The 70,841-nt window shown below is 49.0% G+C and overlaps 1 protein-coding gene and 1 long non-coding RNA gene across 2 annotated transcripts; one reads left to right on the top strand and one right to left on the bottom strand.

The window, feature by feature from the left end:
- Positions 1-21,030: 21,030 nt before the first annotated feature.
- Positions 21,031-41,774, top strand: BMF (Bcl2 modifying factor). Its single transcript, XM_027066916.2, is given in 7 exon segments — positions 21,031-21,110; positions 21,112-21,167; positions 21,553-21,591; positions 21,594-21,680; positions 23,859-24,155; positions 25,612-25,772; positions 37,766-41,774. Coding segments are annotated over 7 exon segments (807 nt in total). The 5' UTR covers positions 21,031-21,045; the 3' UTR covers positions 37,868-41,774.
- An 8-nt stretch (positions 41,775-41,782) lies between these two features.
- LOC113601779 (uncharacterized) lies at positions 41,783-51,740 on the bottom strand. The gene is made up of 3 exons (XR_003423038.2): positions 51,511-51,740; positions 43,069-43,121; positions 41,783-42,841 (listed from the first exon to the last, which is right to left on the bottom strand). It is a non-coding gene; the product is annotated as an uncharacterized LOC113601779 (long non-coding RNA).
- Between the last annotated feature and the right edge of the window lie 19,101 nt (positions 51,741-70,841).

Genomic DNA, 70,841 nt, shown 5'->3' on the forward strand with positions numbered 1-70,841 from the left:
TCTCTCTCTCTCTCTCTCTCTCTCTCTTCCTCTCTCCCTCTGACCCTCTCCACTACTCATACTCTCTCTCTCTCTCAAAATAAATAAAATTTAAAAAGAAAAATGTAAAGAGCACAGTGTTTTGTTTTATTTTTGTTTGGGAGAGTTTAAATAAAGGAAAATGTATGGTTTCTTTTTAAAAAAAAAAAAAAGCTATCTCACCAATCTGGAACTGCTACCCCCAGACTTTTCATTATGTGGGAAAAAAATACCCTATATTGTTTAAGTCACTGTTTGTCAGGCTTTCTGTTACTTGAAGCAAAATTCGTTCCTAGTGGAGATATTATTTGTTAATCAGCTGAGCTCCTGGCAGGAAACCAGTGTCATACTATAAGTGAGACTGAATGGAGGGATAATTTACAATGCCAGAGACAGGGTTAAAGGGGACCAATAAAGAATGAAGTAATTGAGGACTAGCAGTAGTGGGAAGCTGTTACCCCTACTTCCAATGGGATAATGGTTGGAGTGGTTCCTGGAACCCATCGAGAATTATAGCAATGAGAAAGCCTGACAGGAGATGTGGTTGAAGATAGAAGATCACAGCCACCGACAGGCGTGACACCACTGAAGAACAAATATCCCAGCGTCTCTCTCTTCACATCTTTTGACCCCCTGACTAGAGCCTCCCCAAAGCCAAACCACCTGAAAGCTGGAGGGCAAGAGCACTCGTTGATACAGTCCATCTAGGGCACTAATGGGAAAAGAGTAGAGAGTCAATTAAAAAATTTAAAAAAAGAAAGGAAGAAAGAAAGAAAGAAAAAGAAAGAAAAGAAAGAAAGGAAGGAAGGAAGGAAGGAAGGAAGGAAGAAAGAAAGAAAGAAAGAAAGAAAGAAAGAAAGAAAGAAAGAAAGAAAGAAAGAAAGAAAGAGAAAGAAAGAAAGGAAGGAAGGAAGGAAGAAAGAAAGGGCGCCTGAGTGGCTTAGTCGGTTAAGCATCTCACTTCCTCTCAGGTCATGATCTCTCGTTTTGAAAGTCCAAGCCCCACGTCGGGGTCTATGCTGAGGGCTCAGAGCCTGGAGCCTGCTTCAGATTCTGTGTCTCCCTCTCTGTGTCTCTCTCAAAAATAAATAAACATTAAAAACTTAAAACAAAAGAAAGAGAGAGAGAGTGAATGAGTTGGGGCAAGTGGGTAATACATAGCACGCCATCCAACGCAGATTTTGAGGGCTCGTTTTTTTTTTTTAAGATTTAATTTTGAAGTAATCTCTACACCCAACATGGGGCTCAAACTCACAACCCACAAATTCACAACTCATGATCTACTGATGGAGCCAGCCAGGCGCCCCTCCAATGCAGGTTTTTAATTCTCTTCCTCACTGTGGGATAAATCCATTGAAAACAAAGAGCTTGCTTTGTTACATGCCAGCCGTCGCCCTGGCAGAGCCTTATTCTCCCGACCACCCACACTGATAATGGGAGGTACATTAAGTCACCAGGTATCCCTTACTTGACTTGGCTGCCAGGAAGTTAGATGTGAAATGTTGCATGCAGTCACAGTAATTTCCTTCAATGCACCTTTCCTGCAAAAGCTGTCACCCCATTTTTATTACATGCCTCTTATTTCTTTATCCTTGCCTGCATGCTTCTATCATTTATTTGTCATTTACTGTGAGTTGTCTCAAATTATTTTTGGAAATAAGTGGAGTGTGAACAAGAAGTCGTCACATACTTAGATTAGTCAGGATTAGGTTTGGTTGTGGGTGAGGGATATTTAAAATAAGCATGGCTTGAAGGAGATAGAGGCTATTGCTCTCTTAAGTGACTGCCTGGGGGTAGGCAGGCCTTAGCCGGCTTGGTGGCCCTGCTCCACAAGGCTTGTGGGAGCACAGGCCTCCGGGTGCTTGGCTGCCAGTTGCAACTCAGCCCCCTGGAGCCCTCCTGTTAATTATTTTCCAGGAGCTAAATGAAGGGCCCTTCAGCTGAGCAGAGGCACCAGGCCCAGGCCTCAGCTCCCTAGCTGACTCTAACCGCTTTAGCTCATGCTCCCTCACACCTGCCATAGGGAGGTCCCTCCCTGAGGCCCAGGAACCCTCTGGACACCTGGGCTCCAGGAACATTTGGGGCTTGGGTGGAGTTTGCCTCCTATCTTGGGGAGCAGCATGTCATAGCAGAGAAAGAGAGGAGAGAGTTGAGTCGGGGCCTCAATCAGTTGCTGTGGAAGGAGGCAAATATGGCTTCTTTAGAGGCAAAGGCCCAGACTGGACCCCATAGGAAGACAAGTCTGGCATATAATTCCTTGGAATGTGACCTCCTCAGAGGCCTGTAGATGAATTGTGTTGGAGCCAGTCCCCACGTATAAGAAGTCAACCTGCAATGATACTAAGTAGTCAATGAATATAATTATCATTAATTAATTGCCTTGCCTTGGTGTAGTGTCCTAGCTTCCTGGTTTCTCCACCGTACAGCCCTTGCTGTCTCGCTGGCCTACTTAGGAGAAGAAAGTCTAATATCATGGTGCAGCTATGTAGGAAGTGTGTGCCCGGTCCCAAGCCCTCCTCCTCTAGGCAAAGGGCTTTGAGTCTGTTTTAGGACAGGCCTGGCTGGGGCTTGGTGCTGTCTTTTATCTTGGATCAGCCCCAGAGTGCTTTCTGGACCTTTCTGGAGCTGCCTGGAGGCCAGGATGAGCCTCCCAGGCACCCCACAGAGCCCTGAGCCCAAACCTCTCCTCCTTCCAGTGCTAGGTACTGAAGGTGTGTCCGGAAGGCTCAGGGTAGAGCAGGGACAGAGAAGGAAGGCCCCATGGGGCCAGGGCAGGGTCTTGGGATCCCCACCCCTCAGCCTTTGCCATCAGAGAAGGAGCTATACCAGGTGACCACAAAAATTACTGTCTAAAACAGCAGCAGTGATAGGTAGTGAAAAGGGGCACTTTTAATAATTTTGCTTGCATAGTAAATATATGTGATATGCTGGGATTGTCCTAGGCAAATCTGGATGCAGGCCTTTCTAACTGTGGGGGTGGTACCAATTGGACCTCCCCTCCCACTGGCCCTCCGTCCTTCTGTGTTAACAGTCAAGGTTAACCTCCACTGTTCTCAGCAGCCAAATGGTGGGCTTTCCTGCTTGTTCTGCCTCTTGGGACCGAATCACTAAGCACACAGCTCTGCCAACTGGCCTCTGAGGATGGCCCCACAGCTGACAAACCAGCCCTCCTCACCCCGGACTCTCAGCCCCAAGCAGAGGATGGCCCTCTCCTGTCTTTGTCCCTCATGCTTTGCTGAGGGGTCCAAGGAGAATTCTACGGGAACTGTAGAGCCTCCTTCATGGCGAGGGGGTGGGGAAGATTGGGGGGCTGGGGAGGGGTGGTGTCTCAGCTCCAGGGAAAGGGAAGTACCATGCGCTATTCCAGAGAGTATCTGGCCTAGTTGTATCTTTGGTGTTTCCTTACCTTAAAGGGACGGTATTGGACCTGAAGAAGGAACTTCCAGCTCTAAAATCCCATGATTTTATGATGGTTCCTGCTCTGTACAGATACTGAGTGAGGAGCCTGACAGCAGTCTTAGACTTGCATCATCATGGCAGGTGTTAGATTTAAGGTTGTACCAAAATCTGCACCCCTCAAAAGCAGGCCCAATTTGAAAGAAGCAAGCAGGGCTCTGTGCTTTGAAATGACAAGAAATGAAGACTAACCCACAATGAGTTGTACTCTCACTGGCTGCCTGTCCTCCCTGCTGGCAGTTTCCCATTTACAAGAAGGGTCCACCCTGGGTCCTCATATACCTCCCTCTCATGCACTTCTTGCTCGTTTCCTGAAAGTTCTCCACAGCCAATCCTGGGCCTTCCTTACCTACGGGAAAACATCCACACTGGCCAGGCCACAATGGTGGTCTCTTCCCTCCAGCAATCTCTGTCAGAATGGAGAGAAGTGAGGATCCCTCCCAACAGCATATTCACCTGGGTCATACAGAGGTAGGTTTCATCCATACCCCTCCAAGTTTTGGCATACCCACAGCTCTCTCTCTTGTCAGATGCCCTTAGACATTATATCTGTCTAGTGGCTTGAGGTTTGATACCTCCCAAAATCTTTGCATTTTTTGATTGAAACCAATGGAATCATCTCCCTGCTATCCTCTCTGTTGTACCTCAATTATGGCACTTCTCACCCTCTCTCTCATGCTGTAGTGTCTGGATTTGAAGGAAAGTGAGGGCAGGAACTTTGTCGTTTCCATCTTGGAATATCCTCTACAGATGTGCTAACCAGAGTGTGGTTTGCACTGTAATAAGAAGTACAGGGGATACGTGAAGATTTGAGCAGCACTGTCGTAGGTATCCAGCATGGCACTCTTTAAATATCGGCCTGAGCTGGGAAGCAGGCATGTAGATGGATGGACGGTTAGAGGCACTTTTGAAATGACATGCTCTGTGGGTCTGTTTTACTGTCCCAGTTAAACCATAAGCTCTTCAGGGTGGGGACTCTGGGTTTCACCCCTTTCTCCCAGTTCATATTCAGCCATTGCCCAGGGAGGACAGGGTTTGGCAAGTAGCCCTGGGAACCTGTTTAGCTCCAGTTACCTTGTCTTCTGCCTCTAATGAGTAGACGCCAGCAGAGAAGGTGAGAGATACGGGTGACATGGAGAGCAGTCCTCAGAGGTGGGGGACCTCAGTATGGGAAGAGTGCTTATAATAATTTATAGAGATAGTGGCTCCTTCTCCTCTCCTTTCTAGCCCCTGTCCATCATCCACCTTCTCCTCTTCTACTCTCCAGCTCTCCTGGCTGCATACTCAAGTCCTCAGTGACACCTGAACCCTTCATTACACATTCCACACTAGTTGTGGCTTTCTAGTAAATAAAAAGGACCATGGGAAGGCATCTGGCACTTGGTGTTGTTACTGCTCTTGACAAGCTACAGTGTTTGGGCAACGCCTTTCCAGAGGTCTCAGGCCTCAGGCTCAAGCCAGGGAAGAGTGAGCACACCCCACATCTGGCATGCAATGCTAGACGATTGTCTTGAGGCCACAAAAAAGAAAACTAGGAGTTGCTCTGGAGGGGAGGTACAAAATAAAATAAGATAATCAGATGACATTTGAGTAAAGACATAAAGGTTGTGAGGAAATAAGCTATGTGGATAGCTGAAGGGAAAATTATTCCAGGGATAGGGAACAGCCAGCACAAAAGGTCCTGAGCATGCCCAGTTATTAGAGGCCCTGCATATAGATTACCCTGATGAATGTTCCATGTGTAGTTGAAAAGAATATACTTTCTAAAGCTATTAGTATAGTGGTCACTATATGTCAATTAGATGAGGTGGGTTGACAGTATTGTTCAAATATTCTACATCCTTAGTGACTTTTTGTCTATTGGTTCTATTGAGTGTTACACTCTCCAACTGTAATTAATTAAATTTCGTTTATTTCTCCTTTTACTTCTGTCAACTTTTGCTTCATGTATTTTGAAGCTCTGTTATTAGGATAGTTATTTAGGATAGTTATTTCTTTTGATGAATTGATCCTTTCATCCCTATGTTCCTCTTTACCTTTGGCAATACTCCTTGTTCTGAAGTCTACTTTGTGTTGTTTTTTTTTTAAAGTTTATTTGTTTTAAGAGAGAGAGAGAGAGAGTATTCCAAGCAGGCTCCACACTCAGCACAGAGCCCGACATGGGGCTCGATCCCACAGGCCTAGGATCATGACTTGATTTTTGCCTGAGCCAAAATCAAGAGTCAGACACTCAACTGACTGAGCCACCCAAACGCCCCTAAAGTACATCTCTTGTAAACAGACTTAGTTAGGTCTTACTTTTTAAACTAGTTTGACAATTTCTGCCTTTACTTTGGCATGCTTAGTCCATTTTTATTTAATGCAATTATTGGTATGGTTGGGTTCATGTCTCCCATTTTGCTATTAATTTTTACTGGTCCCATATGTTCATTGTGTCTTTGTTCCTCTTTTATGCTTTCTCCTGGATTGATTACTTGGTAGTATCCCATTTTGTTGCCTCTTTTGCTTTTTAGCTATACATCTGTTTTTAATGATTGCTCTAGGGATTACAATGTGCATCTTTAACTTCTAACAATCTACTTTGAATCTACATTCTATCATTCCACACATGTGAGAAACTTAGAACATTATACTCTTCCCACCCTTTACTTCTACTTTACTTCTGTGTATACGTCCCATAATACATGCTTATTACTTATGTTCAAAAAGCCAATTGTCTTCTTAAACAAATTAAGAAAATAGTCTTTTCTATTTACCCATTCATTTACCATTTCCAATGCTCTTCACTCCTTCTGGTCGACCTAAGTTTCGAACTGATATCATTTCTCTTCAGCTCAAAAAACTTCCTCTAGTATTTCTTGAAGTACAGGCTAGAGCAGCAGCAAGGAGGTTGATTTGGCTGGAGCAGAGGGAATGAGGAGAGGGAGGGGAGATGGAATCTAGGGGGTAATCAGGAGTCAATTATGCTCAACCTTGTAGGCCACTGGAGACTTGGCTTTTACTTTGAGTGAGATGGGAAACAATTGGATGGGTCTGAGCAGGGGAATGATACCATCTGGTTTGGGTATGGGTGTTAATAGGATTGATCTGGCTGCCCGGATGAGAATGGACTATAAAGGCAGGAGAGGTAACAGGGAGGTCGGCTGTTGTTACAATCCAGACAACGGATCATGGGTGCTTGGGGTCGCTGATTTAGTGCAGAAGTGGCGACTTCTGGATACATTTTGAAGGCCGATTCAGGGGGGTTTACTGACAGATTCAATGTGAAATACGAGAAAAAGAGGAGTTGAGGATGATGCCAAAGTTTTGGCCTAAGAGACCAGAAAGATAGAGCTGCTGGTTGCGATGGGGAAGATTGAGGAGGAGCAGGTTCGGAGGAAGTTCCCTTTAGGCATCCAAACAGAGATGTTGAGGAGGTCTTTGGTCTGCAGTTAAGGGAAGAGAAATCGGTTGGGCTTATCCTTCTTTGGCAGGGGAGGGCGGCAGTAATAAGTGAATGAGTGAATGTGATACATCTTTGTCTGTTTTAACATCATAATAGCTAACATTTATTGAGTGCTTATTTTGCCAGGCATTGGACTTTATTCTTATATTCTTACTCATTCAATCCTCACGACAACCCTTGGAGTTGTCCACCCACATGACCTCACTTTAACTTAATTACCTCTTTCCATATACGGTCATATTCCTAGGTGCTGGGAGTCAGGGCCTCAATACAGGCGTTTGAGGGTGGAAACAATTCTATTCATAACAGGAGGGATAAAGAGATGGGGCAATGTTAACAAGGTCACACAGCTGGGAAATGGTGGGGAACTAGGATTTGAATTAAGTAGGTCTGAGTCCTAACCTACTTTCTTAACACAGTCTAGTCTCCTGAGCAGCACTATTCATACCTTGGTATAGTTTATTCTTCACCTGTAATAGCATAATATATATGTTCCCAATCCCTTATCTGAACCCTTGGAGCCACAAGATAGGGGTCACATGCCATGGGTTTTGCTACTGCCTCCAGCAGGGGCTGGGCCAGTGCTCCAGAAGTAAGTACTTGACTAATTTGACAGAAAATGTAGTAATAATCACCCTAAATGAGGTAGAAATCATGAATAGCTTCACATCATTTTAATAGGCTTTGTTGCGAAATACATTATACATGTGGGGGATTTTTGGTTGTTGTCGTTGTTCTTGGGGTTTTTGTGTGTTTTGTGGGTTTTTGGTTTTTTTTTAATAGACTGGGGCCAAATTCCTCCCCCCACTCCCCGCCCAAGTCTGTACCTCTGCCTCCCTCCCTGGAGATTTCCTCAGAAGGCTCCATTCTGTTGGCAAGCTACTGCATGTCTGCCCTGCTGTAGCCGCTACATAGATTCTCTTGGGAGGTGGGCACTGCTGACAGGGTGCCCCCTTTTCACACATGCGGGAGCTCTCTGTAGCCTGAAGATCCTGTGGGGCTCAGGCCTGCCTTAACTCAGTGCTTTCAGGAGGGAGTCACTGAGCCATGGCCTCCCATAGATCTGGAGGGAGAAGAAGGAAGGGCAATTGGATCTGGATCTGGATGGGGTGGGGGGGAGGGGAAAGATGGGAGGGCACTAGGTCTCTGTTGCCCTAGGATTCTGGTCCTCCCCAGAGCAGTAGCTGCTTCTGGCCACCAGCATGGTTTATCCTGTCACCTGCTTCCCATAGGCCAGGTTTTAATACTGGGGTTGATTGCCATAGTCATTGGGCACCGTAATTAATTGATGGTGCATATTTGCTTATAACTGTATGTAAATGTATGCAAATGAGCACAACATATATGGCTGTTCCAAGAATCTTGGTGTTCTTTTTGTTGACATTTCCAGGCTGGGAATGTGGGGTGCATGTGGGCTGGGGGCATTTAAAAATTGGGGCCATTCCTTTTTTAAAGAAAACAGCCCATTTTCCTTCTACTTCCTTTTCTTCTTTCTTTTAGAAATTCAGCCCTAGGTTCTATGAGAGAATGGAGAAATGTGAACCAAACCCAAAAATGAAAGTCCAGAAGAAAGCCCCAACCCCTCGAGGGAGCGGGTACAACCTTCAAGGCACTGTCTCCCCTGTGAAGAAATAATTGTCCTATTATTTTTACATTAATAATTACAGAATTAAACTTTATGTTCTGTTATTTGAGTTTCTAAGTTATGTACTGGGAATGTAGATTATAATTGAAAGTGCGTTAAACCACAAATTTGCTGCAGCCCCAGCTGGGGAATTATCAGAGAAATATGTAGTACATAAATCTTAACCTGTTCTTAATTAGCAATAGCTCTGAAAGACAGACACTGAGTCACAGGGACACTGGTGGTTCTGGGGGATCACAGAGGAGACTTGGACAGCTGACCGATCATAGCCCTGCCACTGCTTCCCTTTTCTGGGAAAGGGAAGGGAAACAAACATTTCCTGAGCATCTATGTGGTTGGCAACATGATAAAGGCTTGCTTGTTTGTCATCTTGTTGAATCCCCATTTTTTATAAACAGATGAAGAAACTGGGACTCAAAGAAGGAATTTACAAGGGAGGCAGCAGGATTTCTACGTCTGAGGATTCCAAGCCCCACCCTCTCTCACTACTAGCTACTTCCCTAAAACAGCTTGTGGCAGAGGAAGCTTCTGCTTTACCAGCAAGCACAGCTGAGGAGCCTGGTGGCTATTCTCCCTACATGCAGGCTAGTTTAGGGGTGAAAATCTGCTTCCAGAGGCCTCAATTTGTACAACCACTTACATAGGATGGCACGTGGGCTCTAGGTTACCCTGGTTTCCCTTTTACTTCCATATTTTGCAAAATTCCGCACCAAGCTCTCTTTCTGCCTGAGAAATTGTCCTGGGCTTTGGAGGCACTAAAGATGTGCCAGGTCAGCCCGAGTGCAGCCAGCATGTATGTTGTAGACGGCCTGCATCTTGGAGCTCCTGGGGTGCGTGATTATGGCTGATCAAGGATCTTCCTTGTGTCATGACACCCCCGGGTGTTCAAGGCAGTTGCCTCCTTGTCCTCCAGAGGGAATTTAGCACTGAGTGATTAAAAATGAACACGGGCACAAACTTTCAGTGTCTGTTCCTGGGATGACATTCCATCTAAGGGGAAGGGGCAGGGTATGTTTTTTCATGACCCCCAGTTCAAGTTCATTTTGGGAAAGAGGCCCTGTTTTCACCTGTGACTCTTTTTGTAGGGCAGATTTGGGAGGAAGGGGCAGAAGATGAAAAGGGGTATTTTAGGGCCTCTTCCATAACCTGTATTGGTAAATGTATTAATTTTAAAATTTGAATCTTCCCTTCTAATTGTTAATGCAAAGCCCTACCTAGAGGTATGTTACTAAACCCCAGAAATAGATTTGCACAACCTGGGGAGTGCTAAAAAATTTTAAGGCCTAGATCCTGTCCCCAGAGATTCTAATTGGTCTTGGGAGGAGTGTGGGCATCGGGAATTTTTTTTAAGCTCCCCAGGTAATTCTAATGTGCAGCTAATATTTAGAACCACTGCATCCAGATAGATCTGGCAGGGAGATCAAGAATTGCATTTCAAACAAGTTCCAGGTGATGCTGATAGTGCTGGACCAGGGGCCACACTTTGAAAACCACTGTTCTAGAGAGACTCCTAAGGCAAAGGCAACGGTCAATAATAACCACTCTACCATTTATCAAGTGCTTACTGTATGTCAGGCATTTTGGTGTCAAACGTTCATATATTATAGTTTTGTTCATGCCTGCACTAATCACATTCTGTGTAATATAATTTTTAGGTAAATTATATGTGATTTTTATAATGCTACAGTTATTTTGTATGTGCTAGGTCTAACTCCCCAGCTAGAACATGCACATTCTGAAAATAGGACCGCTGTTGTTTTCATTCTTCTTCTGAACTTTCTTTCCCAGTCCTAGGTTGTCACACAGTGCTGAATACATAGTGATAGCTATGATTTGTTGAGCATCTACGATATTCCAAAGCATTCTACTGGGAGCTTTGCATAGTTTATTACAACAACTAGGTGAAGAGAGTACTGTACTTATTTCCACCTGACAAGTGGTATAGCTAAATTCAGAGAAGTTAATTTACTATTCCCAAATCACCACCAGTAGGTGTCAATGCTGGGACTTGAATCCCCATTTGTCTGCCTCCAAAGCCCTGCTCTTATCCTGTTATTCTGGCTTCTTGACTGAGTTACAGCATTTATCTCTGGCCATCTAATTAAATCCCCAAGGAGTCCTCGCTCCTTTTTCAGTGCCCCCTGGGTGTGAATGGAGTGGGAAAGTAGCTGGGGGTGTCTTGATGACTTTGGGATGCTGGCTAGAATAAAGGGGAAGGCACTAACCAAGACCCATTGGCCTCCGCAGTTTTTATCTCCCCAAGCGACAATATGTGGCACAGAGTTGATGCACAATAAATGTTTATTTAATAGAATAGCCCTGATTGCCTGTATCTTACAGTACTTGGTTATATACTGTTTTACTTTGATATCCTCTATTCCTTCTTCTGTGTTAATTGTACCTGCTGAAAAGTCTATAAGACAAAATATTAGCAAACTGGTATCAGCAACACATAACAAGGGATTATACATAGAGTGGAAAATGTCCCAAGATTGCAAGTTTGGTTCAGCATATAGAATCAATCAATATAATACCCATTATCAGTAAAGTAAAGGAAAGAGTCACATATTGTCTCAAAAGACACAGAAAAAGCATTTGACAAAATCCAGTCTGTTTTCATAATAAAAACACTCAATAAGCTAGGAATAGAAAGGAACTTCCTCAACCTAAAAAAGGACATCTACAAAAACCCCACAGCTAATGTCATACTTGATAGTGAAAGACTGAAAGCTTTTTCCCTAGGATCAGGCATAAGACAAGGATGTTCGTGCTTGTTACTTCTATGAAACATTGTACTGGATGTTCCACCCAGGACAGTTAGGCAAGAAAAAGAAATGAAAGGCACACAAATTAGAAAGGAAGGCATAAAACTACGTCTATTCGCAGATGACCTGATTTTGTATGTAGAAAAGCCTAATGAATCCTCAAAAAAGGGTGGGGGGGGGGGGGAGACCCTATTACATTAATAAATGAATGCAGCAAGATTATAGAATACAAGATCAATGTAAAAAATTATTTGTATTTCAGTATACAAGCAATGAACAATTTAAAAATAAAATTAAGAAAACAATTCTATTTGCAGTAGCACCCAAAATGAATAAAATACTTAGGAATAAGTTTTTAAAGATGTGCAAGGTGTGTACATGAAAACCATAACATATTGTTGAAAGAGGTTAAAGAAGATAATACATGGAAAGACATCCCATGTTCATGAACTGGAAGACTTAATATCGTTAAGATGATAGTACTCTCTAATCAATTTATAGACTCAATACAATCCCAATTAAAGTCAGATGGCTTTTTTTCCCAGAAATTGGCAAGCAGATCCTTAAATTTACATGGAAATTCAAGGAACCAAGTATATCCAATTATCTTGAAAAATAAGAATGATCTCGGAGGACTCACAATTCAAAAGTTACTGTACAGCTACAGTAATCAAGACAGTGTGGTACTGGCATAAAGGATAGACACATAGATGAAAGAAATAGAATTGAGAGTCTAGAAATAAACCCTCACAATATGGTCAATTGATTTTCAACAAGACTGCCAAGACTATTCAGTGGGGGAAACAATGGTCTTTTCAACTAATGATGCTGGAATCACTGGATACTCACACACAAAAGAATGAATTTGAACCCTTTCTTTATACTATACCCAAAAATTAGCTAAAAAGGGAGCCTAAATATAAGAACTAAAACTATAAATCTCTTAAACAAAAACATGTGAATGAATCTTTGTGACCTTGGGTTAGGTCATGTTTTCTTAGATATGATACTAAAAGCATATGTGACATAAAAAAAATAGACAAATTTAACTACACCAAAATTTAAAACTGTGCTGCAAATGACATCATCAAGATGACAAGTACAAAGACAACCAATGGAACAGAAGAAAATATTTGCAAGTCACATATTTTGATAAAGGACTTGTATCCAAAATATATAAAGAATACTTACAACTCAGCAATAAAAAGACGTATAGCCTAATTTCAAAGTGGGCAAAGGATTTGAATAGACATTTCTCCAAAGAAGATATACAAGTGGCCAATAAGCCCATGAAAATACACTAAGCAGTATTCATCCTTAGGTAAATGCAAACCAAACCCACAATAATTCTTTAAAGGATTAAACTTCATTACCATTTGGCCCAGCATTTCTGCTCCTAGGTGTGTACTCAAAAGCATGGGAAACAGGTGTTTAAACAAAAACTTTAAAAAAAATGTTTATTTATCTTGAAAGGAAGAGAACAAGGAGGGGAGGGACAGAGAGAGAGGGAGAGAAGAGAATCCCAAGCAGGCTCTACACTCAGTGTGGAGCCCAACACGGGGCTCGATCTCACAACCATGAGATCATGATCTGAGCTGAAATCAAGACCCAGCTGCTTAACTGACAGAGGTACCCAGGTGCCCCTTAGGCAAAAACCTGTACACAAAGGCTTATAGCAGCACTATTCATAATAGCCCCCAAATGGAAACAACCCAAATATCTATCAACTAATGAATAAACAAAAGGGGATATATCCATGCACTGGAGTATTATTCACCCATAAAAAAGAATGTAGTACTGATACATGCTACCACATGGATGAATCTTGAAAACATGAAGTGAGGGGTGCCTAGGTCGCTCAGTCGGTTGAGCATCCGACTTCAGCTCAAGTCATGATCTCACAGTTCACAGGTTTGCGACCCACGTTGGGCTCTGTGCTGACAGCTCAGAGCCTGGAGCCTGCTTCAGATTCTGTGTGTGTGTCTCTCTCCCCGCTAGTGCTCTGTCTCACTCTGTCTCTCAAAAACAAATAAACATTAAAGAAAATTAAAAAAGAAAAAACGCATGAAGTGAAAAAACTCAGTTACAAAAGGCAATATAGTATATGATTCCTAGCATGTGAACGAAATGTCCAGAATAGGAAGATCTACAGACAGAAGGTGGATTAGTGGTTACCTGGGCTGGGGATGGCTTGGGCATGGGGGGTGGCGGCCAGGAATGAAGAATGACTGCTAAAGGGTATTTCTTTTTGGGGTGATGAAAATGCTCTAAAATTGTGATGATGTTTACAAAATTTTGTAAGTATTTTAAAAATCATTAGTTTGTCCCCTTTAAATGAGTACATTTTATGATATGCGAATTACATGGCAGGCAGTGGGGAAGGTAGGCAGGAGAGGTGTCTTATACCTCATGGCTTCCTTAGTGCTCCTGTTATGGTTTGGGGCACATAGTATGTGCTCAGTAAATACTTAATGTAAAGTAAATAGTTTCTTTTCAGAGAAGAAGTAATAATGATTTCAGTTAAACTTATCGGGATACATAGAAATAGGAAGAGACCCCCATTGCCAAAGAACCAAAAGGGATCAAATGAGACTGACCTCGAAACATAAGACTAAATTATTTTTTTAAAGCACATTTCAAAAAAAAATGGCACACACTCTTTTTTCAGTGCCAAAGAAATGGAATACAGAAGGTCTCTTCCTTCAAGGAATATTTGACCAATAAACATTTAAGCACAAACTTCCTGCAGACAAGGAAACTGCTAAACTGAAGAATGCTTTTCAAAGAACTACATTCTAAACCCAAAGCCACATCAAGATTCTTTTTTCTCCTCCCCTCTCAGAGTTTACCTAGTCCAAAGTCACAGTGAAGGTCATAGTCTGTGACCCTGTCTCAGAGCTGATATAAGCTGGAGAAATAGTTTCCCCCTGAGGTTAATAAGAATTTATGCGAGGGGCTTACACAGAGGTCAGTTTTGTGAGAGGGGTTAGGATTGAAAAAAAATGATTCTACTTTGAAGCATCTGGGAATTTTTTATATTTTTCTCCAGCTATGAAGTCCAGGATTGATCCCAATATTTAGTTTCTTCATCAAGAGTTTATATAGGGGCACCTGGGTGGCTCAGGCAGTTGAGTGTCCAACTTTGGCTCAGGTCATGATCTCGCGGTCCGTGAGATTGAGCCTCACTTCAGGCTCGCTGCTGTCAGTGCGGAGCCTGCTTTGGATTCTCTGTCCCCCTCTCTGTCTGCCCCTTACCCGCTTGTGCTCTCTCAAAAATCAATAAACTTAAAAAAAAAAAAGTTTATGTAGACTCAGATAATGCTTAGGAGTCTATGAACCCAGGAGTAGGCTCCATAACCTGGTCTGATTTTCGGGAAGAGCTCAGGGTTGAGGTCCCTCTCTTCGTTTCCTAGAGGTTTATTACATCTAGAGCAGGTTTAGTGATCCTGAAGCCTTAGGAGAGAGCCTGAATGGCCCTATCATTATCCAGTTTCATGTTGCAGTTTGACATTTTTTTAAAAAACAAAGTAAACCAGCATTGGTAATTTAAGGCTGGGCTGGTCCCCAAAGAACAACTTGGTATTTATGTACACCATTGTTTCAGGTGCCCTAACCCCTGCCAAGGAGCAAGTCGGGTTAGTGGTGCAAAGAGCATCTGAGAGCTGGAGAGACCCGTATAGCGGTCACTGGTTTAGCATAGTGCTCTCTCTCGCTGTGTGGGTGAAGAGCTAGGGATAACCCCACTCACAGAGCCATTTAAAATGTCACCCAGACTCAAACAGACCATTTTCAAATGGGGATGATAGCATTAAAGGAAGCAGCCTCTCTACACAGGATGGCTTCTACTAAAACATTGTGCAGTTTAGAAGTCCATTTTATGAGCTGACTGTTGTTGTTGTGGACCAAAGAGGCCAGATGGAGGTGGCAAGTGCAGGAGGAAAGCAGGGTAGGAAGAGAGATTAAGGAGATAAACAGTGCTGCACTGGGGAGAGGGAGAAGGAAGTTGGCAGAGAGAGAAAGAAAGTCCAGGATGGGCAGGAGCAGAACGACAGGGGTGAAGATCTATCCTCAGTTCCAGATGATTCCATGGTGATGTAGGGAGGGAAGCAAAGCCAAGTGCAATGTGTCTGCCAATCTAATGGGCTTGAGATACAACAACAGACATCCTGGCTATGTTGATAGGCTCTTCAGCACCTTGGCCCAGACATGCAGGGACCAATCTTTGAAAGGCAGGTACAGGGTAGTGGTGGCTGCCTGGGACCTGTCTTCTGCATCCAAGAGACTTTTTCTTTGAGCCCATGGGATCTCTGATTGGTCGATCTCCTTGGCTGGGAAAGCTCCATCAGCCTGACCTCCCCTCCCCCATCTGGCAGCGTTCAGAAAAGGGATGAGGGGCTCCTATTGGTCTTATACAAATCCCATCCAAGCAAGAGACGACAGTCCCTTGGCCTGGCATGCACGTTGGCCTAAAACCCACAGGGCCAGGGCAGGGGTAGAAGACAAGGCAGTAGGCTCAGTTTAGGCAAGGATAGAAGTAGGAACTGAAAATGTGCCCCAGAGCTGATGCCGGGCTGCTGGACCGCTTCCTGCGGGTGATGCAATCGCTTCTGCAGCAGGTGGTGGTGGTGGGAGTGGTAGCGACTGCGAGAGGCTGGAATTTACCTCGCTAGGCTGCCTCAGGCTCTGCCTTCCTGTTCTGGGGGCACAAGGGACAGTGTGTTATTGATGGGGGAAGGGGAGTGAATTTTGTCTGTGGGGGAGGGACTGGGTGTGCCTTTAAGGCAGTAGTAGATGCAGGGGATGTGAGCACTGGCTTTCACTTCACACAGATTGGCCTCAAATCATGGCACCGTTGCCAGTTTGCCTGTCTTTGGAGAAGTGACCTTAGTTTAGGTCACTAAACCAAATCAGTTCCAGTAAAATGGAACTGATGGTGATAGCTCCCTCTTGGGGTTGTTTAGGATTAAATGAGCTCCCTTTTGTCCAGCGTCTTGCATTCAGTAGGTGCTCAACAGGCGGGAGTTGTTTTGATTATCGCCCCAGGACCTCTGGCAGAATTGGGATCAGAGGCTGCAGTTGTCCCCAAAGTCCTAAGCCCTGCCAAGCCAACCTGTTTAGCCAAGGTTAAAGCTCTGAATCTGTAGGGTAAGGACATAAATGTGGTGGAAGGTCACCTGTTGATGGCAGAGGTGGGAACTGGACACAGATCTCCTGACATCTTTCTACTCGACCTGTTGATGGGTGAGCCTTGGGGACAGAGAAGAAGGGGGGCCTTGGAAATTTCTAGGATACTTCTGTGTGAGGAAAGGCAAGACTGCTTTGGGGGAGGCTCAGCCTCCCTGGGAAATCTGTTTACTTTCAATTGTAGCTCTCTCTGACAGACCTTCCTCCTGTCCCCAGTTTCTCTTTGAGGTGGGCATATGAGGGTTCATGTTTGGGGGAAAGGGTGTGGATACGGTCAAGGATCCCCCAGGGGTATCTGTACCTCCAGCCTTTACATGGCAGAGGCTCAGTAAATGTTTGATGAACTCACACCTGGGTGATTGAGCCCCTCCCTCATCGCCAAATAGTGACGCTTTCCTACACCTGTTCTCTGGCCTCAGCTGAACATTTCTGAGGCTTCCCTGCCAATCCCAAGTATATGTTACATACTGGTGTACCTTTGCCTAGGAAAATGGCTGCATCCTGGGGGAAGCAGAGTAAAAGGAGAGTATTTTGATAGGATTGCTTCATTTCTTGACAGGATAAAGCTGACTTCTTTTTTGTGGACTGGGCCTGCTGAGCCCTGGGCTGGGGAGGAGGTGGGGGAGAGGGGAGATGAGGACTAGGGCCATGCTTGTAGTTTTTCTGTAAATGTGCCTCCACTGTCTTAGTTCCAGCAGGTGCCAAGCCGGGAGGGGGGTGTTCTGGGGGTACCAATATGAAACTATTCATGTTTTTAAAGTCTGGAAATGTACATTCATTCACTGAAAACTGAAACTGAACATGTGCTGAATGTCATTAAGTCATGGCATCCCGGATGTCACCTTATCTTTTAGGTTCCACTGGGCTTTAGCACGGCAGCCTCAGTCTCTGCATTTTCCTTTACATCAACGTCTGAGCTCCTAAATGTTTTCTCTTTGGCACCCGTTTTTTCTATTTGAATCCCACTGAACCAGTGACTGGCAAATAGTGAACTCACTGACTGGGAAATCAAGTCTTTCCACTTGCTTACCCAATTAACAGAAGCCTCTCTCTCTCTCTCTCTCTCTCTCTCTCCCCCCCCCCCCCAATCTCTCTCTCTCTCTCTTACACACACACACTCTTTCTCTCTGCAACTCAGAAGACAATGACTGTTCCTTTGCAGACAGATGGAATGATGCTCCGAGAGATAAATTCATTCTGTTAGACCAATACCAGCAAGGGAAGGACTTTCAAGTCTTCCAGGTTCCTGGTCTTACTTATGGACATGATCCCTCCTGAAGGGAGTTAAAAGGCAAGGGGGTCAAGCACTATGGACTCCCCTACCAAGACCCCCATGTTACCTATAAATCAGTTTCCAATCTAACCCCTCCCTGGGGGTTGGGTTACAAACCTCGGCAACCCCAGGGCAGCCTGCCTGGTAATTCCTATTATTCAGCTGTCAGCTGGTTTTTTAAAAAACCTCCCTTCCCAGTGATCCAGTTACCAGAGTTTTAGAGCCCATTCCTTGTCTCAGAGAGAAATCCTATAGCCAGGTGAAACAATGGAGAGGGCTGCTGCCTGCTTTGTATAGGGAGCTGGGTTTTCTCTTCTGTTGAAAGCAGCCTCCTTTTAACTCTTTGCATCCCTCCCGGATTGTTGGGAGGGTCTGACCCCGTCTCCGGGCCTCCATACTGAAGCCTTTCAGAGCAACTTTGCCTTTCTCAGGGGACCCCACAGCCAACATCAGTCAGCAGAGGAGAAAACAAATTGGTGCAAGGGGTGGAAAGAGAAAGAGAGAGAGAGAGGGAATTCTCCAAAATAAAGATGGCTGTGGCTTCAACTAGGGTGCTGCTGTTGGTCAGGGATTGAGAGCCCAGATCTCCAGCCAGGCAGGTCCTGACACTGCCCTGTGCTGGAAGGGGAGGAAAGGCACAGAGGAAGGGGTCTGCTTTAACAGTGATGAGAGGTGGGGAGTGAGGCTCCTGACCTCCTTGACCCCTTTATCCCTGACAGTCTTTTCTGGTCTGGCAGCTCAGAAGGCTGCCCCTGCTGCTTGACCTTAGAGGCTGAGAGCACAGGAAGCCAAGCCACTGGGTGTCCTTCAGAACCAGCCTGAGAGAGCAGGCTGGGAAGGCCTGGGAGAGAGGTCTTAGAAGAAATGTCACTAGAGGGTATGACCCCCCTTCCATCTTGCAAACTACCCAGACCTACTAACATGATCCCTTTTGTTCCCAGCCACACTCCCCCTACATTGGTGATTTTTAACCTTTTATGGGGTCACAGGCCCCTTTGGGAAACTATTGTAAGCTATGGAGCCAACCCCCCCCCAAAAAAGTCTGTGAACCCACATACCCCATTTAGGCAGTTTCGGGTTCATAGACCCTAAAGCTGAGGAGATCCTGGTGAGTTTGGCAAGTACATGGATCCCAGATAAAAATTTTGCTCTACCAGCTTCCTTGCCTTGTGGAACCAATTCCACCATGCAGAGCTGTGATGAAGCAGACAGAGCAGTAGCAGCTTGGGGCAGGGGGTAAGGAGAATTAGAATGACCTCTGTCCCCCAGGGCCTGTGCTGCCCAAGAGGACAGATCCAGAACTGGTTTGTCCTTCAGTTCCATTCTTGATCCTAAGTAATATCCATGATCATCACTGGCCAGCTTGAGACAATGGCCCAGGAAGAAAACCATTAAGAAGAGAAGGATGGAAGAAAGGAGAAAAAGAGGTCTGTGCGTGGTGACTGTGGTAAGGGCTCCCCAGCGCCCTGCAGGGTGGCTGGGCTTGATTTCCTCATTTCCCCACATGTGTCGTGAATGAGAGGTCACCCTGACCAGCTGATACTCCCTCTTGGCCAGGGCTCCTGGTAAAATACTATACCTGCTTTTGGCTCTAGCACCTGTTTTTGGACACCTGTCAATTCGTGGTGGACTGGGCTGCAGGCCAACCTTGACGCTCCCCTCTTTCCCTTTTCCCTCTTCTCTGGACTTTGGGGATAGTGTTTTCCTGCCCTAACAACCCCAGCCCTCAATATGCCTGGCTGGCTCTCTTTCAGGTACCCTTTGAAGAAGCTAAGGAAGGAATGGGTAGGGAAAAGGTGCAAGGAGACTTCGGCCTCCTCTGGGCTAAGAGTCCTAGCTCCACTTAACTCAAATCTGTCTGAGTTTATAACCAGAGAGAGCAGCTTAGTGGTCAGAGCATTGTCAGTCCCTACTAACCCTGGGGTCAGGCCCGTCATCGACCACCTAGTCTATTGCAGGGACTGGCTGTCTCACTGATTTCTGGCTTCTTCATTTATCTTTCCTAAAATGTAGGCTTGGTCAAGTTACTCATCTTCTATAAAATCTTTGCTGGCTCCCCTTTGTCTCCAGAATAAAGTAGATTCTCCAGCCTGGAATTGCAGGGACACCTGTGTACTCTGACCTGAATCTACCTGTCCATGCCCAGCCTTCCCAAACCTTGGGGTGCACCCCATGACCCCTCATCCAGCCTGCCGTGCTCCCAGGACAGATTCGCCAGTTCAGCACTTGATTCTGCTGTGCCAGGCCTGGGCTGCTTGGTCTGTTTTCTTTATTGAAAAATGTCCCCATCCTTCAAGGCCCACCTCAAAAGACGTCTCCCTGAAGCTTTCCCCAGTGTTTTGCATTCTGAATTTTTCTGCCCCTTCCGGGTAGTCACTGTCCCTGAACATTAACACATTTCATATCACATTCCATGATTTTCCGATCTTTTCCTCTGAGTAAACTGCAAGCTCCCTGGGGGCAGGCACCAGGTGTTTGGCTCCTAACTCAGTATCTGGCACAATGTAGGTATTCAATACATGAGAAATGGCCTGGGGACTCTCGCACTGAGAGTACGAGATCTGCAGGACACATTACTCTCTTGGCAACAACCAGGACCACCTCTGGACGCTGCCATAAACAGGATGTGTGTCAACTGCTCAAGCAGCCCTTGCATTCCTGGTCTCTCCTCTCCTCAGCCAGATGCTCAAGAAGAAGACACGAGGGTCCCTTTGGATGTGTTTGATCTGAATGTCACCCACTAACAGCGCCAGACACACGTGTTCTCATGCTTCCTACAGATTTGCACCTGGAGTTTTTTCTGACAGCCTAGGCAGGCGGGAGGGTGCTTTGCTACCAGGCCGGGATCCACAGGGACCCGCACCTTGCACCCAGCGGACACCGCCAGACGCTTCTAAAAGCTTCCGGCTTTCCTCCCCTCCGGTTTGTACGCTCGGTAATTATTCCGGCCATTCCCGAGAAAAAGAAGATAAAAGTCACTTTGGCGCCCCCTCTCTCTTCTAATAGAGAGGACTCAGGGACTCTCCAGCCCTTCCCCAGCTTGCGTTAGGAACGGAATCTGCTCGGACTATGGCGCTCCAATTGCGTTTCTGATGGGAGCCGGAATTTCGCTCGGCCCCTTGCAATGTTTCCAAGGGAAGGTTCGTACATTCGTGACCGTCCCTGGCAGCCGCCCAGCCCGGGACTTGGGGCTCCACTCGCCATTGGCCAGCCGTGGGCATGACGCGCTGGAGGCGGGGCCTCATCAGCTGTTTGCGGGATGCCCCGAGCGGGCGTATTTTGGAAACAATACCGCGCGGTGCACAGTGGCCTCCTCCCGCGCCAGCCCGCCAGCTGCCGCTGCCGCCCCTGCCAGCGCCTCCCGCCACCCGCCGCGGCCCGGTGAGCGCGCCAGCGGCCGGGGACCGGGCGGAGTTGGATCGCACCTCCTCGGGGAAGTTGGGAGTGGAGTCGTGCTGCGCTTAGGGGCCCGGGAAGGGTTGGGCTGCGGGCGTGTGGGGTGACCATGAAGGACTGGAGTGCTGGGGTACGGGAACGGGGTACGGAACCCTCATCTAGTGCTCTGCTCCACGAGGGAACTTGAGGGTAGTAGCATTTAAGACCGCAAGCAGTTGGGTCCAGGTGGGTAGGGGAACCTGCGGCTCACTGCTGAGCAGACCTGGGCTCCCGCGAACGGCCCTGCCTCTGGATCTGACTTTGGGGTAGGACAGGGAGTTGTGGGGCGTCCTGCCTCTCTGCGGAGTCTGAAGGCTCCTCTCCTTAACAGCTGGGCTCTTTCCCTCCTTCCCAATTGAGTCTGGGCGCCAAGCCCCCGAGTGCTCGTCACGCTGGACCCTGGCGCGGAGCCCTGGCATCACGACTCGGAGGCTGAGACTCTCTCCTGGAGTCACCCAGGTCTGCTGTGTGTTGTGTGGTTGCGTGAGTGTGTATGCTTGTATGTGTGCGTTCCCAAATTTTAGCTCTTGTCGAAGTTCAGAGTGCGTGGCTACTGCCTTCTCCTGGGAGGAGGAGTCTTAAATTCAGCATCCCTGTTAGAGCCCTTAGGGGCTGGGATGGCTCCAGAGCGCTTTGGTTCCCCTTGCTAGGAATAAAGCCTTCCCAGGCAGTGCTCTCAGGAAGTGTGCTCCTCCTACCAGTTTGGACATCACCTTCTCAACAAGGGGAGTAGAGGGTCTCTTTACAGTATCCCAGTTTACACTTGACCTTGCCCAGCTCCCCTCTGGAGGCTCCCACTTACAGAAGAGTCACCTGCAGTTCTTGTGGAGAATGGGTAAGGTCCCCAGGGCTTGCAGAGACACACCCTATGGCTGCATTTCCCCCACAGTCCAGTCCAGGCAAGGCTTGAACTTTGGGGCTTTGCTGGGAGGGGGAGGGGGAGGGGGAGGTGGCTGGCTTCAAAGGAAGAACCAAGACAATGACTCCTGCTTGTGATTAGCTTTGGAGGGCCCCTTCTTAGGCTGGGATTGCCAGCTTGTAGAGAGAAGGTTGAGGGCAGGAGGGGAGCCCCTGCCAGGTGACTGGCAAGACAGCGCTCTGTCCTTTCAGCCGGAAACTTTGTTTCCTGGTGCTGATAAGCTGAAGATCTCCTACCCTTCTTTGGGAAACACTTTCCAGAGAACACCACATGCCTGTTTTGCCATCCGAGTGGGCGTCTCCTCACCAGGGAAGAGGACAAAGATAGGATCACACATTGCTCATGGACTGGTTGGGATGGAGGGAGTTGAAGCAAGCACCTCAGAGAGAGCTTGCATTTGGGAAAGCCAAGATTCTGAATTTAACTGAGATTCCTTTAAGTACTTTACCAAGCCACAGACCATTTGGCTTGTTCTTCAAAGGCAAGAGACGGAGAGACAAAATTCCCAGGGGATCGCTCAGTGAGTCTGGCAGTGACAGTGTCCCTCTGTATCCTTAACCATTCAGGTAGTTGCTGCTGCGGGCTGCCCCAGGGGTCCTAACAGGTTCCTCCTGTGTGTGTAGGGGGCTGAGTTGGGAGCTAAGATGCTGGGTGGCTCCAAACTCAGACTTCCAAGAGCCATCAGGTGGAGCAGGAGGAACTTCTTTATCACCAAGAAACTCATGCCAACAACCTGAGTAGTATACAGGCAGTGAGTGAGGTCACAGAAAGAGGGCTGAATTTCACTTCCTTCTGTGAGGAAGGTTATACCAATCTCACGTTCAGCGCTGACAGGAATGGTAGGCTGTGGGAAAAGAAGATTGAAGTCATGGAGACTCGTGAGTAGTCATGGAGGCTAGTGAGCTGGTGTGGGGGAGGCTGGCCACTTTGCCGGATGTTGGACCTACCATCTAGGCCAAGCTGTGGTGGGCAGACAGCTCCCCTTTGCTGTGAGGGCAGTGTCTAACTTGGGTCTTTCTGCCCTTTCTTCCAGGACACACTCTTACCACAGCGTGGAGCCTGTTTGTTGTGTTGAGCAAGCAGGGGGTGGAGACTAGAGGAGATGGGCAGCTGGGCGGGGCCTAGCAGGTTTGGAGGGAACCTGGCTGCCCTCGGATTGCTGGCTTTTGTTTTTGCTGCTGAGCCTGGAGCTCAGCTCAGACTGGGATGAGAGCTTGGTGGTTACTTCTCAGGGCAGTGAGTGAGTGAGTGAGTGAGTGAGTGTGTGTGTGTGTGTGTGTGTGTAGTGACCACTGTGTGTACAGCCAGTCACAGCACCCTCTGCCCTCCCACAGCCACTCGTAGGGCCTAGTCTTGTTGACATTTCCCCGGGTGTCCTGAGTACTTGCCGTGGTTGATCATGCCTCTGCTATTGCTCAGAGTCAATAGCAGTCAGACTTCATGACCAGAACCAGCCCGGGTCAGAAGAAAAGGCCAAGGTGGGAGTGGCTCTGGGAAGGCCCAGGGAGGAGGTGTGGAGCCTCCTTGAGCAGTGAGGCAGGCCACATTTGGGGAGGGTGTCATCCTCAGTGGTACTTTATCACCAGGTCGTTTGTCATCAGTATCGGGCCCCACTTCCCCCCAGGTAGAAGGGAAAGGAGAAAGGAAAGGGGGAGTCCTTCAGGTTCGGCCTTCGGGCAGGGGACAGCACCCCAGATGCCTGCATTGCACCCCAGCAGGGGAGATGGAGCCGCCTCAGTGTGTGGAGGAGCTGGAGGATGATGTGTTCCAGCCAGAGGATGGGGAGCCGGGGACCCAGCCTGGGAGCTTGCTGTCTGCTAACCTGTTTGCCCAGAGCCAGCTGGACTGCCCCCTCAGCCATCTGCAGCTCTTCCCTCTCACCCACTGCTGTGGTCCTGGGCTTCGACCCACCAGCCAGGAAGACAAGGCCACCCAGACCCTCAGTCCGGCCTCCCCGAGTCAGGGTGTCATGCTGCCTTGTGGGGTGACCGAAGAACCCCAGCGACTCTTTTATGGTGAGTGCTCTTAGCCTCAGGACTCCTCCCATAGAGAATGGGGGAAAAGAGGGGACTTCCCCTCCCCAAACCTGCGCTTTGTTATTTCCTTCCCCAATTGAGCCGCAGGGGCTATTGATTCCTCGACTCTTGTCACCGTGCTTCTCTGCTTGTTCATGCTCTTCACCTGTGCTCCATGGGCACCAACAAAAGCAAATTGCTATGCCATTATTTCTGCCTTTTTGTCCCTTTCTGCAGGGATCCTTGGGTCCATGGTGTCTTCTTGGGTCGGAGAGAGGGTACCTGGGCCTCAGCTTTTACATCTTGTGGCCAGTTGCGTGGCCCAACCTTTTGTGTCCTGGTAGTGCTATGCCTTCTGCCAATTGGCCAACATTGCCCTGGAGAGGGTTACGGGATCTGTGACTCGCTGTTGACCCTGAAGGGAAAAACCCAGCCCTTTCTGGGAGGGAAGGTTTTTGAAGGCACAAGGTGTCACTTGGGACTTTCTGGGCTTTGGAAGGGGAACTGGAGAAAGAGGTTGGGCCTGCCTGGGCTCAGTGCCAGCAGAGGGGCTGTTTCCAAGGCTCGATCAGACAAGACCCCTTCATTTGTGGGCTTAAATGGTTTGTTTTATGAGTAACATGTCCCTCCTCTGGCAAAGGCACAGTGTTAGACACTCAGTCTTCTTTCTTCTTTTAGCACAAAGCTTATGGAGGGAGAAGAAGGGTTCAGAAGCTATCTTGCTATGTCTGATGGAGCATATTGAAGAGACGCTACAGTTATTCCTGGAGGGAGCTACCCCGTAGTTCTTTCGGGAGTCTGGGAAGATGGATAAGCCCGGCCGGCCGGCAGGGAAGAAGGAACAGAGGGAGGAGGCAGGCGGGCACCCCTAGCGGCAGCTCGATTGCCAGCATTTGGTTAGGGTGCAGCGCTGGTCTCCAGGTCTTGCGGTCTGGCCTGGGGCTCCTCCAGAGAGGAACTTGGCTATCCAATGGGTTTGAGGAGTTTTCTCTCCCTAGTTTTAGTTCTATTGCCCAGGGCTCCAGGACCTGAGCCCAGCCAGAGGCAAAAGCGAAGGCACATTTTGGTTTTCTCTTTCTCTCCCTTGCTTTGCTCAACCTAGGAACTCTAGAGAACTGCCTCCAGTGCTTTTCCAGAATAGAGCTTCAACCTGCTACTGCATGAAAAATAAATTGTGGTCAAGCGTAGCTTGGTAAATAAGGACAGAGGGCTGGCAAGTTCACCCATGCATATTACTTCTGCCCTGGCACTGCCTGTGACTAGAGAACTACAGGGAAGGCTAGGACCACTCTCTCCTGTTCTCTGAGTATCAGCTTTTCAACGCTTGGGTAACAGGCAGGTTAGGCTATCCAAACTGGGTGGAGCACCCCAATAAAGTCTCAGCCAGGAGTGTTAGGCACGGGGTAGGTGGTACAGTCGTGGAGAATGCTGAGATGTGGGCCCTCTGTCTTTGCAGGCAACGCTGGCTACCGGCTCCCTCTCCCTGCCAGTTTCCCTGCAGGCTTGCCCCTTGGTGAGCAGCCCCCTGAAGGGCATTGGCAGCATCGAGCAGAGGTACAGATTGCCCGAAAGCTTCAGTGCATTGCAGACCAGTTCCATCGGCTTCATATGCAGCAAGTAGGCATGGGGGCTTGGGGCGGGGGGAGAGTCTGCTGGGGCTGGGGGGCCAGGACCTGCCTCAGCAACTCTGTCTCTGCCAGGCCTCGAGGATATGGTCCCAGAGTTTTGGCCTTGGCTATTATGATCCCCATGAACTGGATGGGCCCAACTGGCTGAGTACTCTTGCCCTCATCTCTGAGCTCCACCTTGGTTACCTGCCCTCTGTCAGCTTGGGCTTCATAATAGCAATTTGTCCCACGGTTTGTCAAGAGACACTACAATCTCTCCTAGGGCCTGGGGTGGCTTTCCTCAGCCTTGCTCAACACACTGTGTCTTCTTGAGGCCAGGTTGGGAGATTGTCCCTCACAGTCCCAAGGGGAAGATTTTCAGGGTGCTGCAGTGAAACTGGACAGTTGGGGGTGCCTGGCTGAGGTGCAGCGGGGAACTGGGTAACCAAGGCCGAGGGATGGGCCTGAGTGGGGGAAAGTGGTGGAACCGGTTGTAACCTGACACTTTCCAGCTGGGGAGGCTGCTCCTCATTGTCTCTGTCTGGGAACCGGGACCTGGGACTCTGGAGAGCGAACCTCGGAGAGGCTCTCCAGACTGGCGGCCCGGTGCTTGGCCGGCAGCCTGGCACCAGCCCCGCCAGGGCGGAGCATCGCGTGTCAGTCGAGCATGTGGCAGAGTCCATCAACAAAGGCGGCGGCTGGCAGGCTCGTGCTGGAGGAGCCCTCCGTGCCACGGGCTGGAGGCTGCCCTGCTCTGCAGCCGCTGTCTGGGCCGGCCCCCAGACACTTAACCCTTCCTCTCTGGGCTGGCTTTCTGGATGGCTGCCAAGGCAGGGAGAGGAGCCCAAGCTGAATCTGTGCTAGTACAACCACCACTGAAGCAAAGGCACGCCACCTGGAAATGAACATGTTCCCTACCTCTGGGACTGTCCCAGCAGTGTGTGTGTGTGTGTGTGTGTGTGTGTGTGCACGTGTGTCTGGAAATCAAGAGAATAAATATCTCATCACTCTTGGGCAGACCCTGAGGTTAGATGGGTAACTTCAGGGGATCAGAGTAGGTTTGACTTATGGGCCAAACCACTGCCAGCACCAGGAGAAAGAGAAGTTGTCTTTTGGTCTCCTGGTCTCCTGAGAACAGACCGCCGGGGGTTAGATATGGTTAGTGCCTTCTGCCAAAGAGTTCTGAGGGAAATCTAGGGCTAGACCTGGTCCTGGTCAGCTCTCCCAGTCCCTCAGTGATCTGGAAGAGAGAGTGGCCCTATGTTTAGATAATAAGGCAGCTTAGCCTCCTCCTTTGGCCCCACGCTCCAGTCCCCAGTCCCTCCGCTGATTGTTTTCTGGAAACTTGGCTTTGAGTCCTCCCTTCAGTCCACGTGTGGACTCACTCTGATTCTGGATTTCCGGCTCTTGGCCTTCTTCCTGCCCGTTCACTCTAGCCTGGTTGTACAGGCCGATGGCTGAGACCAGCTCACAGCTTCCAGTCCCGGTGCTGGAGCTGCTAGAGGACATGGGAGCTGGGGGTCTCCTGGACTCATCTACAGGAGTGTCTGGAAGGTAGCTTTCTTTATTCCCAGGAGACCTCATCTCTCTCAACAGTTGTTTCCCAGAATATTCCTCCCTCCATTGGTGAGTCCCTGTAGGCTTGGTGGCAGGCTGGGAGGATAGGACTAGAACATTGCCCAGGGCCCTTTCTTGCTAACTCAGTCCTGAAAGAGAGGAGACGGTCCTCATCCCAAGGTCTGACCCTGCTCTTTGCAGCTTGGCATCATTTCCCCCAGTCCAGGGCTGCCTCTCGGAGGGCAGCTTTCAGCTATCAGCCAGAGCCGCCCCAGCCTGGGGGAGGGGCAGAGCAGCAGAGCTGAAGGAGAACCGTCTCTCCTGCTCTGCACCTCACCCAAAACTGGTTCCTGAGTTCCCTGTGCCCCTCCCCCTCCTGCCTGCTGTCTACTCCTACCTCACCGTGGCAGGAGGCTGGTCAGCTAAGCCTTTCCAGCCCAGAGCTGGTTTTCCCAAATTTTCCATTACAGAGAGAACCAATCTTTTTGTCTGTGGAATCCTCTTGCTTTTAACCCTGTCCTCCCCACTAACCCTGCTCACAGACCTTCTCCAGGAGCTCATCCTGCAGAAAGCGCTAGGATGCTAGCCACAGGCAGATGGAACACTGGCACACGGAGGAACTTTTAGTAGCTAGTTTTTTTTTTTCTTTTTAAAAGATTATTTATTTGGGGGGAGGGGCGCGTGAATGCACCTACACAAGAGTGGGGGAGGGGCAGAGAGAGAGAATCCCAAGCAGGTACTGCACTGTCAGTGCAGAGCCCAACATGGGGTTCAGGGCTCTGGGCTCAAGATCATGACCTGAGCTGAAATCAAGAGTCAGACGCTTAACCCGCTGAGCCACCCAGGCAGGCGCCCCTTAGCAGCTAGTTTTAAGAAGTGAGTCATTTTCTGACCTTGATTATTACATAAACCAGTCTACTATTTCATATCTTGAAAGTGCTGTTGTGACTCTTACATTCTTTTATTTTCTTTCTCTCTTCCCTTCCCTAATCTTTGCAGGCAAGGAAACTGAGTTACTAGGATTTTTAAATTTAAGTCTCTAGGCTTTGAGTCCAAAGTCAGAAGGCCCAGATTTGAATACCAGCCCTGCCACCTGCTAGCCATCAGGAAGGCACTTGACCTTGCCAAGTGTAGCACCTCTTCTGTGAATTAGAGCTAATACCACAGAATTTTATTGTGAGGATTAAGTGAGAAAATACCAATGAAAGTTCCAGAGACACAGTAGGTACTCTTTAATGCTAGTTTCCTTTTGTCTGTCTATAAGCTTGATCATCTCTCACATTTGTTCTTGTCAGTTCACAGTGCTTTTCCCACTGCTCCCATCAGGCTGATCCCTTAGCAGAGCTGCCTGCCTTGAGCTCCCCTCCACCTGCCCTGCACAGAGACATTGGTGTCCATGCTGTTCAGTTGTAGGACTCAGCCTCATTTGTTTCTCCTCAAAGAATGGTCATTCCTCATCATTACAGGCTGAGTTTAGAAAGCCAAGAAACACAACTCAAGACGCAGTAAGACGTTGAGTGGGCTTGGCCATTTCCTTTCTCCTTAGGTCTGGAATGGTGTCCAAAGACCAGACCGTGGCCATTGGTCCCTGAGTCCTGTAGGGAGTGTGAGCTCCCACTTTTTGTCCCTGGTTACGGACCTCAGTTATTCTTTTTCTGTATCAGGGGAAGCCTTCTTCCTAGGAGATGTGGACCAGAGGGCGTGGGGGTGGGGTACGATGACCGGGTAGTGCTTTGTCGGATGGCATTATGGCAAATTGAGTGCCATGACCTCAGATTCAAACGGTTGCAAATTCCACTGGATGTCAGTTTTTGCTGGCCATAAGCCCTCCCAACATGCTTCCTAGGGAGCATACAGGATGGGCTTCTAGCTCCATTACCCAACTGATCAGTTCTGGGTGGCTCCAATAGATGGAAAGGCAAGGCTTTGAAGGCAGAAGATCAGGGTCAGTGAGGTGCTTGCTGTCAGCTCTTTGGGTCTCCAAAGCAGCAAGAGAGGTGGAGGCCAAGTGATTGGAAGCAAAAGCCTTTCCAAACCAGGTCACGTGCCCCATCTTCCTTTGACTGGGCCAGGAATAGAACTTTCCTCTCTTTGTTGCTCTGTAGCAGGTGACTTCTTGTGGTCTGCTGACCATGGTCTGCCTTGACTCAGGCTCTGTGAAGGTGCCCTGGTGTTTTTGTGTCTGTCCAGCTTCAGCAGCAAAGAGGAGGTACAGGTTTGTTCCCTCACTGTGTTCATGGGCTGCTCTGGCCAGAAGGTGTGGGTTCTGGTTTCTTTTCATTCCACCTGCCATGGTCTCCTCCAGCATGGGCCGAAGAATGGATAGTAGCTGCTGCTGTCCTCTCTTGTCCCAGCAGCGCTATCTTGAAATTTATGGAGGGTATTTCTGGGCAGTGTTAAGAACCCAAGAATCCTCAAAACAAGTAGCTACTGTAAACCATTGAGTGAGTAAAGCTACAGGAGCATTGGAATTCTTTAAGTCGGAAATGGCTTTTTCACTTGGACCAAGAGTGGTTTCATTGAGAATAGTCAGGTCTAGAAAGTCTTTGAATAGTGATTAGACTTTCTGGAAAATGCCCTCTGAGGAAAATTTCAGCCACTCACTAAAAACTATCTTTAGTTGTAATATCACAGAAAGGATCCTAGACTTAGAGGCAGACCTCAGTTCACATCCTACCTCTGTCACTTATGAGTTCTGTGTCCATGGGCAAATCACTTAACTTCTCTGAGCCTTCATTTCTGATACCCAGCAGAGCAGATGTGAAAGCCCATTGGAGATTGTAATACATATAACTATTAAGGTGTGGGCAGTTTAACACTTTGGGAAATGTGTCAAAAGATGATGTTAGGATTTTGCTTGGACCTGTCTTTATAGTTCTTAGGGAGCTCATTTGGAAGTTGTACCCAGAGTGGTGTTTACATCTGCCAACAGCCTGGATCCTTTGTTCAGGGTGCCCTTGAGTGCTTCCTGACCCTTTGGGATGCCCTCCTTGTTGCTGAGTGGTTTTGGGGGCTCAGGCTGTGGCTAATGAGGTTGTTCAGGCCCTAGATGTGGCAGCCCCGGGCAGGAGCCCCAGAGATTTGACCTTAAAGTGGGAAGGTCTCTGTGGAGCCAGCCTCTGTTCCAGCAGTGGGAGGTCTACCTAGGAGGGCGCCTGGGGAAGAGTGAGACTGGGGGAGGGGCCGTGGAGGGCCTCTGTGCGTGAGAGCCAGGCCGGGGCTTGGGGGCCCTGTGTTTGCTCTGTGGCTGGCTCTGTTTATATCGCTCACTATATTTAGCTTCTGAGTCATCAGCGTGGCTGACTAGAGGCCGAGTTCCCCACACAACTCTGCACCTGACTACTCTCTCTTCCAGGAGAAGGGCCTTGTAGTTCCGGATAGTTCACTCCCTCCCCACCAAAGCCAGGCCTTGGGAATGGGAGTTGGGTTTTTTTTTGTTTTTGTTTTTTTTTTTGTTTTTTTCCTTAGGGGTGAGGGGGGGGGGTGATGGGAGAGGAGGGGTTGGGAGAGGTACTAGAAAAGGAGAATAAAGAAAAATCTTTGGTTTGCCTTTTGATCATGTCTGGCAACCAAGAGGGCATGCTCCCTGACCAGAACGAGAACAGTCAGTGTATGTGGTGAAGAGGAGGGTCCAGCTTTCTTCCATGCTTAGCTTGCCTTGTCCTGTCCAGGGAACTGGCCCCAGGCAGGACAAGAACAGCCGGCTGCCAAGGCCCCAATTTGGGAGTCAGAGCCTTGGGGTTCCTCCTCCACAGCCTTGTAGATGTACAACGGATCTGCCACTCCTCAGTCCCCTCTCTCCCTCACTCTCGGCCAGAGCACACACCCCAGAGTTGCTTCGTGAGTTCTTTAGAAGTTGTTCAGTAGTTCCCATGGAGGAGTTCTCAGGCTGTGGGAAGCCAGGTGAGGGCCCCAATGGTTCCCGCCCCCAGAGGCTGTGGAGATGCAGCACAAGGCTCTGGGGATGTGGAGGGGCACATAGCCCGTCCCTCCTCTCCCACCATTCCCCAGTGGCTGAAGCCAGTGGCCTTCAATTGCATTAGAGGAAGCCCTCCTGTCTTCCACTGAGAACCGGCTGGCCCCAGGCTGCCGTTTCTTCCTTGAAGAAGGGATTGGTGTTGCCACGGTGGCAGTCAGTGGCTTCACCGTCCCAGTAGCACTGCTGGCTGCGCTGAGGAAGCTCTTGGCGAGGGGTATTTTTTTTCTTTTTCTGTTTTGCCACGTTGCTCGTTCCTCCTGCGTCTGGGTCAGAAGCTTTCCGGGGCAGTGGGCCCCTGGACCCAAGGGGCTGCCCTGTGGGTTTCAGAATCCTTTGCTCAGCTTGGCAGCCTGGAATTCTGGGCCCCAGCTGTCTCTAGCTGCCTTGGCCCATCTCAGAGCGAAAAGTCAGGGATTTCCCCAGGACTTCCTAAGTCTGTTGAGAAGATAGCGCTCCCAGGGCGGGCGCTCTGAGCACAGGGTGTTGAGGGAAGTGCTCGGCAAGGTTAAGTGGGGGCCCGCGTTTTCCCTGTGCTCACTGTGGAGAGAGAGCTGTTCAGTGCAGCCACCAGGCCAAGGCCGTACATATACTTTTCTCGTTTGATCGCCACAGCAACCTCGTACTTCTAGAGCCCATTGTCCCCATTTTATAGGAAACTGAGGCTCCCAGAAGGGAGACAGCATGCCCAAGTCACACTGTAAGTGGCTGCACTGGGAGCCATACAGCTCTGACTCATCCTAAAACCACGGTCTTCCCGCTACCTACCTCTGCTCTCAGCGGGAACCTCCTAGAAAACAAGAGCCTGAGGGACGCCCACTTACTGCCCTGACCCGGCTCTGCCTCCTGTAAAACTTGGTTCTCTGCTCTTGTTTTCTTCCCTCAGATTGGAAAATAATTGAGGACAGTTTACATCTTGCTCATCTTTGCGTCCTTCGAAAGTCTTAGCTCGGTTGGGTGCTCGATAAAAGCTTGCTGAATTGAACAAAAATATCTTCTCGACTTCTCTCAAGTGGAATTTTCCTGAAGTGTCTCTTATCTCTGTGTTCCTGTTCTCAGTGGCAAGGTTCTTTCCCTCAGCTCCTGCCAGGGTGAGTTTAGAGTGTGACAGTAAAGGGACGAGGTAGGAAAGCGTCACTTTGGAGAGTGTGTGTCTCCCTGTAAAACAGCGTATATGAAACTCTGCATTTTAAAGAAACTGAGCGTGGTTTCTGAACATGATCTGAAGTTATCATTTCGGAGCAGTTTTTGGCTTTATTTCTGTTTGATCTTCAGTTAGCTCTGCCTCTGAAAGGTCTATTTTTTCTGGTCCACAGCATCCTTACTAAATAGTTAATGATCTGGAAACAATGTCTTTAAGCATACTAGGGGAGCAGTTCAGTGGCGATTCTCTTTGAAAAGTTAGTACTGTTTTCATGACGCGAATAAACATACTGTAATCTTTTAGTGGAAAAATGTAGCTCTGGAGTCAGAGGCCAGGGGTCCAAATAACCTCCCCTCCCAACGGACTATGCTTAGGGTAATGTTTCCGAGCCTTTGTTTCCCCATCTGTAAAGTGGGATTGATCACACCTGTCCTTCCTGTGTCCCCAGATCTTTGTGAAGAGCAAATGGAAAGATACGAAAGCACTCTAAGTATGAGATATTATAAACTGCTGTCAGTTCGGTAAATTGCCACTGTTCCTTTCAAGCGGGGCCACAGCATAGATTTGCTCTTTCCTCTGTTCTTTGGGGTGAAATTAGCTTTTTGCTAGAGCATCTGGAACACCGGTGACACACAAAGCCCCCAGAGGGTGTGAATTGGATCCAGAGGGAGAGAGGCAGAGGGAGATTGTTATCCGGGGAGGGGAGGGAACGCTCTTTGTGCTTAGGGCAGAGGCCACGTGGGATGAAACAGAGTTTGATTTGTGTAATCCAACCTTGTCAGACACCACAGCCAGCTCTTTTAAAAAAAAAAAAAAAAGAAGAAGAAAAAAAAAGCCTTTTACTAGTTGGGCCTCTCCCCAGGCAAGAGGCTGATACTATCACATCAAGTACATCTTTAGACCTGGCCAGACATCAGTTGTTCCTGGCCTCAGACAAGTGGGTTATCTTGCGAGGCTGACTCTTCTGTAGTTGGTCCAGCGTGCACTTGTTGAGTACCTACTGTGTGTCCCTGCGAGTTCCCTGGTACACAGGATGCATGGCTGTGCAGTCACTTGCCGTACCTTGTGCACAGTGGGGGTAACTTGAACACTTGTCAGCTGATTGCCTTCCTCTGCCGGCCACAGCCAGAAAGCAGGCCGGGGTCAAAGAAGAACCCTAGGTCTCCACTGCCTGGCTGTGCTGTCTTAACTAGAGAAGATATTTTTATCCACTATATTGAGACCCTTTCCCTTGGACCATTCACCTCCATTTTTTCCCTCCATGCCTTGGTCTTACCCTCTGAACTCTGATTTTGAGGGCTTCTGGTGTAAGCTTAAATTCCCAGCAGTATCCCATCCCCTGTCCCTCAGCCCCCTCTCCCTGAGGGTACCCTGACTATGTATCCTGAGAACCCCTGCTTTTTTGCAGGTTCCCTGACTTAGAGGGGTGCGCAAGCTGAGTTTGGGAGAGTTGGGCCTTGCTCTGGGGTGGGGATGGGACGTTGCATTCATTGATCTCAGATTCTATGCTCTGTGCTATGCCAAGTGCCTGACAGTCAGAGGCCAAGCATACTCCTTCTTGCTTCCCCCTTCCTTCTGCCCTTCTCCTCCACACCTTCTCCTGGAAGGATCTGTGTTCTCTGGTGTCTTGGTGTTCTTGTATTCCTCATCCTGTTCAGTGAATGTCAATTTCCTTCCTCCTTACTATTTCTCTCCCTGGCCTCCCTTCGTGCCTTTTTTTTCTCCTTTTGTTTAATTTTTTTAAATATTGTATTTATTGTTGTTCCTCATAACCAGGGGATTCTCTGATAGTCTTGGTATGAAGCAGCTTGGTTCATTTCAGAAAAGGGCCTTTTGGGGGCTGTCCTGTGACAAGAGAAGACCAAGCAGAATTTGTGTGGCATCTGCTGATGCCCAGAGAAGGGACTTCTGAGGCTGTGCACTGGTTACTAGGCCCTGCTCTTGCTGGTCTCCAAGCCCACCCAGACCCTCCAACAGGCAGGCTTGACTCAGCTGAAGGTAATCGTGGATGACAAACTTCCCGTCACAGACCTTAGGGTTGGAAAGCACCTCAGTGGTTTCCAAATGCCTGTCTGTGGCCTGGCTGCCTCAGAACCACCTGGGAAGGATTTACCTCTTGCTTGGCCAAGTCATTATTCTGATGGGAAGAGATTGAAGGAGACCGAAAAAAAAAATACTAAGTCATGAAGTGTTTTCTTCTAGTCCATAGGATCACAAGTGATTTTATTTTCTCCTCTCTCATGTCTTGTATGTTCCAGTTTTTCTACAGTTAACATGTATTACTTTTATGACTAAAATATATAATAAATGTTACTTCTGATTTTAAAAATGTCAACCCAGGGAATTTGTTCAAAGTACAAATTCCTGGACCCCTTCCATAGAGATTCTGACTAGCTGGTGTGGGTGGAACCCTGGGACTCTGTATGTATAACAGCTCCTCAGTGGATTCTGTGACAGTCAGGTTTGGGAACCACTGGTCTAATAACCGTGCCTGCATTTCACTTATTAGGGAAGTGAGGACTCACAGACAGGCTAGTGGGAAATCCCAGCCTACAGCCAGGTCCTCTGATTCCTGGCCCAGGGACCATCCACCGCCCAGTGCCTTCCTTGCTGATTCATGTACCCTGAGGCCTGTCACAGGCAGAAGCATGGGACCTGGGTCCTTTCCGAAGGTGGGCCTATGTGCCCTGCCTCCTGTATCTAGGCCTGCCTGTGTCACCCAGCAAGACCTCAGCCTTCTATTCTGACAGGGCTCTCTGGCCCACAGCTGTTTCTGGGTCTCCCAACACCTCCAAATGATGGGAGTGAGAATGCTGCACTGCCTCATCCCCAGATGCCTCAGGCCCCAGGAAGTTACCCAGGCAGCAGGTGACCTCCATTAGGGGAATTTGGGGGGAAACTGAGGCGTACATAAATGGGATTGGCCTAGGCCCCAAATCATAGAATTGTAATCTCCCTTCCTTGGCCATTGAGCTCTTTTGATATGATTTAGAGAAGGGGAGGAGAGAGAGTCTGCTTTGGCATAAAGAAAGGTATATGCTGGCACTCAGAACCTAATGATAATGGGTAAGGACATTGCTCTAGGGCCAGGTAGTCTGGATTTAGTTCAGTCCCTGCCACCGACTAGCCACGTGGCCAAGTTGCCTAACTCTTTCAATGTTCTCATCTGTAAAATGGGGATGAGAGTATATAGCAACCTCATAAGGTTGTCGAGAAGGCCAAAGGAGTTTAATGTGTCTCCAAGTCCCCCGGGGATCTTGTCAAAAATGCACGTTCTGATTCAGTAGGTCTGCATTTCTAGTAAGCTCCCAGATGATGCTGAGGCTGCTGGTCCATGGACCACGCTTTGAGAAACAAGGACGTAAAACACTCAGAACACAGCCTGCTACATTCAGTGTTACTATTCTTGTCATGATCGTGGTTGTTATTCTTACTTGGCCTTTTCAAACAGGCACCTGAAGAGACTTGGAATTCCAGCAGACTGGCCTCTCTGGGGACCGGTGTTTTCCTGGATTTTCCTCCTGTTCCGCCAAATGACCTTTGCACCTGTCCTGGGCAGCAGCTGGGGGCGGGAAACAGGAGGAGGGGTGCTCTGCCCAGCTGCTGCAGGCAGGCCAGAGTCTTCAGGTTTTGCAGCTGAGTTCGTTTTCACGCTACTTTACTCTAACCAGATTTTGTTAAGCCGGGTGTGTTTCCTCTTTTTACTCATCTTTGTTTACAAAACACAAGGAAGCCATCATTCTCCTGCACAGTCTGCCAGGACTCCTCTGTGGCACACCCCAATTTCCCCTCCTGGCAGTAACTGCGACTCCAACTTTCTGGGTTGTTTTCCAGGCTTCCTTCCTTGGGGGAAAGGGGCATGCTGTTGCCCCAGACAGGGGGCGTCCTCTTCACCTACCTTAGCAGGGCCCTGAGGTCGGCCTCAGTTGACATCTCACCTCCCTTCCCTTTGTGGCCTAAGGTAGGGTGAACGGAACCCGCGCTGTTTGGAACCCACACGGGTCCCCGGGGGAAAGTCCCGGAGGCCAGGGCCGGCCGTGCCCATGAAGCTCTGAGGGGGCAGGAGACCTGGGCTCACTTTCCATTCTGCCACTGACTTACCCTATGCTCTTCATCTGAGAGGAGTTGCCTGGTAGGGGCCGGGGCAGTGATTAAAGACAGCCTAAGAAGCGCCCCGGCTCTGCTGACGCTTCACACGAACATGCTCACTGCCACGGCTACTGAAGTAATCCAGGTCCAGCCCGTGCTGGCTTCCTCCTGCACACTAGCTTTTTATTCCCCTATCCACTGAGGACCCTGTGGAGAGGGCCCCCATCCAGTCCTCCTGCCTGGCAGACAAAGACAGCCTCTTCCAGCACCCCAGTCCCTTTGGGGCCTCCCCTGGCCCCCGGGGACATGGTACCTGTGTGGGCGGGGCACCAGCCCCTGAGAGCCATCTGAGAGCCACTGACCCCTGCCCTTTGCCCCCAGCTTCCCTGCCTGACAGTAGGACCTGGGATAACCCCCAGAGAGTAGTGTGCATTCTTTGTTTTTGTTTTGTTTTCAAGTATGTTCTTGCTTAACGTTTAATTGGCTCCAGTCAGTAGGAAAGCGCTCCAAGAGGGATTATTTATGGCTTACTGTCAAGAGCAGCTATAAAAAGGGCAGCACTGAGCTGGAGATGCTGGGAAGGGAGAGAGGGCAGGCATACAAGTGTGTGTGTGTGTGTGTGTGTGTGTGTGTGTGTGTGTATGTGTGTGTGTATGTGTCCATGTGTGTGCGTGTTTGCACTGGATGAAATCAGATTTTTGCTGCCTCAGCAGTGTGGTTTAAATTGAAGATTAACCCTTTGACCTTCACAGTGTCAAATCACTTGCAGATGGAGACTCCCCCCCTTTTCCCCCTTGTTCTCTGTGTTACTTTGGAGTTGGGGGAGGGAGGGGGCACTTCTCTTTCTTTCTGAAGAAAGTTTGTTGTTCGTGCAGCTGAGGTTTGAGGGGCTCAGGAGCCAATCTGATTAAAAGCAGCACTTGGCTAAACTCTGGAAAATCCTGCAAGCAGGGGAAAAAGTTTAATCCTCTTGTGCACAGTGCATAAAGAGCCTGGTCTTTTCTTTTTAATGTTAAAACTGCAATTGTTTTTGGAGCACTCAACTATCTCCCCCTCCTCATCAGCCACTCCTCCCATTCCATCCCCCCTCCCCCAGGGTTTGCTGTACTGATAGGATTAAAGTGCTGCCCTCAGACTTGTTGATCTGCACTTTTATTGGGAATGATAAGGAGTCATCAAGGCTACAGGCTACATTTAGGAATTATGTTGATTTTTTTTCCCCCCCACCGCCTTCCAGCACCAGCAAAACCGCCGTCGAGTGTGGTGGCAGATTCTCCTCTTCCTACACAACCTGGCTTTGAACGCAGAAGAGAACAGGAATGGGGCAGGTCCCAGGTGAGGCTGGGCTGCCCTCCTCGCATGGGGCACCACAGGAAGGACATCAGCGAGGACTGAGCCCGCGTCTTGTGAAGTTTATTCGTTGCTGTTTTGTGTTTGCATTTTAAAAGTTTCTGTGTACATAAGACGTACCCAAGTGAGACCTCTTTCCCTGTTCAGGACCTCACCAGGAATGAGGGCCTTTGTCAAACACTGTTGAAGTAGAGGCTGATGTGTCTGTGATGTGGGACCTCCCAAGGGCTCGGACAAGTCAAGTCTTCAGTGAGCCATTGAAGATGACCAGGTAGTGATGTTCTCCAGCGAGTGGACTGTAGTTTTCCCCTAGGAGCTTGGTTAAGAAATTAGGAGACTGGATTAGACTCCTGGTTGCACCAAAACTATCAGCCTTCTACTGTGGATGTGGACGGGGCCAAGACCTGACAGTCACACTGCCTTCAATCCCCCAGGGCCTCAGCCAGGGGCTTTCCAGCTGAGCAACTTCACTAGGCCAGTCCGCCAGCCCCGTATCTGGGTTCTCCTTTGGCCCAGCCAGTGCCTGCCCCAAGGGCTCAGGGATTCTCGCCCAGCCCCTGTCATCTCCAGCAAGACCTCAGGGAGGGTTGGGTTTCTCCAAGGACCCCCTCACATATGACGCAAAATGAACCAAACTTCTGGGTGGGCCTCAAGTCTTACTTGGTCTCGCCCAGAGGCCCCAGGATTGGTCCCGATGTGCCAAACCTCTGCCACCTCTAGCTGCCTGGGACTGGCTGGGCGTCAACCACGGATGAGCCACATAGCCAATGAACATGCCACAGACAGCAGCTGGTGCCTTCGTCAGCTCTTCTTTCAAAAGAGCCAGCCAACACACCGCTTTCCTCCCCCAGGATCAGCACTCTAGAGCATGAAGGGGCAGGATTACGGTGGGGCTGGGAAATGCGGTGGCCATCCCACCTATAAGAGGAGTCAGCCCTCGAGGAACCCAGACCCCCTGGTTTCCTTGGAAACAACATACCTCCTCCCGCTTATCCCCATTCCTTTTTCACACCTAGTGGGATACAGGCAGAAGCCAGCACAGTGGCTTTGTCAGCTGAAATGTGTCTTTTAGAGTAACCGACAATGATTAGAGTGTGGAAACGGCAGAGCTGGGTACACGTTTCCTGTCTTCCTTCAGCTTCTAGCTAGGCCGGGAGGGCGTGCTCTGGAGCTCCGTGGGATCACAGCTGCCTCTGAACTTCCCTCCTCTCCCTGCTGTGGCACTAATGGAGAGAATTTAAAGCAGCCAGTCTAGCAGCTGTGATAGTAGATGCGGGGAATCTGGAAAGACACGGGGAATCTGTTAACCACACACCGCAGAAATTAAATTATAATTTTTGCATATGTACGACAAGATAACATTGGTGCTAATGTGAACCAAGGCCCAAAGAAAAGGCAGAGAAGACCTCAGGGCTCCCCAGGGAAATTGGAAGAGCCCAAGTAGACTCTTAACTCTAAACAAGTCCAAGCTCCTCCAGTTCTACAGAGAGGAGGTCTTCAGTACTGTTGAAGGAAGCATTAATCTACTGGATGTACAGTTGGGCAGGTTGTTCACTGCACAAGGGCACCTGCAGAAGAAGAGAATAGATGCTAAAGTCCAGCTCATGCTCTGGCCGCCAGGCTACATGCCCTGGTGTCGGGCCATGTCTGCTCAGAGGAAGGGGTGCCTTTCCTAATTTGCACGAAGGTGCCATATGGGCTCACAGTGGCCCTGAGGCGAAGGACCTCAAACTGTGCATTAGCCTTTGTTTTGTTCTGCTTGGATGTTCTGAGGTATTACCTCTTCTTGGCTAGAATTCCATTCTCAGGGTGTGTACCATGGTTTGTCTGCTAAGAAGATGGGTTCCTGCTCACAAGAAGGAGCCCAGGGAACAGGTGAAGACCGGCTCTGGGACACGCTGACCATTGTGAAATGCAGCCTTTCTTGCGTGTCTCCACGCCATTTTATGATGTGCATCGGACATGTGTCGTTTCCCCCCTCTCCTGGACCGAGACTATGACGGGCAGGGTGCTGATGTGTGCTCCAGTGGCACACATAAGAAAACCACGATTATTTCTGCCAGCCGCTTTGAACCCCTCCTAGTAGACTTCCCACCTAAGCTGAATGAGAGAGCAAAGAAATATTCTAGGTGCCGAGAGGCAAAGCCATCAGCTTCAGAGATCTTGCTGGCCCAGGCAGGATGTCCTGTGGCCTGCCCTGAGAACTGAGCCCAGAGTTTGACAAGCCCACCTGAACATTGAGCCTGGGGCCAGGTGGAGGGTGGTCTGACTAGCTGTCTCCATTTTATGTGACGCCAGGAACTAGCTCACTATCCTAAGCAAGCTGGGGCAAAATTTTAAACCCCTCCTTCCTCTTCCCCAAAAAACACCCAGGAGGTAAACAGCCCCAGGAAGGAGAGAGGTTCCTCCTGGCTGGCTATTTTTAATTGGCCTAGTGATCTAGACTGGCCCCTTCCCCCTCGGCCTGCTGAGTTGGTCTGAACATTCCTCAAGTCCAGCCTCAGGAGACACATCCCTCCCTCTGGGCCCCCTTTCCCCATCCCCCCACCCCCGGGAGCATGGCTGTGTGTAGTTAGGGGGTGGAGAATCAGATTTGGAGGGAGGGAGACTCTGACCTGCCTCCTGACCTGTAACCAGCTGAAGACTTATGGAGTTGTTGTGGTTTGCCGAGGGTGAGGGGTGGGAGAGGGGCTGGAAATGTTCCCTTCATTATAGAAAAGCCCTGGAGGGAGGAAGCCTGATATTCAGGGTCAAAATAGCCCTTCTAATTCAAAACCCTAGAGTAGGGGTTTCTGGAAGCTGGTAGACAGAACTGGGAGAAAACCCCACCCAGGCCAGACATCTGACCCCTTCAGTGGGTTGGAGGACCTGACCTGGCCTCTCTGCCTTTGCCTGCTTCAAAGTTTGGGCTGCTGGAGAGCTGTCCCCGTGGCCTTTTCCTGCTTAGTCCAAGGGAGCGAAAGATCACCTCCCAGTGACCTCTCCAAGCCCTGAGGGGTGTGGGTCTGTGTCCAGAACTTACGTGTCAGGCGTGCTCAGAGGGACCCAGCTGACTTGTCTCACTGCCCCCCATGGCCCAGCCTCATACAAGGATGGCTCCAGCCGGGGCATGGCAGGGAGGGGGTTGTTTGGGATGGTCAGCCAGGGCCTCCACCGGGAGCTGGAGAGCCACTGTGCCTGTCCTGGTCAGCAAGGAGCACACTGAGAGCTGGCAAGCTTGTGTCGTTTGGTAGACTTGATGAAGAGGGGGTAAGGAGAGTGGAGAGCAGCAAAAACAGAAAGACTTCTGCCTTCATGGTTCAGCGGGGCTTCTGGGAATCAGTGTTCAGCCTGGGCTGCAAAAAGCTACAGGGCCCTCTGGGTGCTGAACCCTGGCTGGACTCAGTCCAGGAAGGGGTTAACTTATCAGCCTTCGAGGCTTGTGGGCACACTGTGGGCAGGGGGCACATCGGCTGGTGGGGACTTTGAGCTTTGAGGGAGTAACACAGAAAGCCGAGCTCTTCCATAGATGCACCAGCCTTGCAGGCACAGGTGCTGAGAACAGGCTCCGGGTCTCCCTGCGCCCCCGCTGCCTGCACAAGTGGCCAGCGCCTCTCCCTCCTCTGTGAGTGTTGCCCAGTGGGCTGCCCCATCCCTCGGTCCACAGGGGCTGCAGGGGGAGACCCAGTGAGAATGTAGCATTTTGCTCAGCCCAGGTTAGTTGTCCTGGGTTCTAGGCACTCTGCCTCTGAGAGAGAGACAGGGAGAGAGAGGGAGGGGAATGGGGATCCGTTGTTTTTTAACCTGTACAGAGTGTTCGGCTTTATGTTCTTCACATGCATATATGTGTGTGTGTGTGTGTGTGTATATATTTCCCCCATCAATTGGTACAATTTTTAATAAAACCATTTAAAGCAGAGCTGGTCTTTCTTTTTCAAGGTGTGGGAAAAATGCAAGGGGATCCGTCAGGGAATTAGACTCTTGTCCTGAGTTACCCCCAGTCTCCCTGCTTTTGTCAGGACTTCCTTTCGACTCTGCGAGTGGACAAGGGCCATGCTGACCTCACCATAAGCAGCACAGGGAAGGCCTCATGAGGTGGAAAAACCAGGGAGGGGTGGGGGGGAGGGGCGGAGTGAGGAAGCTTTGGATGCAGACCTGGCTTTGGATCTGGGTCCAGCCTTCTGCAGGATGAGGGAGGGGGTAAGTGCAAAGGCACTCAGCGGTGGCAGGCAGCCTCGGTGACAGAAAATGCCCTGGCAGACCCTCTTCTCAGCTCTCCCCTCTGGTGTCAAGCTGGGCTTTGGTTTCCTTTTATCAAGGTAGCATCGCAGCAGTTATGCTAGTTGTAGGGGGTACTTCTGGCTTGCCTTTCTTTGGGGCTTAACAATGTGTCTGACTCCAAAGGGTAATTTAAGGCCCTTGACAGAATTCTGAAAATCCCTGGGGGCAGAACTACTTTTGGTCCTATCTGCAGAAAGCTGTGAGCCCAAGGTCACAGCCAAGGTCACACCTCATCTGCACACAGGGTCCCCATGATTTAGGAGACCTTCAGCTCTCTGAGGGCCAGCTTTGGACTCCAGTTAGTACTCTCATAGAGCGTGGGAGCTTGAAGTCCCATCAGTTGTTTTGCTTTACCTCTTCATTTTATGGATGAGTAAACTGAGGCCCAGAAAGGGGATGTAAGTTTCATTGTGGGCTTTTTAAGTAGCTGAGTCAGTTGGAGGGGGGCCTCCCCTATCCATCTAGGTTTCCATTTGGAAATTGCAGTGCCCTTGCCCAGATTTGCAGGGAAGCTAAAGCTTGTCTATTTTTAATGCCAAATAACTGCCTCTTACCCTGTAAAACATGGCACTTCTGACCGCTCTATATTTGGATGGAGAGGTTTATTTTTGCTGGAGTGTGGTAGAAGCGGGGCCTGGTGCCACATCCGGATGTTATTGTACATTTCACGTGCTGGGTTATAGTCGAGCCTGTTAAGCAGCTCCTATGGGGAACACAGGGAATTAGTAGGTGATTGGTGATGGTAATGTCTTTCAAGTCATCTGCTGCTACTTTGGGTAAGGCTGCCCTCAGTTGTCCAGGCCGGAAACCTGAGAGCTCACCCTTGTCCCCGCCTCTCCCTCCCTTTCTCCCACCGATCCCTCCAGAAGAAGTCCCAGGAGATGTTAAAGGCACAGGTGCCCAAGTTTGAACCCAGGCCCTGCTGCGTACCAGCTAAGTGGCATTGGGCAGGTCATAGTCTTTCTGTGCCTCAGTTTCCTCATCTGTAAAATGAGAATAGTACTGCATAAGGTTGTTGTGAGCATTAAACATGGGAATACATATAAGAGGCTTATGGAAGTGCTTGGTACATACTAAGTTTTCTATAAATGTTAGCTGTTAATATTGATAATATTATTCCTTTTATTATTATCTGTAGGCAGCTGATCAATAAGCTCTGAGCATTCTTGCTCAGAAAGGTCTCTGGCACCAATTTTCTTACTATCTCTGCCACATCGCCTTAATATATGTCTGTCTAGACAACTGCAGAGTTCCCTAACTAGTCTCTTTTCTGGTTGCATCCCTCCATCCTTCCGTGCTTCCAAGGGATCTCCCTTCCTTCCTTCCTTCTTCCTTCCTTCCTTCCTTCCTTCCTTCCTTCCTTCCTTCCTTCCTTCCTTCCTTCTTTTTAAATTCAAGTTAGTTAACATGCAGGGCAATATTGTTTTCAGGAGAATTCAGTGATTCATCACTTACATGCAACACCCAGTGCTCATCGCAGCAAGTACCCTCCTTAATACCCTTCACCCATTCAGCCCTTCCCCCACCCCCACCCTCCGTCAACTGTTAGTTTGTTCTGTCTTTAAGAGTCTCTTGTAGGGGGGCCTGGGTGGCTCAGTTGGTTAAGCGGCCGGCCGACTTCGGCTCAAGTCATGATCTCGCGGTCTGTGAGTTCGAGCCCCGCGTCAGGCTCTGTGCTGACAGCCCAGAGCCTGGAGCCTGTTTCAGATTCTGTGTCTCCCTCTCTCTGGCCCTCCCCCATTCATGCTCTGTCTCTCTCTGTCTCAAAAATAAATAAACGTTAAAAAAAAAAATTAAAAAAAAAAAAGAGTCTCTTGTGGTTTGCCCAGGGGACCTTTCTGAAAGACAGACCCAGTCCCATTACCCCCTACTGGAAAACTTGCCCTACTGGATCAAGTCCACGTTCCCTGGCCTGCCTCTCCAGCTACTCCCTTGTAATAGCAGTCTGTATTTGTATTCAGCGCAACCAACTATCCCGAAATTTAGCAGTGTTAACACCACAGGCATTTATAATTTCACGGTTTCTGTGAATTATTCCCTCCTGTCAGGGATTCAGGAGTGCAGCCCGAGGTGGGGTGGCAGTGTGTTGAGAAGCTATTATTAAGGTGGGGATTCCTGAATCCTGTGGCACTCATTTAAATTTTTTTTTAATGTTTTTTTTTTTTTTTTTTTTTTTTTTTGAGAGAGAGAGAGAGTAGGAACAGGGGAAGGGCCAGAGAGAGAGGGAGACCCAGAATCTGAAGCAGGCTCCAGGCTCTGAGCTGTCAGCACAGAGCCCGACGTGGGGCTCGAACTCACAAGCCATGAAATCGTGACCCGAGACGAAGTCAGACGCTTAACCGACTGAGCCACCCAGGTGCCCCTTTGGGGCACCACTTAATTTACATGAAGTCAACTGTACAAGCCCTGGTGGAGGTGGGGAGAGCAAGAGAAATGGATGTAGTGATATAGGGCTCCAGATGGGTCTCCTGCCCTCTACTCAGTGAACACGTGCCTGGAGTGAGTGTGACGTGGGCACATGCATGACAGCCCTTTCCTGGCCTCATATCACACCAGCATCTTATCATAGTCGAAGGTAAAATTTTCTGGTCCAGGATAGCCCTAAATGTCAATGGTTTCCTCCATTGCTCAAACTGAGGCAACAGGACTCGCTTCCAACCTAAAGGAAAAGCGGGCTGTCTGGAATTTCCCGAGAAATGATGTGTCTGCTTGTTGTCCTTCATGGGTGTCTGAATGGGTTTCCAAGGGCATTTTCTACTTTGTGTGTTTTTTGCCTTTGGAACCAGTTCCTTTGGAAAATGAGACTCAATTGGACCATTCAACCCAGCCACCCTGCCCTCAATTCCCTACTTCCCAAGAGACATTTTTGCCCACCTAACTTGACAGGCTCAATGTGGAATTAGAATTGCAATGGGAATTACCCTAAAGAGTAAGTGATGTATGTAGTGTCCTGTCTGCCTGCTGCTTTTGCTGCCGTTCAAAGGCCCCCGGTTCCATGCTACCTGCAGGTGGGTCTGTCACTAGCATATGAAGTAATGTCAAGTCCTACTCATGAGAGAAGACAAGGTCCGTTAAGTGACTCCACAGTACTGTCTGAGCCCCTCACCATGAGTGGGACCCCACTCCAAGCCCATGCACAGATTCAAAAGAAACAGGCCACGTGATCCCTGCCCTCAAAATTATGTCTTAGGGGCACCTGGGTGGCTCAGTCATGATCTTATGGTTCATGAGTTCGAGCCCCGCATCGGGCTCTGTGCTGACAGCTCAGAGCCTGCAGCCTCTTCAGATTCTGTGTCTTTCTCTCTTTCTCTGCCCCTCCCCTGCTCACACTCTGTCTCTCTCTGTCTCTCAAAAATAAATAAACATTAAACAAAATTTTTTTAAGTAAAAAAAAATTATATCTTAAAAGAAACCCAGTTGCTATGAAGCAATGGAAACACTACCTGACTAGGTTTAAGTAGACTGGATTTGTAAGCTGTTTCTGTCCGTAACTGCCTGAATTACTTTGGGCAAGGACATTCACCACTCTGGTCCTTGGTGTCCTCATCTATAACTCGGGGTAGGCCCAGACTGTGTATCTATGACCCCTCCAGCATGTTACTCAGCAGTTTCTTTGTTGGATCTTGAACTCTTTTGAGATTCTGCTGAAACTATATAGGAATCTTCTCCTTGGGTGATGGCACAGAATATACGGACCCAAGAATTTAAGATTTCGGGAGATTTACCGAGTCTCTTTAGCTGTCACTTGGTCCCCAGGTTTAAGGACTATCGTTGCACCGCAAAGGAAAATCAAAGGAACAAGTACTGCAGAAGCCTAGAAACCAAATGAGCCCTTTCCTCATTCTGTTCCTGACTTTGCTCATAACACAAGAAGTCACCTCTACCTCATGTACCTTTCACCCTCGGGAGCATTGTGAAGGAGGGCAGGGCAATTCCTGGAGGCACTCATATTTATTGTGCCACATTCTTGGTTTCAGAGATGCACCCTTCTCCAATAGCACACTCGGAGACTAAAGCTGTGACAACGGGCTGGCCTTTTGGAGGCCACAACCCCAGGCCAGACAGGGTGTCCGTGGCCACCATTGTCTTTGCAACCCTTCTAGCTTATCCAGCTTGAAGGAGGGCAATGGGCCTGCGTGCCTTTCCATAAACTCAGGGAGGAAAGGGGCTTCTGACTCAGATGTTCATGCTGAATGAGCTGGTAGGAAGCAATCAGACGTTGAAGGTGAAGGAGAACATGGCCTGTGGCTGTGGGACACCCAGAAGCTGTCAAGGGTAAAGGCCTGAGAGCTCTCTATGCCCCAGATAAAAGGTTCTTGCTTTTCACCTGAGTGAGCCCAGGGTTCTGCTCAGTGATTCCATCTTTGAAGTGGTGAGGGTTCAGTGCCTGGTGGCAACCTCATTTCTAACACATCATTACATTTGCCAAGTGCCCTTGAGCATGGGGTATAAACTCCCTAGATACTGTACTTACACACACACACACACACACACACACACACACTCAAGTGGGCTGGGTACTGTTTTAAATTGCAACCACACAAAAACCCATTAGCCCCCAAATCTGATAGATGGCACCTTGGGCCAGCGAACCCCTTGCCTGAGCACTAGGGTTTGGTGCTACTTCAATATGCAGCTGCTTGTTGCCATTTCAGACACATAACTTCAGCGATTCTCTCCTTGAAACGTAGAGAAGAGCCGGTGGCATTTCATGGACTGGAGAAATGAAATCCACCTGGAAGACTGGATTTCATACCATTAGGACCACCTTGTGCCACTGGCAATCACCGTTAGCCTGTTAACACCATCACCATTTTCTTGACTCCCAGTGGGCATTGGTATGTGAATGGCTCTGTGCATGTCTAGATAGATTAAAGGCTCCTGGTGGCAGGAACTGGTCTGTCTCACTCACCACAATATCCTCACTATCCAGCGAAGACCTTGACATTTGCAAGGTGGTCAGAGATCTTTGTGGAAGGAAGGAGAGTGGAATAACAACCGGAGGAATGAGCTGAGTACCACTGTGGTGTTCAACAAGATAGGCCATCCACCACCATATTTATTTCTGAACTCCTCCTGAGGGGTCCCACGGGCCCAGGCTGTGGGTGGCAGAATCAGCTTTGTTTCCTTTTCTTTCCCCAGCCAAAGTCTGGAAGTCAGATTCTGCCGACTTTTTTTTTTTCAATTTTTTAATGTTTATTCGTTTTTGAGAGAGAGAGAGAGACAAAGTGTGAGTGGGGGAGGGGCACAGAGAGAAGGAGACACAGAACTGGAAGCAGGCTCCAGGCTCTGAGCTGTCAGCACAGAGCCCAACGCGGGGCTCAAACCTACGAACTCTAAGATCATGACCTGAGCCGAAGTCGGATGCTAAACCGAGCCACCCAGGCGCCCCAGATTCAGCCGACTCTCAAGAACATTGCCTTGCTCACTTCAGTAAGATCTGAAGCAGCAATTTCTGGGCCGGGGCAGGATAGGGGAAAGTGCACCCTGACACTGTGCCAGGTGGGCCATGAGTAGTGTGGCACAGTGGACCAGGCAGGGGGCCACCTGCCTTGCTCACTGTTGGCCTCGAGCAGAGCCCAAGCTCACTAAATGTCCGTGGGTCCCCAGCACCTTGGTGCCAATGATGCTGCCAATGGCTGCTGGTGCCTGAGGGTGCAGCCGGGGTGGACTGAGTCAGCAGCCTGCCAGTTTCCCTCTGGCAGTGCTCTGCCAGCCACAAGCCTCCCCTTCCTGAAAAGGGGCCATGAGGGGGAGATGTGGTCTAGGCTGCCCTGGTTCTCTTCTCCCGCTCACCCCAGCCATCCAGGATGGGAAGGGGAGGAGCTTCGAGGGGCATGGGCACAGGAACAGCCTGCCTTGTTTAGATGTGAGGACTCCGGGGAAGTTCTATTGGGTAATCTATCAAAAACGCCCCCTTGGACATTGCTCTTGCTTCCAGTGGCTTCGGCCTGTCTCATCCCAACAGGAGCATGGGTGTCCCTTTGCAAGCCACAGAAACTCCAGTTTCTGTTGAAGTTCTCTGTTCTACCACGAGGCAGGGACAGAAGCTCCCCTAGGAAGCCTCGGAGCCTGACACAAAGAGGGAGCCTCCCTCCAGTGGTCTCCTCTCAGACCCTTGAAACCTGTGTCAGCGCTCTTGCCCGCTCCCCCTGTGTGTAGCCTCAGGACTGCCAATCGCTCCCTCCCCGCACACAAAGACTTCTCTGTTTCTGGCCAGGCTGGAGTCACATGCTTTCACTCTTAACCCCAGAGCTTTAAAACTAAACACCCACCCTCTTTGGCCCCAGATGACCCTGTTTACGTCTGCTGAGCCAATGGCAAACAGCAACAGTAGTGAAAACTTCTGTCGGGAGAGACTTCTTGACTATTGGTGTGAGAGGACAAATCTTCACTCTGTATAACGTGAGGACTTTGAGAAGTTTTGGGAAATGACTTAGAGGAAAAAAAAACACAAGGAAGCCAGCAGCCTGCCCCAGCTCCTCTGTTTTCTAAAGCGTCTCTTCCCAGAGACCTCGGGGGCTCAGGATACAGCTCGAAATAAACAGAAAATGTGAGCAGAGTTTTCACGGCTGAGGGGAAAGACAGTCTAGATTTTCTTTTTGAGATCCTACTTTGTTTAACCCTTAAGAAGGATATTTTTTATGAAGGATATTCTCTTTGCTCCATATCACCAAAGATATGACAGAAAGATTCCCTTCCTTGGTTTAGGGGAGTAACCTGTGAAACTATGGAGGCTTCTGGAGAGGAGGTCTGGATTGATCCATTTCAAAGTTGTGGGTCAGAAGCACTTGCATTTCTGTTTTCCCCTAGAGATTCCTTTCTTTCAGTCTATGCGGTAGCCCATGTTAGCTGCGAAGGAAGTCAAGTTTCCTTTGATTGTTCTTACTCTGATCAAAGTGGTAGAAGCTGAAGGGAAAATACCAGTGCCCGAGAGTGCTGGTAACATTGGAGACTCCAGATTAGGTCGTGGAGGGGGGTGGAGCCAAGCAAGCCTGGTCCACGTCCTTGGGGGTGGGGGAGGGGTGTCAGTGAAATTCTCTCGGCAGGAATGGCAAATAAATTTCATTCATAGTGATGATACTGAGAAAGTGGCAGCTAGCTGTGTTAAGAAGGATTCTCATGCTATGTCTAGGCTTAGCAGAAAAGAGAGCCATGACCAATGAGCCATGTCTGCCGGGCACAGGGAGGAGGAAATGACAACACATATTTGCTATCCCCAACCTTCCTGACGCGCTCTCAGAAAGTTACATTATTGTACATATGCAAAGATAAGTAGCAAAATGGACAGGACGAAATGGTGGACAGTTACAGAGAAGGGGTAACTACGGCAGAGACAGGGGTGATCAGGAAACACTGTATTGAGTCCTGCATGTTAGGGGGGCCCATGACAATGAAATATGAATAAGCTGTGAAATATAAGCAAAAATGATGTGTGTCACCTCCAAGCTGGGGCAGAAAATGCCCTCGTGCCATTCTTCATTCTCTCTTCCACGTCCAGCGATCTTGTTCCAAATAGTTTAGCTATAACATGGTGCAACCTGTCACCCCGGGACTATGTGGAGTGGAGCCCCTAGCCCACTTGGGGGCTTGGAATGAACACCCAGTATAAGACAGAAATAAACTTCTCTGTTGTCCATTGGAATTTCTGAGTTACTTAGTTACTGCAATATACCCTGCCCTATCCTGGCTAACGTAGTTACCAGTGAGAACAATTTTCTCTTTTCTTTTTCTTTTTTCATTGTCTTCCCATACTGGAGATCACTATTTACAAAAATGAATAAAATGAGGGGCGCCTGGGTGGCTCAGTAGGTTAAGCATCAGACTCTTGATTTCAGCTCAGGCCATGATCTCCAGGTGGGCACGGCGCAGGGCATGGAACCTGCTTAAGATTCTCTCTCCCTCGCCCTCTGCCCCTCCCCTCCTTGCACTCATGCGGATACTCCCCCCACCTCTCTCTCTCTTTCTCTCTCTCTCTCCAAAACAAAAAAATTGAAATTAAATGAAAGAACCTTGATGGGGCGCCTGGGTGGCTCAGTCGGTTAAACATCCAACTTTGGCTCAGGGCATGATCTAGCAGTTTGTGAGTTCAAGCCCCACGTCGGACTCTGTGCTGACAGCTCAGAGCCAGGAGCCTGCTTTGGATTCTGTGTCTCTCCTTCTCTCTGCCCCTCCCATGCTCATGCTCTGTGTCTGTCTCTCAATAATAAACATTAAAAAAAATTTTTTTTTAAGTGAAAGAACCTTGAAAGTCAACTCTGGTATATGTGAGAGTCACCATTCCAAAAGTTATCATTTTTGAGGTGGAGAGTCTAATCTGCGAACTAGTGAAAAAGTGTATGAGAAAGTAATTTGAAAGTATAAGCAAAATACAAATATAGTATGTATGTATGTATGTATGTATGTATGTATTTAAGAGAGTAAGAGGGGCAGAGGCAGAGAGAATCTTAAGCAGGATCTTAAGATCCCATGACCTGAGCCAAAATCAAGAGCCAGGTATTTAACCGACTGAGCCACCCAGGCGCCCCCCAGTATAACATATTTTAAACATAACTTCTAGTATTAGTGCTTACTCTCCCAGTATTACCATCACTGCCTGGGGCCAGACAGGATGGTGAGAAGGATCACTTATGAAAAGGAAAAGAAAAGGCTTCAGATTTATGAAAATACTAATATTAGGGTACTTGGGCTGGAGAAACCTAGATAGAAAAGGTGAAAGAGACTGTGGCAACTTAATCAAATGTCAAAGGATTTCTTAGGAAACAATGTTGATTATCCCTAATCACAATTAACAAAGTATTGCCATGCCAGGATCTGTTCACCAACCTCTGCCAAAATGTTTGTACAGATGGTTCGGTTTATACATGTATTAAACACAGGGCTTGTTGATCAGTTTTTTTATTGTCTTCTCTGCTGCTCTTCCTTATTCCCACCACAACAATTAATATTTGCACTACTGTGCAAGTGCCTGGTTTATTTTCACGCTGCTGCCGGCCGCTTTCCATCCCCATACTTCAGAAGCCTGTGTGGCACTCACTGTGATTCTAACCAACTATGGTTTTGGTTATTGTTCTTTGGCTCTATAAATCTTTGCATCTCTGATGATTTTTTTAGGAAACGTTCTTTTTTCTTTTCTTTCTTTAAGTAGGTTTCATGCCCAGCAGGGAGCCCAGTGTGGGGCTCAAACTCACAACCCTGAGATCAAGACCTGAGATGAGATCGAAAGTCAAATGCTCAACCGACTGAGCCCTCCAGCAAGGCCAGGAAATTTTCTTGTAAGTGCAATTTCTGGGAGATGGAAGGAATGCTAACTGCTATATTAGATAAGCCCCCAAATCTCAAAGGTTTAACATAAAAAAGTTTCTTTCTCACTTGCACAGCCGTCTAGTGTGGATGTTTGGTGGGTGGCTTTCACCATGGTGATTCAGGGATCCAGGTTCCTTCCAGTTTGTCACTTGGTCCACTTCAGCACATACCTTCAAAGCCATTACAGATGGGGAAAAAGAGGGTGGGTCGAGAAGGAACACCTGCTTCTTAGCCACGTCTATTTGGAAGTGATATATGCCACCTCCATCATTTCCATTAGTGAGTACTAGTCACATGGTCCCACCCTTACTGCAAAGGGAACTGGGGAATATAGTCCCTGCCTGGGGGTGGGCACTTCCCAGCATCACCTGCACCCTAAGGAAGGGCGCGTAATTGGCGCACAGCTAACCAACCATCTGTGGCTACAAACAGTATTCCGAGTCCATCTGCCTTAATTCTGCAGGGAAAATCCCAGGTACTGTTGGGTCACATGATTGACTAAGGTGGTTAAAATTTCACCACTTACTTGATTCCCTTCCTTCTCTTATCACTAGGCCCGGAGTTAATCACTTTGATTCTGATGGTGTGATTTTCCTGCCCTGGGTATATCTTTCCCCTTTCACTTTTACCCAGCATCTTGACAATCTTTCTTAGTGGAAATTTCCACCCTCACTCCTCTTCCCTTTTAAGGGGCAAGACATAATTTTTGCTGACTGCCCTCATTTTCAGCTCTGGCCTTCTCCTGCCTCAGGGTGCCTTCCCCCTTTCTCCAGAGCCTCAACATACATCCCTCTGCCATTTGAGCCTTCTCCAAGGTCCTCCCTGGAAACCAGCCCCCTCTAATCTTTTTGGGATTTCAATTTTCAGAGCATGTTCCTGCTCGCTCTGGGCTTACTGTTCACCTTGTCTCCTGACCTGCTCACAGTCTTACCTACTTAGTCCTGTCCCCAGATTCAGGGACCGTGCCCAGTTTGTCTCTGGATGGCTTCAGTGCTGACCTTCAAAGGAAGACTTGAAGCTCTGGGCTTATCCTTGGGCCCGGCAGGCTGTTCTGCAGTGAGCGGTTGTATCTGGCATGGCACCTCTCCCTCCCAGGTCCTGTGGACTCATTGTAATCGGGAGGAAAGAGGGAGAACAGGGACACAGGAGTGACATGAAATGTGTATACTTTCCTGAGCACTGCACTAGGTTTTCTGGGGCAGTTAGAATTGACCAAGTACGGTGCTGAGCGACCCTAACGCCTTGGGAGAACTGGAAAACTCCCGATCTGGGCCAGAAGTGACTGCCACACATTCTGAGCTCAAAGGCTTCTTCCGAGAGCCCTGGGATCCAATAAGGAATAGCCTCAGCCGCTAAGCTTCATCCACAGGAAGGTAGCAGGTGCAGCAAATTCCGCTTTGTCACCGGCCCCTAGGAAGTGTTGCCCAGAAGCAAGTTGTGAACAATCCATCACCTTCTTTCAGAATTGGTGACTGCAGGTGTTCTAATGAGAGGTACTAATGTTCCTCTAGTCCCTCTCTTTCTGAGCTTCGCCTTCCAAAAAGCCGCTGAGAGTCTAACTTCACCCAGGGCGTTGGCCAAGAGATCCCACAGCCAGGGTTGGCTGACTTCTGACCTGCCTTGTACTTCAGATGTTCCCACCACCTGCTCTTAGGATAATCCTCATGAACAGACTTTTCTTGGTGGGGGGAGGGAGGAGGAAAGACATCAATTTCCTCGAGAGAGGTGGAGCAGGGGAGCAGCCGAGAGAAAGCTTCTCTGTCTGGAAAGGAAGCCAGAAAGGAAGACAGAGTCTCTTTGAACTTCTCCCACCAAGCTGACAGGAAAATTGCAAAAACACCATCAGACTGGATCAGGATGCAAGGGAGCAACCAGGAAGGCATGGCTGCTTTGAAGGTTCCCCGCTCTGCGTGAGGTATAGCTTCTGGAGGGGAACACCAGCTGTAGTGAGGCACAAACCTGGCTGCGTAGACAGACCCCACACTGGAAACGGGCTCCGTGTTGTTGTAGTGTTCCCGATGGGTCACCAGGGCCAGAGCAAAAGAGGGCGTAAGAAGTCGATGCTGACCAGCTCCCCTGGGGATGGGGGAGGATCAGGCAAGGGCCAGATGAGGAACGCAGGGGCCTGCAGAGAGGAGAGGGAGTTAAGCAAGGACAAGGGCCATCCTGGATCCTGGAGAGACTGTGCCAGTGAGTCCCAGTAATGGCCTAGAGGGACCAGGACCGGGACGGTCAGCATTGGCCTCAAGTAGGGGGATTGGTGGGGTGTGGGTGGAACCCTCTAAGTCACTTGTGGGGCACAGCGCAAAATGAAAATGGGGTATCCTTGTTCAAAAATTATGATGAATTTATTTTTTAAAACTGTTTCAGGGGCGCCTGGGTGGCTCAGTCGTTTAAGCTGCCGACTTCGGCTCAGGTCACGATCTCACGGTTCACGAGTTCGAGCCCTGCGTCAAGCTCTGTGCTGACGGCTCAGAGCCTGGAGCCTGTTTCAGATTCTGTGTCTCCCTCTCTCTCTCTGACCCTCCCCCATTCATGCTCTGTCTCTCTCTGTCTCAAAAAGAAATAAACGTTAAAAAAAAAATTAAAAAAAAAATAAAATAAAACTGTTTCATTTATTTTTGAGAGAGCACGAACAGGGGAGAGGCAGAGAGAGAGGGACAGAGGATCTGAAGCGGGCTCTGCACTGACAGCAGACAGCCCGATGTGGGGCTTGAACTCAGGAATCGAGAGATCATGACCTGAGCCGAAGTCGGACACTCAGTCGACTGAGCCACCCAGACACCCAAAATTATGACAAATTTAAAGATGGCAACAGCAGATATTAAGCTGAGTGCAGGGCCATGTGCGGCTGGCTCAGGTCACATGCCCACGAGGCCAGCCCGGGGTGTGAGGTACCCAGGGTGGAAGGGCTGTAAGCTCCTGTGTAAACAGATGTCACAAGGATGAGTCCAGGCTGTAGAAGTGAAAGCCAGTAGTGAGGGAGGGGGTGCGGGGCGGGGTGGGGGTGGGGGGAATCAAACTCCCAGAGGAGTCTTTTGGTTTTAAAAAATATGAGAAAAAATAAAGACTCTCCATTAACAACACGTTTTTAACTGTTTAACAGGCCTTCACATCTCTAAAACCATATAACAAAGGTGACAATTTTACGAGCCAAGTTATGCATAGCACATTTTATGTTCCTAAACGACCTAAGTGATTTTTGTAGGTCCTCAAAGGACACTAAAAAAGTAAGTGTAGCGGAGGAAAAGAGAATTGTACGTATTTCGATTTCTCCATCAAATAGCCATATTTCTTTAATAGAAAAGTCATTCCTCACCCCCATTCCTCGTTTTGTCCAAAACATCTCAACGTTTCTCCTCCCTAGTCCAGACCTGTTTTGTCTGTGACGTGTCACTGTGTCGTCTGCCACGGTTTGGAGGCCACGACTCCCCAGTGTGGTTGGAGCTGGTGTCACTTGGTGGGCCACGTATTCTCCCACCCTCAGGTGCTCAGTCCTTCCATATAGCAAACTCCCTCCGAGAACAGAGCTCACGGAAAAGGGAAAGATCTGGGCCTGGAACTTGAGGGAGCCGGGGAAACAGGACTAGAGGTGGCATGACAGAAAGCTGCTTGTCTTCCGCTCTCAGGGGTCTGTTTCACCTTCCCTCCCTGGGTAAGGAGGCTGGGTTGGGGGGCGGGGGTCGTACCTGCCTCCCCATCTGGGATGCCCCCCTCCACCTGCAGCTCTCCAGCCATGGCCTCAGGGAGCAGGGGCTGTCACCCTGGGCATGTGGCCGCGTGTTTTCTCTTCTCACTGGGACTTCTCAGAGGAGTGACCATCCCCTAATATTTGGAGACTCTGCCCCGCGGAACGAGCTGTGTCCCCTGCTGTCAGGCCAAATCAGCAAAAACTTTGCTCAGCAAGACTGTGAGACCTTGGATCTTCTCAGAGTAGGATGAGGGGTCAACTTGAGAAGACACGAGCGCTGTTCTGTGAAGACACTATACTTCATCGCCCAGGGGAGAGTGTCCAAGGAGATTCTGGGAGCTTGAGGTAAACTTTAAAAAGCAAAGAATTTCCTTTCTCCCCAGCCAAGCCCTGCTTCGAACTGCAACATGAACAGCTTCAGAGCAGAGGGACTTGGGAGAGCTCTCAGGTTGGTTCCCCTGACACTCCCTCCCACTCCCTCTTCAAGGTGGGGTTGCTGAGGTGGAGCGGAGCCAGTGGCCCTGAGGAGTTCCTGAGGGACAGGAAAAGAAAGGCCCACTGGGGACTCAATCTGAAGGCCAGAAATGAGGCCTGCCTCACCTGCTCTTCATGCTGACAGACACCAACCGAGCTTAGATACGCCCCTCATTCCTTGCCACTCCCCCCCTACCCCCACTGTCACCCTCCCCTCCCTCCCCTCCCCCCCCCCCCCCCCCCCCCAGTCTGTGAGGCCACATAGCAACCTGGAACAGGAAGAGGCCCTATCAGGGACAGTCCCCTGGGGAGGACCAAAGGTCAGGGCTGAGGGTCTGGGGGCCCAAGGGGGCAGCCCTTCCCCACCAGCAGTGCCGGCAGCCAGCAGGAGCGGGGCCAGCGGGTGGCAGCGGCCCCAGGGGCAGGCCTCATGCCCTCATGGCCAGGGTGACTGAATCTGCCAGCTGTGGGGCCCGCCCGTGCCAAGTCTGCCCTGGCTCCGTCTAGTCGTAATCGATGCTGGCGCCAGGCCAGGCCCCCTGCCAGCTCCGGTCACACTCGGCTAACGCGAGAGGCCCAGCCCATTAACTCCTCGCCAAGGCCCATTGTCTGGGTCCCTGCCCGGTGGTTTATTTACGTGGTTTATTTACTCCCAGGGCTGGACGGCTGGGGTTGGGAGAAGGGGAGGGCAGGGGGGAGTGGGGCTGGAGGCTGCTGGCGGGGAGGGGCCAGCCATGAAGCCCAGTGGGCCTGGTGGACAGGACGGCGGCATCCAGAGCCCCAGGGCAGGTCACACTGAGGAGGGTGGTTTTTTGGTGTGTGTGTGTGTGTGTGTGTGTGTGTGTGTGTTTTAAGCCACATCAAAGATTCCCTGTAAAGGCAGAGACGGACAGACGCTTTAGACAACTGGATGGATCCTTAACTCCCAGACAGTGGCCTTCCAATCCTCTCAAAGAAGTTCTAACATTATATACGCTCTTGTATTAAGTTGTCATCTGAACTTTTTCATCACAAGTTTAAATAGTTCCAAAGAATATGATTTCTAGTATTTTATAAGCATTGTTTTCTTTCACTTTCTATGTGCCTTTATTTGACTATATACCCTATGTGACAGTCATTATGAAAATTTAAAGACAAATGAATATTGATATTTTTATTTTATTTTATTTCATTTCATTTCATTTCATTTCATTTCATTTCATTTTATTTTTTAGAGAGGGAGAGAGAGAGAGAGCATGTGTGAGTGGGGAAGAGGGGCACAGAATCTTAAGCAGGCTCCAGGCCAAGCAAGGCTCAATCCCACGACTCTGGGATCGTGACCTGAGCCGAAGTGAGAGTCAGATGCTCAACTGATTGAGCCACCCAGGCACCTGAAACATAGAAATTAAATTTTTATTGGAAATACCTCTCTTAATGAGATGGCAGGGGTAGGTTTTCTTCCTAGTTAATGTGTGTATATGTGGACGACGATTCCTTATTGCTGGACTGAAGGTTCAGCATCTGTTTCATTCCAGTGATAGATTTAAACACTGAGCAACATTGTTCACATAAACAAATATGTAATAGAAACCAATGAGTTTTGTTACAGGGTGTCATTTAATTCTTTGAACTTCCAAATTGTATGCCTCATCTTACTATCACATTGTTTTTAATGATCTGCTGACAACTTGATTAGCATCTCCTTCCCTTTCCTTGAAAGCAAAGAATTGGAAGCCACTTGACTTGCAAAAAGACTTGTTACCCCATCCTTGGAGCCCTTCAAGTTCTCATACCTGCTCCAGGATGCCATGTTCCCAGGGGGGTCACATGAGTGAGAGGTGCAGCTTCCTCTGGTAAAGCCCTGTTTCCTCTCAGTGTGAAAGAGGATGTCTGGTGTTAGGTGCCTTTTTAGGAAGATCACTTTTAAGAAAAAGCATAGAAAAATGGAGAATCAGAAAAGGGATTCTCTTCAAGCTGTCTTGAGTCACAACTCCTGGGATACAACACCCCAACTTTATGACTAAGACTGAAAGTTGACTTGAGGACCAGAACTTACACTTTGATTCCTCTGCTAGGAGTGAGCTCAAAACCCAATAGGATTTAAATACACAGATCCCTGTGGTCACTGCTCCAGTTTTTCATGGCCCTCAGACTGTCCTTCGCAGAGCTAATTGCCCTTTAGTCCGACCTTTCTCAGGTTCATTCCTGCAACCTGCTATTTATCATTGCCCTTTATGGAAAGTCCCCCGAACTAAAGGGAAGAAAGCAGCTGGAGGCTGGGAGAGACCTTGTTCATCTGAGTTAGAAACATTCATCTATCTCAGGATCCTAGAGAGGTAGTTTCCAACCAAATGGCAAAATATTGAGAGGCATCACCCCCATAATATTTGTATATTTATAAATCATACACATGTACTACCGTCAACCCATACATTGTGTAGATTAAGCTTTATTTGAGATTTTTGCAAACATGAAGTTTATTTTATTCCCTACTCCCCATGGATTGTCTCAGGAACCTTCTTTGTAACCCAGTGGTTACGAGCTTTCACTCAGGTTTGCTCTCAAAGCCCCAGGGGAACGTGTGGGGGAAGGGTAGGAGACAGCACTGGAACCTTTGCTCTGGCTCTCTCCAAAGCATGAAGCTCCAACATCCTCCAGCCAGTATTTACCAAGATTATGTGCCAGGCACTGTGCTCGGTTCTGAGAATACACAATGATACAATCTCTTGTTGCACCATAGCTCAGACATAGTGAATTCTCCTGAACTATGCACTTAAGAATGGTAAAGATGGAAAATTTTACGTTATGTGGTTTTTTTCCACACACACAAAAGACACAGTCTCTGCCCTTAAAGAGATTACAGAGTAGTGAGGGAAATGGAATTCACTCACTTGTCTATCTGGCAACTTTCAATTAATGGAGTGCCTGCCAATCATGTTCTAGGCCCCGTGTAGGTGCTGGGGAGAAGCCTGTAAGGAAAATCAGACACAGTTAATGTCTTATGGAGCTGACAGTCCATGGTCTGGCAGGAATGTGCACCCACACTGCCCCAAACTAACTGCTAGCCACACTTGGCTCTTTAAATGAATTAAAATAAAATAAAAGATAAAATTCAAACCCCCATCTCACTAGTCAAATTTCAAGTTCTTGACAGCTGTAGCCAGCTAAGTGCTACAACATTGGCCAGCATTGAGAACATTTCCAGCATTGCAGACAGCCTTAAAGCACTGAGCATTGGTCACTACAACAGACGGGGTGCACCAGCTGATGAGGTGGGGCCCCTGTCAGTCTCTCCAGTGCCTTCGTGGCCATTTGTAAAAGCTGTTCATTCTGGGCTGGTGCAGCGCCATGCCAGGAATGAGACCTGTGGAGCAAAATGTGGTCCTGGGCCTGAGAGAGGTCAGAGCCTCGAGAACAGGGAAATGGAAATTACCATGTGGTCACCAGGTCCCCAGAGGTAAAAGACTTGGGAACTCCGAGTTGTGGTCTAATCTCCAATCCCACCAATATACCAGGCATCCTTGCTCATGCTGTTTTCTCAGCCTCTCCCCCATCTCTACACCAAGGAAATTCCCTTTAAGGTCCCAGGTAAAACACCACCTCCAGGCTCTCCAAAGCCTTTCTTGAGCCCTTTATGGGGACTAATTAGCATTTACTGAGCACATACCGCATTTGTGTGACAGGTGGGCACAGCGGGCAGAGTCTGGTTGTGTGGGGGCACCAGATGAAGCCGGAGCTCCTAGACTTTCAGTGTGGTGGTTTTAAGTCCCCGAACCACATGACTGGCCACGGTAGCCTCACCGTCGGCAGCACACATTTGTTAGGCGACAGAAGGCTCTAGCCCCAGGACATCGCCTCTCCTAAACTGCGACTTGTCCTAACTGTGCCTGACACATCTTTGTTCTCACCTCCTGCCTCACGTCACACATAAAAGACACGAGATTCATGGAAGGAGTCCACCCTTCCATGCCTCAGCTATCCAACCTGAGAAATGGGGAGGCTAAGCCTCACTAGAAGTCTCCAGAGATTCTCTGAAGAGGCTGGAATGTAAACAGCCACTTACCCAGCTTAATTCTCACAGAAGACAGAGACACGGGCAGGTCTCACTCTTCCAGGCATCCAAAAATCCACCTCTTTTTCTTCTTCTTCTTTTTTTAAATTTTTAATGTTTATTTACTTTTGAGAGAGAGAGAGAGACAGACAGACAGAATGTGATCAGGGGAGGGGCAGAGAGAGACACAGAATCTGAAAGAGGCTCCAGGCTCTGAGCTGTCAGCACAGAGCCTGACGCGGAGCTTAAACTCACAAACCGTAAGATCATGATCTGAACCACCCAGGCGCCCCAAAAATCTGACTCTTCTGGGTGAGTTTCAGGAGGGGGAATACTGCTGCCTGAGTTCTGGAGTGATGGAGATGTATCTCAGCAAAACGCTTCCTGCAAGCATCTGGCCAGCTGCCTCCCCAAACCTGCAAAACCTTCCTGGAGTTAGACTACAATTTCTTCTCTTGTTTTTACAGTTGGGGCCTCATGTAGGGCAGCCTCAAGACTTGTCCTGGCGATGATGCTGGGGTTGATATGGTCCAGTGAGAAGAGAATCGGCTCTGGAGTTGGGCCTGGATTCCATTCCTGATTCTGCTGCCTGTCAGCCCAGTGACCTGGGGCAAAGAACTCAACCCCTCTGAGCCCATTTTTCCATATTTGCAAAATGGACAGTAGTCCCTACTTTACAGGTTGTGGAGGGACCTGAAAGGACAATAAATCTCTAGCGTATGGTTTGGAAATTAAGATCCTGGCTCTGTCACTTACTGGCTGTGGGACTTGAGGCAAGTTACCTAGATGTTCTGTGCCTCTATTGCCTTTTCTCTAAAGGGGGACCAGAGTAGGGACTAATTTAGAGGGTTATTGTGAGGATTACTTAATGTCTGACTCAAGGTGAGTGCTCAGTGAATGTTGGCATTTATCACCTCATGTTTCCAACAAATGAGGTAAGCAAGGTGGTGATTATTACCCTTCCCAGTGGATAAGGGAGGATCACACACATCTAGTTTGTGAAAACTAGATGAGAATCTGACTCCCCCAGGAGTCCAGGCTTCAAATCAAGCCCCTGGCGAGGACCTTGTGCTGGCTGGTTCCCTGGGCTGGGCCTCAGGCTCACAGAGCTGCTAGATTGTGAACAGCTCATCCCTGAGCCATGGCTGCTGGCTTCGTTCCCTTTTAGAGGGCCTGGGGAGGCTCTCCATGTCAGTCTGTGGCTTTGTCACTTGTCCCTGCTAGAGTCTTCCCCACTGCCTGTGGGAAGTGTCCTCTCCTTACTCATGCCTGAGGTTCACTTCAATGCCCAAGGGAGGCCCATGCCTAACCCCCTTGGTTGCTTGTGATTAGAGTGGCATGGGACAGTGCAATGAGCATTTTGGAGCCAGGGAGGAAGAGAGGAGGAGGAGGAGGAGGAGGAGGAGGAGGAGGAGGAGGACAGGCCTTGGCTCTGCATCTCAGCTATCCTGACAGCCGGAGTGTGGTGAATATAAAGTGAGGTGCCCAGGAAGAATTAAGCCTTGGCTAAGTGGTGGAGAGGCTGAGACAGGAGGTCAGGGAGAGAAGGAGAGAAAGACCAAGATTTTCACAGGTGGGATGGACCTTCTTCCCTTTCCATCTCATAGATAAGGAAAATGATGTCCATTTTGCCCACAGTTACAATAATTTAGCCTCTCGAGTGCCCACTTAGCTTTCCTTCCAGTACCCAGTGCCCACTCACCTCCCATTCTGAACAGTTGGTATCTGGCAGGACTTCTTCTTCCCTGAACCAGCATGGCTGCCTCACTACCACCCAAGGGCCCAGCCTGGAGGAGGAGACTAGGATGAGACCTGTTCTCCCCACTTTCCCTTGAAAGACCATCAGGATAATCCCCTCATGCCTTGCAGTTCTTGTGTTCCTGGTCACCACCAGAAGCCTTAAAATCTTGGTGACCCTCATCCTCCAGACTTTCACTCCCATATAACTCTGCAATCCCTTGATCTGATCCTATCCCCCCCATAACTGCTTCCTAGAACCCATAGCTTGCTATCAGCAAAATTTCCTCATAGGGGCGACTGAGTGGCTCAGTCAGTTAAGCATCCGACTTCAGCTCAGGTCATAATCTCACGGTTCATGGGTTCGAGCCCTGCATCGGGCTCTGTGCTGACAGCTCGGAGCCTGGAGCCTGCTTCCGATTCTGTGTCTCCTGCTCTCTCTGCCCCTCCCCCACTCATGCTCTGTCTCTCAAAAATAAATAATGTTAAAAAAACTTTTTTTAAATAAACATAAAAAAATCTCCCCATATACTCAACCTTCTTTCTGAAAATTCTTTCACCTTCTTGCTCTAATGGAAACCTCCCCGATCTGCAAAACAAAACTTCCTGGCAGCCACCTCTTTTTGTGTCTATTTCTTCTCCCACATCCCTCATACCAGTGTGCCTAGAGGTGGGGAGTTGTCCTCCTTGCTCCTGATGGCTATTTTTAGGATTTTTCTCCTTCTTCCTCCCACTTTTAAAACTCCATCTTTGGGGCATCTGGGTGGCTCAGTCGGTTAAGTGTCCAACTCTTGATTCAGCTCGGGTCATGATCCCAAGGTCGTGGTATCGAGCCCTGTGTTGGGCTCTGCGCTAAGCGTAGAATCTGCTTGGGATTCTCTCTCTTTTCCTCTCTCTCTCTCTCTCTCTCCCTCTGCCCCTCCCTACCTCACGTGTGCTCGCTCTCTCTCTTTCAAGTAAAAAAAATAATAAATGAATGAATAAATAAAACTCCATCTGCCGGAGCACCTGGTGGCTCAGTCAGTTAAGCATCAGACTTTGGCTCAGGTCATGGTCTTGCAGTTTGTGGGTTTGAGCCCCGCGTCGGGCTCTGTGCTGACAGCTTGGAGCCTGGAGCCTGCTTCAGATTCTGTGTCTCCTCCTCTCTCTGCCCCTTCCCTGCTCATGCTCTATCTCTCACTGTCTCTCAATAATAAATAAACGTTGGGAGCCTGGGTGGCTCAGTTGGTTAAGCGGCCGACTTCGGCTCAGGTCATGATCTCACAGTCTGTGAGTTCGAGCCCCGCATCGGGCTCTGTGCTGACAGCTCGGAGCCTGGAGCCTGCTTCAGATTCTGTGTCTCCCTCTCTCTCTGACCCTCCCTCATTCATGGTCTGTCTCTCTCTGTCTCAAAAATAAATAAACATTAAAAAAACTTTAATTAAAAAAATTAAAATTAAAAAATAATAAATAAACGTTTAAAAAATTTAAAAAACAAAATCAAACTCCATCTTCTTTGAAGGCCACACCATTAAATCAAACCAGCCACCATCCCTTCCAGTTGTACGCGTTTATCATAATCTAGGCCATTCCCACTCATTCACAGAATATTCTAGTGCCTGGCTCACGATCTTCCTCTCCACCACCACTCCTTCATTATTTTTCAAGATCTTAACATCCATTCCTTCATTCAACAAATATTGTTGAGCACATGTTGAGCACAACAGGCACTGTTCTTAGAATTGAAGGTACAGGAGTAAATCAGAGAGAAAATGTCACAGCCCTCAAGGTCCTCCATTACCCCAAGAGCAAGGATAATTAACAAATAAGTCAGTAGTCCTTAATATAATGTGAGGTAGAGACGCTGCAAAAGGAGAAAAGGCAGGTGAAGGAGCTATCTTAGAGATAGTGGACAGGAAGTTCATCTACACAGATGACCCACCCAGCGCCCACCACTCCTGTGTGGTCTGTGACCACCTCTCTCCACCAGATTCCACCCCTGTGGCCATAGCCTAGAACTGGGCACCGCTGAATCCCACTCTCTGATCACCCCCTTGTGTGTTTCAGTTCATTTCCTCAATTGTCTCTACTCTACTCTTTGTCCCCGTTGGGACCTCCATTCCACTGAACTCGCCCTCTTTCGCTGTCCCTCAGTCCCTTTATCTCCTCATGAACTTCCTCTCCAGCTGATTCTGTGGCCCGTGACAATAATCACCCCTTTGCACAAGCCCTTCCCTCTTTGACCCTTTCCCTTCAGTTGGACTCCGCTGACACACCTCGACCTTGCTTAACCCCAAAGCCCTACCTACTCTGCACCTGCACCGAGTAGCTGAACATCACTGGGGAAAATTCTCAGCCGAGCTGACTAGCCGCACTTTACATTTCTGACCACAAACCTCAAGTGGGCACTCAGCTTGCCCAGTGATCCTATTGTGTTTCTCTACAAAATTCACTGCCCCACTTTCCAGATGAGTGTTTCACATCTTCTTCTCTCTTCTCCAACCCTCAACACCTCCTCTTTGTTCCCCGCTGTTACTAACCACCTCACTTCTTATTTCACTGAGGAAATAGATACGATGGTATGAAAAGTACCTGTCTTGTCACCATCGCTGCACCTGCCTTCCTTTCTTACCATGGGTGGCCTCCTCTCCATTTCCGCGCCAGCCCCTCCACTGTGCACCAGATTCTAATCCCTTCATTCCTCCAGGACTTCGCCCCAAATCACCCTTCTCCCACCTGTGCTCCCCAGCTGCCCCTTTCTATCAGATCTTTCCCCTCAGGGTATCAGCATGCTGTCATCTCACACCTAAAAAAACAAACTCTCCTCTGACCCTCTTTAGCTACTGCCCCATTTCCTTCCTCTGCACATCCTCACCCCCATGCCCACTTAGCCCACGCCAGCTAAGCTTTTGTCTCTGTCACTCCATTGAAAGTGCGCTTGGCCAACTCACCAGTGGCCTCCTTGTCAGTACATCCGAGGATCAGATCATCTTATTCAGTCCCTCAGCAACCTCTGCACCCTAGAGAAATCGCTCCTCCTATGAACCTTGCTGTCCAGCCCTCCACACTGGTCTGGCCTCCTCCTACCTCGATAACACCTCTTTCTCAAGCCCCTTCACTGGTTCTTCCTCTTCTCGTCATCTCAATTAGCACGGTGCGAGGACTTCTTCCCTACTTAGCGTCTCTCCCTCGTTAGATGCCATCTAGGTCCACGTCTTTAAGTTTTTTGGTTTTTTTTGAGAGAGAGAGTGTGAGCAGGGAAGGAGCAGAGGGAGAAGGGGACAGGGGATCTGAAGCGGGGTCGCTGACAGCAGTGGGCCCAATGTGGGCTTGAACTCACGAACCGTGAGATCATCACCTGAGCTGAAGGCAGATACTTAACCAACTAAGCCACCCAGGTGCCCCAAGGTCTGTGTCTTTAAATGCCATCAAGATGTTGGAATCTTTAAGAGGCAATGGGGAACAGAGTAGAGATTGAAACAGCAGCTCCAGTTCTGGAGCTCTTGCCTGGCTGCGAATCCCTGCCCTGCACTGATGTGCTGTGTGACAAAGTTGTTAAATTATCCCCGGTGCCTCAGTACGATGGAGGCTTACACAGGCTCTCCCAAAAGTGGAGCCTGACACAAAGGCTTAAGTGCGAGTAGTTAATTTGGGGGGACAGGCCCAGGGAATGGAAGTGAGGAAGAGGAAGAGTGAAACATGGATAGAAGGCTGCTGATCAAAGGTGTGGGGACAAGGTGGCCCTCTCTATTGGGTGACTGTTGCTCAAACCCGCAGGACCTTCTGAGAAGCTTTGTGAAATGTCTCAGAACCTGTGGGAAGAAGGAGGGGCACTTACCCATAGGCTCCTGTCAAGTTACTCCATGGACATTAACTTCTGGGTGGCTTATGTGTCAATGTCAAGTGGGTTCCATGGACGTCCCCCGCACCATGGAGTCAGGAGGTAAGAAGCATGTCAGGGACACTGTAAAGCTGCATTTGCACGACACTGGTCAAGGCCTGTGCAAAACTGGTAACGGCAGCAGTGACTGGAAACAGAAGTGAGGCAGTAGGGGATCTGAAGTTGTACCCAAGACATGTGGGAACAATGACAGAGCCCTCCTCATAGGGTTCCTGGCCCTTAGCATTTGGCCGTCTCTGTGGTGGTGACTCTAACCCTCACGTTGCCCTGCCTAGTAGACATCTCGGAGGCCTATCTTGTCCAAAAGAGAGCTCTGATTCTCTGTCCCATTCCCCAATCCAAATTTTCTTCCAGTCTTCTCCACTGAAGTTTGTTTGCTTGTTCATTATTTTTATTTATTTTTGAAAGAGAGAGCACAAATGGGGGAGGGGCAGAGAGAGAGAGAGAGAGAGAGAGAGAATGCCAAGCAGGCTCTGCACTGTCAGGGCAGAGCCCGATACGGGGCTCAGACTCACGAACCATGAGATCAGGACCTGAGCCGAAATCAAGAGTCAGACGCTTAACCAACTCAGGTGCCCCTTTAACTGAAGTTTAACTGGCCTGGTTTCGTCTCTCTCCCTCACCTCTCACATCCAATTTATTATCAAACCATAGCTTTAAAATATACCCCAGTCTGACCTCCTCATTAACTTTGCTCACAAAGTCACCAGCCCAGGCCAAGTCACCATCCCCTTTGGCTGGCCTCCCAACCATCTCCCGCCTCTGTTCTTGCTCCCTTACAGTTTATTCTCCCACAGCAGACTGAATGATAATGCTACTCCCTTGATTAAAGCAGTCCTCCCATTATCGCTTTTAAATAACAGCTTTATTGAGATACAATTCACATACCATATAATTCACCCATTTGAAGTATACAATTCAGTGGGTTTTTTTTTTTTAGTATATTTACAGGATTATGTGACCATTACCATAATCAATTTTAGAACATTTTCATCATCATCACCCCTCCCCCTCTCCAAAAAACCCTGTATCCATTAGTATTGACTGTTCGTTTCCTCTTGACCCTCCCGGCCCTGGGCTAATGTACTTTAGAGACTAATCCAGTTTCTTTCTTTCTTTCTTTTAAAAAAAATGTTTTAGTGTTTATTTATTTTGGAGAGAGAGACAGAGTGCAAGCAGGGGAGGGACAGAGAGAGAGGGAGACACAGAGTCTGAAGCAGGCTCCAGGCTCTGAGCTGTCGGCACAGAGCCTGACACGGGACTTGAGCTCAAGAGCTGTGAGACCATGACCTGAGCCGAAGTCGGATGCTTAACTGACTGAGCCACCCAGGCACCCCTAATCTACTTTCTATCTCTACAGATTTGCCTATTTTGGACATTTCACATAAATAGAATCATGCAACATGTGCCTTTGTGACCAGTTTCTTTTTCTGGTTATTCTTAGGTTGAGACCCAAACTCGTTGCTGTGGTCTGGTACCCACCTGAGGCTCCCCAGTTTGCTGTCTGCCTCTCCTGGTCCACCTCCTCCATCCTTGCTGATTGCGCTGTGAATAGGCCCCACTCCTTCACCCTGAGGAACCTTGACCCTTGCCTTGCCTTTGCCCCGAAATATCTTTCTCAGATCCATGAACGGGCTGCTCACGATCCAGTTGTCTGCCCAAATGTCACTTCCCTTTTTTCCAATAGCCTCCCCGCCCCCTGCCGGCTCTTCCATTTCTACCCTTTCTCCTTACTGTCTGAAATGTTTACTTATTTGTTTTCCTTACTTGTTTACTGGCTTTCTCCTCCTCTAGACCTCCATAGTGCAGGGATTTTGTCCTGTTCACGCTTGTATACTCAGCACCTAGAACAGCGCCGGGCACGCAGTTGGTATTTGGCTTTTTCTGCACAAATGATTGGATAATGCTGCTGGGAATCCCACCGAGAGGTTCCCACAGTTCCTTACACTCACTAAAACTGCATGAGATACCTTCAAAGTTACAAGTTGTTCCCTAGGTCTCATGAAAACCCAGCATGCTATAGTTCACATTTATTCTCTTTCTGCTGGATCTATGGTCCTTACCCATGTACACCCCCCTCGTCATGCACACGCACCAACTAAACTCACTCTCCTCATAGAATCTTTTCCTGGAGTCCCTCATTCACCTAGGGAAGGGTACCCTTTTTATTGGCTGTGGGGGTTACTATTCGAACACAAATAAGACACCATGGCCTAGGACACCCAGTCCTCGGCTATCTGTGCACCATCGTCGGCCAAGCTTAGTGCTCCGGGCTGCTGCTCTGGACCTGGCCTTCTGCTTGCCTCACTGCTTTGGTGTTGATATTGACTCCTTCCTTGACTTTAAAAAAATCTCAGCCTGGTGGGAAAATAGGCCTTTTCCCACATTGCCGGTGGGAATGAACATGGCACAACCTCTATGGAAGACAGTTGCAATATTTCTCTAAATTACAAATGCGTGAATGCTTGGAACCTGGTACCTGTGCCCATTGGAAGGGACACATCTGGCACCGATTGACCGCAAAAGATTAGAGACTGGTCACCTAGTGCGTTAATAGAGGAGTGGTTTAGAACAAGAAACATTTGGGGCACCTGGGTGGCTCAGTCGGTCAAGTGTCCAACTTTTGATTTCAGCTCAAGTCCTGATCTCATGGCTGTTGAGATCAAGCCCCACCCCATGTCAGGCTCCGTGCTGACGGTGCGGAACCTGCTTGGGATTCTCTCTCTCCTTCTCTCTCTGCCCCTTCCTTGCCCACACATTCGATCTTTCTCTCTCCCTCACAATAAATAAATAAACGTTAAAAATAGAATAAAGAACACTTCGCAGCTATAAGAAAAAGATGAAAACCCCCTATGCATGGATATAATGCAATCCCCAGAACATATTATTGAGAAAAACAATGATTACTTAGTAGTAAGCTACCTATTGAGTAATAAAGAGACAGACTAAGAAAATATATTTACATAAAGAAATACTGGAAGGATCTGGAAATTTTTATATGAGAAATGGGAACTGTTAGGGGAAAATTAGAAGGAAGACTTCTCACTGAGATTTTTTTATATCATTTTTATGTTGGAACCATAGGACTATATCACATATTTTAAATTTTAAAAATATTTATTTATTTCGGAGAGAGAGAGAGAAATAGCATGAACAGGTGAGGGGCAGAGAGAGAGAGAAATGGAGGGTCCAAAGTGGGCTCCACACTGACAGCAGTGAGCCCGATGTGGGGCTGGAACCCATGAACCTCGAGATCACCACCTGAGCCAAAGTCAGATGCTTAACCTACTGAGCCACCCAGGCACCCCCGTATTACGTATTTTAAAATAAAATACATAAAAATATATTGAAAAAATCACAGTCCTATTTGCGGGGGCAAGTTCTCATTTTCTAAGGATTTTACAATCTTTTTTTCAAGAAATTGAAAGTGCTCAGTAGTCATGTTTGGGTGCCCATAGTTGGGCCAGTCCATGTTGGCTGTGATGTGAGCTCACCAAGGAGGGGTCTCGTTTATTCATCAGTGTGTTCCCAACAGCAGCACAACGGCTGGCACACAGTAGGCACTCACTAAAGATTTGTTGAGAGAAATACAAAATAAATGCATGAAGAGAAAGATCCCTAACTCAGTAACGGAGCGTTTTGGTCTTGGAGAAGGGTCCAAATGGATGAATTGGAGCAAAGTGAAAAGCAATGCTGTTAAGTCAGAAGTCAGCAGGTGGCACTCCGGATGTGTGCCGTAGCTCTCCCAACGATAGAATTCCTGGAACGTTCCTGATGCCTGGGGTCTGGATGCCAACATGAGTAAACGCTGAACAGTGTAATAACAGCAATGAAAGCATCAATCACTAAATAGACAACCTAGCGTAGGCAGGATCACCTCCTCATGGGCCTTCTACACTGGCTGGCTCTCTCTTCTCGGCTCAGAGTTCTCTCACAGGGCCTTGCCTCTGTATGCCTGAGGGTAAAACATAGTGGGCATCTGACACCCGGCCAGAACTCCCCGCTCTTGGCCACGTGGCGCTGCAGCAAACCGGCCAAGCACAAGTCTGGAGTACACGATGGACTCCTGGCACTCGCATGGGTGGTTGGCATCGGTTATACCCTTAGGAGTGTCAGGTTACGAGAGAGCCAAGAGCAAAGCCTGCCCGGCACGTACCCTCACCTCCCACAGGCCTGGCTGCCACCTTGCAGCAGGCGTCTTCCTGAGGCAGGGGACTGAGGACCAAATTCGGGCTTCTGCTGGGCCCTCTCTCTCCCTCCTCCCCACGTCTGACTCAGGGGTTTCTGCAGATGGGTAGCTCTGTTTCCTTTCAAGCCTCCTTTGCCAAACAGCCCTCCCTCTTTCCATCCTGGGTGGAGGAGTTGTCTCCTAGGGGAAGCTGGGCTTTTTCTGCAGACTGGAGGCCACTGAAGCCCTGAACCAGAGGCCACAGGGCCTCACAGAAAAAGTGTTGAATTGAAGCAATTTGCCTGGAGCTGGATGTGAGATAAGCCAGAGCCCTGGGCCCAGTCCTGGCCTGTGCCTATCAGATTCCTACCTTCCCATTCTTCCATCTCCCCAGCCTTGGCTCTGGACCCAAGTGAACAACCCTCAGCTGTTACCCGGGGTGGAGCGCTCCTTATGGCATCAGCCAGATGTCCCCCTGAGATCTGGGTACATGCCCAGAGGCCAAGGGCGGGGCATTGGGCAGTTGGGCAGGCTGTTAGCTCTGGGCTGAGCCTCAGGACCTTCTTAACTTGTCCTGAGGGAAATGTCCTAGCAGGAAATCTCCCACACTTATTGCTTTGTTGTGTGCCTTGCGAATAGAGTTCAGAGGCGTCCCTTGAACACATTTGTCTGGCCTAGAGGTCAGCTGGGTGTCTTCCCAGCCTCTGTGGCAACCTGCCCTTCTTTAGGCTACATAGAGAACAGAGACCGTCAGAATCCTAGTATGGTGGGTTCAAGGCTGTCTTGACCAGCAGAGGCCTGGCTCTGCCAAATCTCACTTCCTCCTCTTCCTTCCTGTCCTTCCCTCTCACCTCTCACACTCAACTCACCCTGTCCTGCCTTTAGAGGAGCTCTGCTCCTCCCCGCCCCCAGGGAGAATGCCAAGCCCACACTAAAGAGATCATCAGCTTCTTCCAGAAGTCAGTGGCATTGAAGCAAGGGAGAGGCTGAAAGTCCCGGTGGAGAGGGTCTTGGCCACCTCCCCAACTGGAGTCTGTGCCTTTGGCTTTAGCAGGAAGCCCAGCAGACCCCTCCCAGCTTTGGTCACTCAACCGGAGCACTCCCTATGTTGGGTCCAGGTCAGAGGGCTACAAGACCCTCCCAGGCCACCCCCAGCAGCCTGACCCTGGGTGAGAAGCCCCTCCCAGGCGCCTTAGGCCAGGGGCCTCTCAGGTTCCCTCCAAGGGAGGGGGCTGCTGCAGAGCCAGCTGCAGCTGTGGGAAACCACACACCGCAGCCTGCAGGTGCAAGGGGCCTGGGGGAAGGGGAGAGGATTAACTATTTCTTGGGAGCAGGCCTTCTCCATTCCTCCCATTCCCAGACTGTGGCTTCCCCAAGATGCCAGGTACCATGCTCGGGAGCGTGAGGTGGGTACATG

This window comes from Acinonyx jubatus, chromosome B3 (genome assembly GCF_027475565.1).
Source record: "Acinonyx jubatus isolate Ajub_Pintada_27869175 chromosome B3, VMU_Ajub_asm_v1.0, whole genome shotgun sequence".
NCBI classification, from domain to species: domain Eukaryota; kingdom Metazoa; phylum Chordata; class Mammalia; order Carnivora; family Felidae; genus Acinonyx; species Acinonyx jubatus.